Source organism: Sminthopsis crassicaudata, chromosome 2 (genome assembly GCF_048593235.1).
Source record: "Sminthopsis crassicaudata isolate SCR6 chromosome 2, ASM4859323v1, whole genome shotgun sequence".
NCBI lineage: Eukaryota > Metazoa > Chordata > Mammalia > Dasyuromorphia > Dasyuridae > Sminthopsis > Sminthopsis crassicaudata.
This window is the reverse complement of record NC_133618.1, coordinates 341,914,861-341,986,949: the sequence shown is the minus strand read 5'-3', so window position 1 is coordinate 341,986,949 and position 72,089 is coordinate 341,914,861. Positions and strand designations below refer to the sequence as shown.

Genomic DNA, 72,089 nt, shown 5'->3' with positions numbered 1-72,089 from the left:
ATGTTCTTTGGTCACAAATTCCTTCCTCCTCCACAAGTCTGAGAGGTAAACTACCCAATGTTCCTCTAATTTACTTATAATCTCATTCTTTATGCCTAAATCATGAACCTATTTTGATCTTATCTTGGTGTATGGTCTATGCTTAGTTTCTGCCATACTAATTTCCAGTTTTCCCAGCAGTTTTTGTCAAATAATGAATTCTTATCCCAAAAGTGGGATCTTTGAGTTTGTCAAACATTAGATTGCTATAGTTATTGACTATTTTGTCCTGTGATGCTAACCTATTCCACTGATCAACTTGTCTATTTCTTAGCCAATACCAAATGGTTTTGGTGACCATTGCTTTATAATATAGTTTTAGATCAGGTACAGCTAGGCCACCTTCATTTGATTTTTTTTTTCATTAGTTCCCTTGAAATTCTTAACCTATTGTTCTTCCATATGAATTTTTTTGTTATTTTTTCTAGGTTATTAAACTAGTTTCTTGGAAGTCTGATTGGTATAGCACTAAATAAATAGATTAGTTTAGAGAGTATTGTCATCTTTATTATATTCACTTGGCCTTAGTATTTTTCCAGTTGTTTCCATCTGACTTTGTGTGGAAAGTATTTTGTAATTTTGCTCATACAACTCCTGACTTTGGTAGATAGATTCCCAAATATTTTATGCTATCAACAGTAATTTTGAATGGAATTTCTCTTTGCATCTCTTGCTGTTGAGTTTTGTTGGTGATGTATAAAAATGCTGAGGATTTATGTGGATTTATTTTGTATCCTGCAACTTTGCTAAAGTTGGGGATTATTTCTAATATCTTTTTAGTAGAATTTCTGGGGTTCTCTAAATATTCATCTGCAAAGATTGATAATTTGGTTTCTTCATTACCTATTCTAATTCCTTTGATCTCTTTCTCAACTCTTGTTGGCAAAGCTAGCGTTTCTAATACAATATTGAATAATAATGGTGATAGTGGTCAACCTTGTTTCACTCCCGATATTACTGGGAATGATTCCCGTTTATCCCCATTACTGACTGTTTTAAATAAATACTCCTGACTATTTTAAGGAAAAGTCCATTTATTCCTATATTCTCAAGTGTTTTTAATAAAGAATGAATACTGGATTTTATCAAAAGCTTTTTCTGCATCTGTTGAGATGATCATATGGTTTTTGTTAATTTGGTTATTGATATAGTTAATTATGCTAATAGTTTTCCTAATATTGAACCAGCCCTGCATTCCTGGTATGAATCCTACTTGGTCATAGTACATTATCCTGGGGATAATTTCTGTAATGTTTTGGCTAATATTTTATTTAACATTTTTGCATCAATATTCATTGTAAAGTCTAGGCTAGCTCCCTGGAGGCCTCAGGAACAGCAGGAGTCAGGATAAATTAAAGTCCTTAGTCTTTAGAGGGAGAAGTGAAGGAGACAAACAAAACTGCCATAAGGCTCCTGGATTCTCCAGTCCAAAATAACCAACCTCGTCCTTGTCCTGAGACCAAGTGAAATCTGGCTTGTTTAACCCCATCCTCTAATCCTTGCCTAAGATGATCTGTATACACCAAACATTGAGAAGGGCCATTTTTCCAATCATATGCTAATGGAATCATTGTCAAATAGGTAATTAGCCTTAAGTGTTCTGTGGTCTGAATCAAGCACACCTTTTAAGAATTTCAGTCCTTTAGAATTCATTAGGGAGATTGGTCTATAATTTTGTTTCTCTGTTTTCAGCCTACCTGGTTTAGCTATCAGTACCATGTGTGTGTCATAAAAGGAATTTGGTAGGATTCCTTCAATCCCTATTTTTTCAAATAATTTATATACTACTGGAGTTAATTATTCTTTAAATGTTTGATAGAATTCACATGTAAATCCATCTGGTCCTGGGGATTTTTTTCTTAGGGAGCTTGTTATATATATATATTTTTTCCAAAATGGGACTGGTTAATGAATTTACTTCTTCCTCTTTTAATCTGGGCAAGCTATATTTTTGAAGGTATTCTTCTATTTCATTTAAGTTATCAAATTTATTGGCATAAAGTTGGGCAAAGTGACTCCTAATTATTATTCTAATTTCCTCTTTGTTAGTGGCAAGTTCTCCCTTCTCATTTTTTTAGACTAACAATTTGATTTTCCTCTTTCCTTTTTTTAAATCAGATTTATTAATAAGGGTTTATCTATTTTGTTGTTTTTTCATAAAACCAACTCTTAGTTTTATTTATTAAATCAATCGGTTTTTTACTTTTAATTTTATTAATCTCTCCTTTTATTTTTAGAATTTCAACTTTAGTGTTTGATTGGGGCTTTGTAAATTGTTCCTTTTCTAGTTTTTTATTTTTAGTTGGAAGTCCAATTCATTGACCTTGTCTTTCTCTATTTTATGCAAGTAGGCCTCTAGAGATATAAAATTTCCCCTTATTACCCTTGGCCGCATCCCACTCATTTTGGTAAAATGTCTCATCATCATTTTCTTGGGCAAAGTAATTATGGCTCTGATTGACTGTGTCACTCAATCATTCTTTAGGATGAGATTATTTAGTTTCCAATTATTTTTTGGTTTATATTTCCCTGGCTTTTTATTGAATGTAATTTTCATTTCATCATGATCTGAAAAGGATGCATTTACTATTTCTGCCTTTCTGCATTTGAATTTGAGGTTGTTATGTCCTAATATATGGTCAATTTTTGTATAGGTTCCATGAGAAGAAAGTGTACTCTTTTCTTTATCCACTTAGTTTTCTCCAGAGATTGACTTGTTTCTTATTTATTTTGTGGTTTGATTTATTTAACTCTGATAGTGCAAGGTTGAGATCTCCCACTATTATAGTTTTGCTGTCTATTTCTTCTTGCAGCTCTCTTAATTTCTCTTTTACAAATTTAGATGCTAAACCACTTGGTACATATAGGTTTAATGTTGACATTGCTTCATTATAGATATAGTGCCCTTCCTTATCTCTTTTAATTAAATCAATTTTTGCTTTTGCTTGATGTAAGATCAGGATGGCTACCCCTGTCTTTTTTTACTTTACCTGAAGCATAGTAGATTCTGCTCCAGCTTTTTACCTTTACTCTGTATGTATTGCTCTGCTTCAAGTGTGTTTCCTGTAAACAACATATTATAGGATCCTGGCTTTTAATCTAGTCTGCTATCCACTTCCGCTTTATGAGGGAGTTTACTCCATTCACATTTATGGTTAAAATTACTAATTCTGTATTACTTACCATCTTGCTAACCCCTGCTTATGCTTTTCTCCTTTCCTTCCTCTTATCCTCCTCCCCAGTATTCACTTGTGAGCACCACTTGCCTCTCACAGCTCTCTCTTTTTAGGATCCCTCCCCCCATCTTAGAGTTTCTCCCCTTTTCTTACCCCTTTTCCTCACAATTTCTGTGTTCCCTTCCATTTAGCTTACTCCTTCCCTTTTCACTTTTCCCCTCCCAGTTTTCAATGAGGTGAGATAAATTTCTCTGTAGATCGAATATGTCTAATATTTTTCTCTTTAAGCCAATTCTGATGAGAATAAGATACAAACTATGTTCATTCCCCTCCCTTCTGTCCCTCAGATATAATAGGTTTCTTTTGCCTCTTCATGAGATGTAGTACCTCCATTTTACCCTTTTTCTGGTACAATTTCCTTTCCACTTCTAGTTTCTTTTTTTATATTATAACTGTAAAACTAAATTATACATGTGTTCTTTATGTATATTTATAACAGAAATAAAGTGCCCAAGATTTCTTTTTACCTTTTTGTGTTTCTCTTGAGTCCTATATTTGGAGACCAAACTTTTTGTTTAGTTCTGTTTTTTTTTTTTTTTTCATCAGAAATGGATGAAATTCTTCAACAATGGGATGAACCAAATCAGTTCCAATAGAGCAGTAATGAAGTGAACCAGCTACATCCAGCAAAAGAACTTTGGGAGATGGCTATGAACCACTACATAGAATTCCCAATTGCTCTACTTTTGCCTGGCTACATTTTTTATTTCCTTCATAGGCTAATTGTACACTATTTCAAAGCCCAATTCTTTTTGTACAGCAAAATAACTATTTGGAAATGTATACATATATTGTATTTAACTTATACTTTAACATATTTAACATGTATTGTCAACCTGCTATCTGGGGGAAGGAGTGGGGAGAAGGAAGGGAAAAGTTGGAACAAAAGGTTTTGCAATTGTCAATGTTGAAAAATTATCCATGCATATATCTTGTAAATAAAAAGCTATAATTAAAAAAATTAAAAAAAAATAGATGAAATTCACCTATTTCATTGAATGTCCATCGTTTTCCCTGGGAAAAAAATGCTTATTTTGGCTGAGTAAGTTATTCTTAGCCGCATACCAAGTTGTTTAGGCTTTCAGAATATCAGATTCCAGTCCCCTCGATTCTTTAATGTGAAAGCTGCTAGATCCTGAGTAATCTTTATTGTGGCTACTCTATATTTGAATTGTTTTTTCCTAGCTGCTTGTAGTATTTTTTCCTTGGTCTGATAGTTCTGGAATTTAGCCACAATATTTCTTAGAGTTTTGATTTTGGGGTCTCTTTCAGTAGGTGATCAATGAATTCTTTCAGTGTCTATTTTACCCTCTGTTTCTATAACATTTGGGCAGTTTCTTTGATAATTTCCTGGAAAATAGTGTCTAGACTCTTTTTTTCACCATAATTTTCAGGAAGTCAAATAATTCTCAGATTATCTCTCCTAGATCTATTTTCCCAAGTAGATATTTGACTTTTTTCTATTTTGTCATTTTTTTGGTTTTGTTTGTCTGATTCTTGGTGTCTCCTCATGTCATTCATTTCCACTTTTTCAATTCTGATTTTTAACGAATTATTTTCTTCATTTACTTTTTATTTCTTTTTTTTTTTTTTTTTTGTAATTGTCCAATTGAGTTTTTAAGTGAGTTTTTTATTCTATGGAATTTTTTTTCATTTTGCCAATTTAATTTTTTAGAGAGCTATTTTCTTTTTCCAATTCACTAATTCTGTTTTCCTTGGAATTGTTTAACTTTTCCAATTCACTAATTCTGTTTTTCAGGGATTTGATTTATTTTTCCACTCTATCTTTAAATGAGTGGGATGACTTATCCAAACACTCTTACCAAACTTCCCTTTCCTTTCCTCATTTCTAGTTCTCTTGTAAGAGCCTTTTTAACTTCTTCTATGAGAATCTTGTGTGTTGGGGATCAGATCATAACCCCTTTTGGGGATTCATCTGGAGATACTCTGTTTTTAGTCTCCTCAGGGTTTAAAGTCTATTCTCTATCCATACAGAAGCTATCGGAGCAGAAGGGCCTGTCGGCGTCCTGCTTCATCAGCGTGGAGGTCGTGCACTGGCTGGTGAGCAGTGTGGAGGGCATTCAGACCCAGGCCATGGCCAGCGACATCATGCAGGTGAGGCTGGGCCGGCTGCCCGTGGGGGGTGGCTGGGCGGAAGGGCAGCTTTCCGTGGCTGCGCCCTCTGAGCCGCCGTTCCCGGGACTCCCCGCGGCTGTGGGACAGCTTGCCCTCCTGCTTGTCTGTGCATCCACAACAACAAAAAAAGTAAATGCAATCTCTCTTTTGGGCTGGATAGTATTATCAGGCTTCCTTTACAGACAACAGGAAGTAGCAATGTGACAGCAATGGCTGTGCTGGGTCTGCACATCGGTTGCACTCTGAGAGAGTGCTGAATCACTCTGGGTATTGGGTGGGTGTGACCAGGTCCCAAGAAATTCTAGTGCTTTGGGGTTATAGTCTTTACCCCCTGTGTTTATAGCTTCTCTGCCTGATCTACTGGCTTGCTTCCAGGACAAAATAGCCACACTGTGGTAAAGTTCTCCCTGCAGAAATGGCTGAGATCATACCCTACCCACTATCCAGTCTGCTCAGTGTGAGCTGCCTTCCATGCTCTTACTGCCTGCCATGCTCTCACTGCCTGCCTGCAGTCTGCGCCTGTGAGCAAAAACAGACCTTTTTCTGGTGAATTTCGAGGATATATTCTGTTGGGTTTTTTTCAGTCAAGCACTAATTCCAAGGCCTTGTCATGAAAAAAAGTATTTTGGGGCAAGAAAGAGCTTAGATAGATGCATGTGTCCTCTCCACCATCTTAGCTGGAAGTTATTCTAAAAATTCTTAAAAGATATGTGAAATCTAATAAAATAAAAATTAATATGAATTAATGTAACACAGAGCCTAGATGGCAGGGACTTTCCTGAACTCTCTCCCAAATCCCTGCAAACACCTTTAAATAATGACTTTAAACAAATTCTAAAGTGTCAGCACCTACATAGAGAGAAAAAAAAAAAACAAAAAACTATTTTCTAGCACAAGACAACTTAGAAGTTTGGCGGGAAAAGTGTATTGCCCCAACATGAGAGTGTAGCTCAGTCCAGCACAGACCACACAAGTAGAGAGTGGGCTCCAACAAACGAGGAATAGACTTTGAGATAGCTGAATCAGTAGCAGAAATGGTAGTTTCCAGAACTCTCAGCCCACAGATGCCAAAGAAAACTTAGAAGGTCAGAAATAAAGGCCTGACACTCCTGGTTGAGAATAAAGCTCTTCCAACACAGGAAGAGCTGTGCCATTCAATCAGCAACAGCAGCTGCTGCTTCCAGAGCTCTCAGCTTACAACTGGTAAGGAGGTTGACCAACTGGTCAGAAGGATAGTAGAGGGGTCTCTTTCCTAGCATTGAAGCAGGACTCTGTTATTTTACTTATACTCAGGTAACTCAGACTTATAACTCAGGTTATAGTCTTAGAAGACTATAACAGCAGAGTTTGCAGCCACAGCAGAGCAGGGATCTGATCATGGTTCCAGGGAAGAAAAGAGTGCTTTTATTCACAGATCAGAAATCACATATTAGTAGAGTAGTAAAAACCTCTCCTTAAATCATATAACCTTGGAAAAACTGAAAACTTCAGGTTCCTGGAAGTATTGCTGAAAATATCTTAACTAACTATAATAATAATAATAAATAAAAATAAACCGTTGAAGCTTGGTGCTCCATTCTGAAAGCAAAGTCCTATTTCAACAAAGAGTCAGGTCAACAAATAGGCTAGGGAAATGAGTAAAAAATAGAAAAGAAATTCTGATTATGGAAAGTTACTATGGTAAAAAGGAATCAAACACATTCAGAAAAAGATAACAAAGTCAAAGTTCTTCCAAACCTCAAAGAAAAATATGAATTGGTCTCAGGCCATGAAAGAGCTCAAAAAGGATTCTGAATATCAAGTAAAGAGGCAGAAAAAAATTGGAAAGACAAATGAGAATGAAGCAAGAAAATCATGAAAAACAAGTTTAATAAAGGAGACACACACCAAAAAAAAAAAAAAAAATACTGAAGAAAATAACACCTTGAAAAAAGAATAGGTTTAAATCAGGGGTCCTCAAACTACAGCCCACAGGCCAGATGCAGCCCACTGAGGACCTTTATGTGGCCCGCCCAGTTATGGCACAATCAGACCAGAAGTGACGTTTAACCTAAATTTGTGTTAGCAACTCATGCCTTGTAAAGTAACAGAAGCCACCACAACAGACAGGCGCCAGGGATGTACAGTGCATACTGCGCATGTCATGGCCGCTGCAGGAGGAATATATGGGCTGTGTCTGGTGCGTGGGTATAGTAACAGTACTACTCTATCATTGTCATTATTCTTCCTCTCTAGCACATATTGCGGTACTGACTGCTATTGTCACCCAGAGTAAGGCTCCTGGTACCAGGCCGTAGCCCTGTATCTATAGCAACCTCATGTCCAGCTATTGTGGTCATCAGTTTTATCATTGTGTGTATGTTCTGTAGTTTCATAAAGAGATGGAATATTGCTAACATATGTCATCACCTTATGATCACTGAGAGTCTGACTTTAGTGCCCCCCACTTATCCTGAGTATGAGGGGGTGCAGAGCTGGTGTACTGCTTCATCCCCTTCTAGATTCTTAAGGTCCCCATACACTTGTGCAGCTTCAAGTCACATGATGACCTCTCCCAGAAGCCTCAATGTACAATTTGTCACTGAAACTCATCCTATACACTAGTGGGACACTATTATGAAAATTGTGGTATCTTGTGTTAAATTCATTAGAGCTAGTGCAATAAATCAATTTCAGGAATTTCTGTCTGAGCTAAATGTTGAGTATGAAGATGATCTATATCACACAGAGTCCATTGGCTGAGTTCAAGGGAGAGTTTTGAAACTTTTCTATGACTTACTTATATCGCGCAGTTATATACATATATGCACAGTCTTGCCTGTGATTATGATAAATTACGAGTGCAGCACATATAATCATGCTGGATCATGAGAATTGATCCCAGGATTAGAGGAAGCCAGGGCGTTTGGGAGGGCCGCCTGAGTGGTGACATGAGTGCAGTGAAGGTCTGAAGCAGGAGAGAGAGTGCAGGAAACAGAGGCATCCCAGCACAGAAGCAGCTTGGAGGAAGTGGGGCATTGCAGTCTGTATGTCCCTATGTGGGCAAAGTTATTGCTGGTATATTGTTTTTGTAGCACTGCATATACTGGTATATTGTTTTTGTAGCACTGCATATATATATATATATATATATATATATATATATATATATATATATATATATATATATAGTATTTTACTAATAGCAATTTGGAATCCCTTAGAAATAATGATGCCAAGAAAAAGAAAAATTGACTTGGAATGTAGGATATTCAAAGAACAGTGGACTTATGGTTACTTTTTTCATGCAGTATAAGGAAAGAGCTGTATGTCTGATATGCCAGAATTTAGCTCTATGTTCAAAGAATATAATTTGCATCAACAGTATGAAACTCAACATAAAGATAAATATGATTGTTTGGTTGGAGAAGTGAGAAAAGATAAACTATTAAAACTGAAAAATACATTGACAACTCAGCAAAATATTTTTGTGAAGCAGAAGCAGCTAAATATTTCATCACTGAAAGCAAGTTTTCAAGTTGCCAAGCTAATAATACTCACTGGCAGACCATTCGTGAAGAGAGAATTTGTTAAAGAATGCCTTCTTTCTGTTGCCAAAGAGATGTGTCCAGAGAAGGCTGATTTATTTAGTACAGTGAGTCTTTCAGGACCTACAATTACATGGAGGATTGAAGAAATGGGAGACAATCTACATTTCCTTGGCACTCGACAAAAGCAATGATGTTCGTGATTCTGCACAACTTCTAATCTTTATTCGTGGAATGAATGATTATTTTGAAGTCATAGAAGAGCTTGCTGCACTGCAAAGCATCAAAGGAACACAGGAGAGGATATCTATGAACTGGGAAAAAATGTTTACATCCAAGGGTTCTGATAAAGGCCTCATTTCTAAAGTATATAGAGAATTGATTTGAATTGATAAGAATTCAAGCCACTTTCTAATTGATAAATGGTCAAAGGATATGAACACACAATTTTCATATGAAGAAATTGAAGCCATTTCTAGTCATGTGAAAAGGTGCTCTAAATCACTATTGATCAGAGAAATGCAAAAAAAGACAACTCTGAGGTACTCAGATTGGCTAAGATGACAGGAAAAGATAAAGATGAATGTTGGAGGGGATGTGGAAAAACTGGGACACTAATACATTGGTGGTGGAGTTGTGAACTGATACAACCATTCTAAAAAGCAATTTGGAGTTAGGCCAAAAGGTTATCAAACTGTGCATTAGTCTGATCAGCAGTGTTTCTACTGGGCTCATATCCCAAAAAGATCATAAAGGAGAGAAAAGGACCCATGTGTGCAAAAAATGTTTGTACTTTTTTATAGTGGCAAGAAACTGAAAAATGAGTGGATGCCCATCAGTTGGAGTATGGCTGAATAAGTTATGGTATACGAATGTTATGGAATATTATTGTCCTATAAGAAATGATCAGCAGAATGATTTTAGAGGCCTGGAGAGACTTAGATGAACTGAAGCTAAGTGAACTGAGCAGAACCAGGAGATTATACCATAATCTCAACATAATCACAACAAGAAGATTATATGAAGATCAATTCTGATGTATGTAGCTCTTTTCAACAATAAAATGATTGAGGCCAGTTCCAATGATCTTGTGATGAAGAAAACCATTTAGACCCAGAGAGAGAACTGTAGGAACTGAGTGAATCACAACATAGCATTTTTACTCTTTTTGTTGTTGTTTGCTTGCATTTTTTCTTTCTCATTTTTTCCTTTTTGATATGACTTTTATTGTGCAGCATGATAAATATAGAATATGTATAAAAGAATTGCACATGTTTAACATATATTGGGTTACTTGCCATCTGGGGGAAGAGGTAAGAGGAAGGGAGGGGAAATTGGGAACACAACATTTTGCAAGGAGCAATTTCAAAAATTTATCCATGCATATGTTTTGAAAATAAAAAGTTTTAATAAATGAAAGAAAATCAAAGCAAAAAAAGAAAGATTATTTCTAAAAAATTCGAGTTGAGCAAATAAAAGCTAACGACTTTATAAGAAATCAAGAAACATAAAACAAAATAAAAAAAAATAGACAATGTAAAATAATCTCATTGTAAATGCAATTGACCTGGAAAATAGATCTATGAGAGCAAATTTAAAATTTTCTGAACTACTTGAAAACCATGTTCAAAAAAAAAAAAAAAGGCTAGACATCATCTTTCAAAAAATTATCAAGGAAAACTGTCTTGATATCCAAAAGTAAGATAGAAATTTGAGACTCCACCGATCACTTCCAGAAAGCAATCCCCAAATGAAAATTCTCAGGAATGTTATAGTCAAATTCCAAAGCTTCCAGGTTAAGGAGAAAATATTGCAAGCAGCCAGAGAGAGAACCAATTCAAGTATTGTGGAGCCACAGTCAGGATAATACACGATTTAGTGGCATCTGCATCAAAAGATAGACAGCTTAGAAGATGATAATACAGTAGGCAAAGGAGATAGATTTACAACCAAGAATGGGAGGTGGGGAGAGGAAATGAACATTCATTGAAATAGAGAACTTTCAAGAACTCTTGCTGAAAAGCCCAGAGTCAAATGGAAAATTTGACTTTCAAATACAAGACTCAAGAGAAGCATAAAAAACTAAACAGTAAATGGAAATCATAACAATCTTAATAAGGTTAAATTGTTTACATGCTTACATAGTAAGATGACATTTGTGCTACTCAAAAACACTTTCTCATTAATAGAGCACTTAGACAGAGGGCATAGGTGTGACTTGAATGTGAAGGATATCTAAAAACATAAAATTAAGGATGAGAAAGGAATGTACTGAGAGAAAGAAAAAAGAAAAGATCTAATGGCATAAATTATCCACTATAAAAGAGGAAGGAAAAGTTTTTACATTGGAGGGGAAAAGAAGAGGGAAAAGGAAGTGAGTGACCCTTACTCTTATCAAAATTGGCTCAAACAATGATATACACTCAACTGGGTGTAGAAATCTCTTATTCTACAAAAACCAGAGCATAAAGGATTGCAAGAAGTGGGGAAAGTGATAGAAGGGAGGACAAACTGGAGAAGGGGAGAATCAGAAGGGTGAAAGGAAGGGAGAGAATAGAACAAAAAAAGGTGGGAAGAAGGTTACAGTTAACAAGAATAATTATGGAAAAAAAATTTGAAGCAAGTTTCTCTGATAAAGGCCTCATTTCTCAAACATGTAGACAACTGAAGTAAACTTACAAAAATAAGAGCCATTCCCCAAATAATAAATGATCAAAAGATATAGTTGTTCTGGTGAAGCAATCAAAGCTATATATAGCCATGTGAAAAAATGAACTAACTCACTATTGGAATAACGCAAATAAAAATAATTCTGAAGTACTATCTCATACCATTTAAATTACCTAATAGGAGAGAAAGAGAAAATGACAGAAATTTGAGGGGATATAAGGGAAATAAGACATTAATGTGCTGTTGGTGGAGTTATGAACTGATTCAACTATTCTGTAGAGTCATTGAAACTATGCCCAAAGCACTATGAAAATATTCATATCCTTTTACCTAGGAATACCACTACTAGACACATATTTCAAAAAAGAGTAAAAAAAAAAAAAAAAAAAAAAGGAAAAAGACTCACATGTACAAACATATTTATAGCACCTCTTTTCTAAGGACAAAGAATTGGAAACTAAAAGGATGCCCATCATGACTAAATAAGTTATGCTATGAGCTTGTTATGGAATACTATTGTACTACAAGAAATGATGAGTGGGATGTTCTCAGAAACTCCTAGAAAGACTTCCATGAGCTGATGCAAATGAAATGCACTACATGCAAAGTAACAGCAATATTGTAAAATGATCAGCAGCTATTGTCAGCGGTACAACGATCCAGGACAACTCTGAAGGATTTCTGATGAAAAATGCTATTTATCCTCAGAAAAGGAACTAATAGAATCTGAATACAGTTTGAATCATACTTTTACTACCTTTATTTTTCTTAAGGGCTTTTTATTTTACAACATGATTTTAGAAACGTTTTATATGACTAGTCAAATTGTTTGCAATGGGAAAGAAGGGAGGAAGACAATTTGGAACTCAAAGTTTTAAAACTAAATTTTAAAAATTGTTTTTACACATAAGTGGTTTCTTTGGAAGAAAATAAAAGAAAAAAAGAAATGAGAAAAAATAGAAAGAAAAAAGGGGGAAATATGAATAAATGTAATGTTTTATACAAATTCAAATAACCATTTTCACAAGTACAGTATGGGTAAAACAGGGCCAGCTATGTATCTTTAAAAGTCCTAGAGTTTTCATATACTACAAAAGCAATATGAATCACAATTGTTATTGTGATAACAAAGAAGGCAAATACTGTTTTTTTGTTTCTTTGAACACTCAGGACTTCGTACTGTGACTAGCACATAGTATTTATTAAATGCTTACTCACTAACTGTAATGTCAGATAGCACCGAGAGGCATAGTATCTAGGAATAAGAAGGAGATAATTTCACTGCACTCTAATTCAACTTCTTTATGCAACTTTAGACTACTTTAGAAGTACTATATTTAGTTCTACCTTCTATATTTAGGAGACACTGTTAAATCATGAAGAATTTGTTTGATTTTTCTGTAATTTATACTATGACATAGTAATTATAGTGTACATAATTTCATGTTTTGAGAAAAAGTGTTTAATTGAACTAAAATATAAAATAGTAGCACTTTTTATAGGAAAGCCATTAGCATAAAGGAAATAACTCTATAGAAGATAATTGAGAAGATATGGTCAAAAATTGCACAAGATGAGAAAGCTTGGATGGACAATGGAGAGAAATAGTCCACATTTCAATCATAATTTTGAAATATCATCTTCTTTAGCAACCAAATTTAGAAACTCTAATTACCTTTCTAGATGTGGGAAATGATTTCTTCCTTGTCCTGAGAACTTACATTTTATTTTAGTTTCATATAAATATCTATAAATTACCAGAAAAGAACAAGCATCTTTTAAATTGAAATAATAGTGCCTTCTAGCCTTCTATTTAAAGATTAATTTAGAATTACACAAAAGACAATTTAGGAATATTTTCAGCCTAGAGTAAAGGAAACCGTAGAAAACATCTAGTTCATTAATTATTTTAAAGATGAGAAAACTGAGATCCTTAATGAAAAACTGACTTGCCCAAAGTACAGTGGACTGACAAATAATTTTGCCTTACTAATGATCTTCATGACTATTTGTCAGATATGATTGTCAGGAGATTCTTTTTCAGATATCAGACTTCTGAAATCCCTTTCAGCTCTGAAATTCTCAGATTCTGTGAAGTTAAAAAGCCACATATCTAAAAATGGATCTGCTAATTATATAGCTAATCTTCTTTTCATATACATTGTTGGTGAATTTGAATAAGTATAGAAAAAGACTATGAAGACAGCATGGCACAATGAAAAGAGCACAGAAAAAGAGTTGGGATATAAGACTGAATTGCCATTTTGACACCTACTAACTTGTGTGACATTGATGTGAAAATATATGTCCTCTTTCATCTATAAAATTAGGGGGCTGATCCAGATTAATGAGGGAAAGGAAAGGGAGAACCCCGTTTCTGGGTGCATAGATAATCCCTTGAAGCATAGTGTCCCCTGTAAAATGAATTTACAGGCCTGAAAACCTAGATTGATAAATAAAAGGTTTATTGTAGAAATTGGAAACAAAGCTCAGTTAGAAAGACGCCAGGGCCAGAGGTAGCTGCTGGGCGGGCAGGAACCCTTACATGGCTGGAAGGATACCATGTGTTGGCTGGGAGGGCTCCTGCAAAGAAGGTGTTCCGGCTCATTTCTTTTATACCTAGAAGATGATGGGCAGTACCCCCCAAGTTCTTGGGGGTAGGGTTTTTCAGTTAGCTCAGATCAGGTGAGGGCTGGGGGAAGCTGAGCTGATAATGGGGTTTGGCCCGGATATTCAAAGGATGCCTTTGACCAGGATTTGTGAGTCAAGGTCAGCCATGGGTTGGACAATTAGAAAGGAATCTTAAAGGGACCTCAACCCACATCAAGATGACTTCTAAATTTCCATCTGGCTTTAAGGGGTTAACTTAAGGACTCTAGGGGATGAAAAAATAACAAGTAAAAGAGCAGATTAAATGAACAGATTAAACTGAATATTATTGAAGGAAACAATATTAAGAGCAAAGGAAAAATGAATCCATGTGTGATATGAAAAGGCAGGTAAAATTCTGAATGTTTAAATGAAGAACTGAAACAAGTGGAAAAGATATAGTTTATCCTGTAGTAGGTGTTTGTAGTTTTTTTTTGAGAATTATTTCTTCATTTTCTTTGATGATTTATTTATTGAGGAATGACTTTTGTTCTGATGTACTTCTTTTAGTTTCTATATCCTAAATATCAAACTCTTATCAGATTCACTTGTACTTGTGTTAGCTTCTATATCTTAAATATCAAACCCTTATCAGATTCACTTAGTACAATTTTTCCCCAGTTGACCACTTCCTTTCTTATCTTAGATGCATTAGTTTTATTTGTACAAAACTTTTCAATTTTGTATAATCAATTGTACCCCTTTTGTTTTATTTTCTGTTTATATTTTTCTTTCTCCCTTGTTTGATTAAGATAAAGTCCCTATTGCTTAGATTGCTTAACAGACATCAGGACTAAGTGATTTGAGTCTTGTATCTTTAGTCGGGAAGAGCTGGGTTCAAATTTCACTTCAGAACCTCTGTGATCCTGGGTAAATTATTTAACATATTTGACTCAGTTTCCTCATTTGTAAAAACATTATGTCACCCATATAACAGAGTGATTATAAAGATTATTAAAATAATTATATGTTTTTAAAAAGTTGGCAAATCCAAAAAGAATTTATGAATGTCAATTATTACCATTTACCTTACCCCTGAATCTACTACTTCACAGTCTGGTTTCAAACTATCTCAAACTACTATTATAAATAAAAATGTAAAAATTGTTTTTATAGTAAGGACTTTTAAAACTTAACATATAATAAAAATAGTTGAAATTATTAACAAATTCAGCAAAATTATGGGATACTAAACAATATAATTAATTAGTATTTACCAATACAGTCCAACAGCAGGAGATCAAAAGAGCAATTTTATTTAAAATAATTGTAAACTTTCTAAAATATTTGGTCATCTACCTGCCAAGCCATACCCAACACATACAACACAATTGCAAAATTCTTTTCCCATAAAGTTAGATCTGAAGATTTTGAAAAATATTAATAGTTCATAGATAGGCCAAAGCAATATAACAAAAATGATAAATCTACCTAAATTAATTTATGTATTCAGTGCTATACACTCAAATTGCCAAAAATTATTTTATAGAGCTAAAAAAAAAACAAAACCCAAAACAAACAACCCATCTGAAAAAACAAAAGCCCAAGGATATCAAGTGAATAAAGGTTAAAAAAGGTTAAAAAATGGTCATCATCAAAACAATCTTGTGTGATTATGAAAGAGCAGTGGATCAATAGAATAAATAAAGTTCACAGTACATGGCTGTGACCATAGAAGTTAGGGATAAGAATTCACTATTTGACAAAAACTGCTTGGAAAACTGGAAAACAGTGTGGAAAAAAATTAGGTATAAACCAAAATGTACCAAGATAAGATCAAAGTATACACATGATTTAAACATAAAGAGTAATACCATAAACAAATTAGGAGAGTATGGAATAATTAACCTCTGAAATCTTTAGATAAGGGGAGAATTTATGACAAAATATGTTAAATTAAAAAGGTTTTGCAGAAACAAAACCAATGCATCCAAAATTGGAAGTGAGGCAAGCAATGTGGTTCTCTCAGAAACTGTCTGCTAAAGTAAGAGAAGCCTTAGGCTTCAGTTTTCCTTTTTTTTTTTTTTTTTTTTTTTTAATGTGACATGAAGAAATGAAACTTTTTTTATGTAGTTATCTCATCTCTAGTCAGCTCATTATCACCTCACCCGCAATATAAGGAAAAAGTAACTGCAAGACCAATCTACACTAAAAGCTTTGCTTGTATCAGGGGATTTGAAGGAGGGATTGGGTAGTGCTTGCTTATTTAATTTGAGCTCTTCTTCTGTGAATTCAGCCTTCTTCTTCTGGACTTCCCAGAGGTAAGGACTGCCTGCTTCTTTTTCAATCTTCACTTTGAGAAATCTCCAAGTAGTCATTTTGGGTTAGGGTCTTCATAACCCACACAGAAGAAAAGCAAAAAACTGAAGGGAAATTTTTTTTAAAATTACTATAGCTTTTTATTTTTAAAACATATGCACAGATAATTTTCAACATTTCAACACCTTTGTAAAACCTTCTGTTTTGAATTTTTTCCCTTCTCTTCCCTCTATTCCCTTCCCTAGATGGCAAGTAATCCAATATATGTTAAACATGTGCAATTTTTCTATACATGTTTCCACAATTTTCATGTTGTACAAGAAAAATAAATCAGAAAAGAAAAAAAATGAGAAAAACAAAATGCAAGTAAACAACAAAAAGAGTGAAAATACTATGTGATGATCCATATTCAGTCTCCACAGTCTTCTTTCTGGGAGCTGATGTCTTTCTTCATCACAAGACCTTCGAAACTGGCTTGAATCACCTCACTATTGAAGAGTCACATCCATCAGAACTGATCATTATATAATCATGCTGTTGCCATGTATAATGAGCTTCTGGTTGTGCTCATTAGCGTCAATTCATGTCTCTCCAGGCCTTTCTAAATCATCCTACTGATTTCTATAAGAAACATCATTTCTTATAGAACAATAATAATATATAACATTAATACACCATAACTTATTCAGCTATTCTCCAACTAATGGGCATTCAGTTTGTTGCCATTACAAAAAAGGTTACCATATTTTTTGCACATGTGGGTCCCTTTCCCTGAGGGAAAATTTTTACAGTAAGTTTTTCTGATGAAGGCTTCATTTCTTCAAGAGTCAAATTTGTAAGAATACAAGTCATTCCCCAGTTGAAAAATGGTCAAAGGATATGAACAGGCAGTTTTCAGATAAAGATATCAAAGTTATCCATGAACAATGCTCTAAACCACCCTTGATTGGAAAAATGGAAATGAAAACAACTCTGAGGTACCACATCACACCGATCATCAGATTGGCTAAAATAACAGAAAAAGAAAATAATAAATGTTGAAGAGGATGTGGTAACGCAGGTAGCATGAAATTTTGATTTTTGTTTTATCCATAATTTTTCATACTCTGAAGGGACTAAAAATATTTACAGAACCAGAAATGGTTTGGAATTAGCTTGGTACACAACTGAACACAGCTCTGTCTCAACCTCTGTTCAAACCTTCCTAATCACAGAGAATTTAGAGATGGAATGAATTTGAGAGGTCATATAGTCCAACATATACAGGAATTAAATGTGAAGTGTTATCTTAATATTAACAAAAAATAGAACCCTGGTCCTCTGACTCCAAATTCTGGACTCTGCCCTGTATTAATTACCTCAACGCCTTTTTTGACTACAAATGCAGTTTTCACTTACAAATGTTGCTATACTGAAATCAAAACTCTAATAGTTGGGTAAAAACCAGTATCAATATTAAAGAGATGATAGAACAATCCTTTAATCTGCTGTACTGGGACATCTCTCATGAAATTATGCTTGAACTCATCTTTCTGTGGGATGTGTATTCTGGTCCCTTGTTTTAAAACACATGAGCTTTAAGATGATACTGCATTTCCTGATGGATCACTAGTGACTAGAAATGAAATAAAGAGTTACCTTCTCTCTTTTTTTTAAAACAGATCTTTCCAGAAATTCCTCTCCCTCAGATTTGCAGTAAGGGAAAGAACCAGATTACTTTCCCTCCTTTTTCAGTATGGGCCTGATACATCCCAGTTTACATTGGCTATCCAATATCATTCCTAAATTTTCATCTCTCCAAGCTAGAGCATTACCCAGTTAATGGTTATTTTCCCAGATAATTAAAAAACAAACAGTTCCTGTGTCCTGGATTTCCTTAGTTTTAATTCTAAATTTCTCCCACTTGCCAATTATGCCAATGAAAAAAAGGTAGAGGCAATCAATGCCCAAGTTTCAGGATTATTGTCTCTGCTAAATGGTGGTAAAATTACTATCCTTTCCCCACATAAATGATATTCAAAATTTTAAAGGGCAAAATGAAAGGTTCGCCACAATCCAACATACTCCCCTCATGGAAAAATGTGCAGTCCCTGCAAATTACCTGAGGTACACAGAACATCTGTAACTTGAAAAGATGCACAAAGGAATTCCAAGCTAGAGCTTAGTTATTTCTCTAGGCTCTCTAGCCAATAACCTTCAACATTCCCCTCTTCTGACCAATCAGAAGTTGCTGTTATATCAGCAAGGCACGTGCCCTAAAAAAAGGGCCAAAGCACATACAAGAAAGGCAATGGACCATGCATGTGTCCAGGTTCTTGGGAATCAAGGCCCTTTCACTTGGTATGTAAAAAACATGAGCCAATTCAATACAAATCCTTTAACAACTTAAGAGAAAAACAATCCCTGTAACTTTCAACACCTAGGATGTCACAGCTCAGACTTCTGTGGCACACAGTCCCATTACAGCAACAACTGCTGAAAAAAACTGGAAGGTGATAAGGGATCTGAAAAAGTTGTCGCTTTCACTGCATGATTGGTCTGCAAGCTTGTCAGTCAGTTGGAAAGAGGTGGGGCCCCAGAACTCCGCGCTAAAGGTAAAGAGAGCTTCTAGTGACATCATCATAGCGCGACGAAAACTGACCCGTGAAAGGGGCGGGCTAAAACGGGAACCTCGGTGGCTGTTGGGGAGGTGTCATGGCTTCTCCAGTAGGGGATGCGGGTCACCCCCGAGGCACTGACAAGAATCTGGATCAAAGCTGCAATTTCTATCGCGAGGTTCTAGTTGGTTTTCTCCATTCACTCCGCACCTTGACAGGGCAGGTAAATGACAGCGGCGTTGCCCTTCCCCCTCTCCCTCCTTCCCCCTCTCCCTCCTTCCTCCTCTCCCTCCTTCCCCCTCTCCCTCCTTCCCCCTCTCCCTCCTTCCCCCTCTCCTTCCTTCCCCCTCTCCCTCCTTCCCCCTTTCTCCCTCTTTTCCTCTTTCTCTCTCTCTCTCTCTCTCTCTCTCTCTCTCTCTCTCTCTCTCTCTCTCTCTCTCTCTCTCTCTCTCTCTCTCTCTCTCTCTCTCTCTCTCCTTCTCTCTCTCCCTCCCTCTCTTTCTCCCTCCCTCTCTTTCTCCCTTCCTCTCCCTCTCCTTCTCTCTCTCCCTCCCTCTCTTTCTCCCTCCCTCTCTTTCTCCCTTCCTCTCCCTCCTTTCCTCTCCCTCCTCTCCCTCTCTCTCTCTCTCTCTCTCTCTCTCTCTCTCTCTCTCTCTCTCTCTCTCTCTCTCTCTCTCTCTCTCATCCTTTCTCTCCTTCCATAACCTCCTCTCTCGTTCTTCTCTCTTGCTGTTCTCTTTCTCTCGCTCTTCTCCTCGTTTCCTCAGATTACAAAAACTCTGCTAGGTGAATTAAATTAACAGTCTGTGAGGCCTTTCGATGTATCTGCCCCAGAGAGGAGAGGTTTCCAGGGTTACTGTGGTGTGGTACAGCCCCTTACATTTTTCCTTATCCTGGTCTCTTAAGCTGATTTCCCTTCCCTCCCTCCCCAGAAAAGAAAAGCAAAAAAAGAAAAGGAGAGGAGGAGAATGAAAAAAAAAAAAAAATAGCGGCCGAAGAAATCAATAGAAGAACTAATTGTAAGGCCGGAGAAACTGGCCTGGTTAGTAGGAAGGCCTATTAATCCCTTTAGTGGGTTTGGTCACAGCAAAGGGAGCTCTGAGTCGGTCTTTCAGAGACCACCAAAAAGTTCATTGACTATTTGTATGGAACAGGATGTTCACACAGAAGATCCCTCTCTATTTTGGGAAATTTTATTCCCCCATTATTTTTGTGACTTGATATAATGAATAATAATGTAGTTTACATTTTTTTTTTCTCTAGTGAGTCATATTTACTTACGGAAAAAGAAGACCACACCGATCAAAAGACTAGGCCACTTTTATTGTCGAAATGGATAACGAAGATAACTTAGTTACGGTGTTTGGTTATAATTTTTACTAAGTCCTTTAAAATGCAAAATTGAAAGTTGGTTGTTTACATGTTTGAAAGAAAATTGTTAAGCAATTCTTGTAACAATACCTCACTACCTACTTGGAAATCTTAAAAGTATTTAATTATAGCTATATGGTCCAAATAGACATTTGACTTAAGTAGGGTTTTTTTGTTTGTTTGTTTGTTGTTTGTTTTAGTTACCATTACCCCCTTCTCTTTTTTTTCTCCCTCCCTTCCCCATCTGATTTGCATAGAAAAACAGATGTAAAAAATGTCTCCTAGGTCTGGGCGTGATAACAATAGCTTCAATAATCTTATGGGCACTAAACTGAGTGTTAGGCTAAATTCATAAACAAAACTCTCCGAGCTTCCGATTTGTGATGGTAGTTTTATTCTTCTGATTATTTTTACAAAAGTTTTGTCAGAGGTAAGAAAAAACTTGGTTTTTCTTTCAATCATCTCTGAAGAGACAGTTTGTAATATTCATCCAAATTTGGAGCAGTTATTTATGGCAATTATTAAGAATGCATATTCAGTTCATTTTCTAAAAGTATTTGAAAAAGGATTTTTTTAAAAAAATTTACATTTTAGGCCTTATACTTAGCCAGTCTAATCTCCTTTTAAACACAAGAGGAAAAAAAAAGCAAAGCAATTGGAGCTGGACATAAATGAATTAGGATGGAGATAAATTGTAAATTAAACAAAATTCTGTTATAGTCTTTTATAAAATAGATGATTTTTTTTTTTTGTGATAGGTTAAATTTTTAGAATGTCAACATTCCAGATTTTTTTCAAAAGCATATTTCCTACAGATTATATTTTAATGTATTTCCCAGATTCTAGGTTCTATTAATCACATGACTAACATTTACATAATATATGTCACTGTGAAATGTGTAAATATCATTACTTGAATCTGACACAGAAGGTGCTGTCAATTTAAAAAAAAAAACCCATAGCTCAGATTGATGATTAATCACAAAAACGAACATATTGGTGATTGATTATTATTATTATTATTATTTTTCGAGTACCACTTTTACAAGAAGCTAAATCTTAAAATTTACATGATTGTCTTTGCTTAACATTATTATGATGCTCCTAATTATTGCTATTGTTTGATTAAGTAACACAGTATTGAATGTTTTATATACAGTCTCACTCAAGTCATAGATGTTCTTAATTTTTTAAGTTTATAGCTTGCCCCATTGGCCCATTGACTATTTTTCATTTGTTTTGAACTTGAATATTTTACTGTTGTATTTCTATGCAGAAGAGCCAATCAGTGAATGAGAGTTTTGAAGTCAGTCAATTTTTACGTGCTCTATGATACATATATATAATTAATATTGCCAATATTAAAAGTTACAATGACTAGTCTTTTTTTAAAATTTGAAATGAAAATTATCCCTATATATGAGTGAAGGATTACATGGATTTTTAAAAATTCCTTTATTAAAAATGAAAACAATTACATACAATTGAAATATTAACATTTATAATAAATCAAAATTAACATAACCTTCATTCTCCACAGAAATTTGTTGTTTGGATTTAATGTTCTCATTATCAAGTAAGATGCTTATAATTATTGTAATCAATATACTGAATTTATTAATCTCTTTGCTAGCCTATGAAATCTATTTATGTGACATTTTTAAAAATACAGATTGATAATTTCATATTTCTTTTTATATCTCTGAAAGACTTAAAACTTAGAGACAAATTCTAAATAACTGTAGTGTTTTTCATATTCTTGATGTTCCATTTATAACCCTTTTGAACTTTTTAAAAATTTTATTTCTTCTGAGTGAACTCATGAAGATTTGTAATAGTATCTTTTGTAAAAATCATTTTAAAAGTAGTAATGCAAACCAGGTTTTTTAGTAAATTAATATTATAGTATTTTTTATGCTAACATGTAATGTAATGTTATTTTTAGTTACTTTTCATAAATGTTATATACCGACCACAAATATATTTCTTATTCCTTATTCCTTAATTTAATTAAGCAACTTGGAAATTTATTAGAAGTCTTTCTGGGGCTTTTTTTAAACAGTGGATCTACTCCATCCACAAAATGGATGACTGGATTCAGAAAAGTTAAAATCATATTTCATTTTTCACTTTTAATACTCAGATGAATTACAGTTTGGATAATTTTTTGAGAACACACTTTAAAAAAATCTATAAATAGATTTCATAAACCATATCTAATAGTCTTGATTTACTAAGAAGTTTGGTAAAGAAGGCAGTCAATAGAAGTATGATTCAGATATCAACAGAGGACAAATAATAGATATTAGATATATTTAGCTAATTAAAATGATGTGCATATTAGAAACTCATTCTGATTTGAGTGGATTTCAGTATGAGGCAAGTAATCTTTAACCCAAACCAAGGGGTTTAGGAATACCTAAAGTATCTTATTATAAGGTAATTTCATGTATAAGGCAATCCTATGACATGGGACTTAAACTCTTGAGGGTGTAAGTCCATGCCTGTTCTTTTATCAAAATATTCAAGATTCTAATACCTTTTTAGCTGAAGATTAAAAGATTGATAACTTTGAGCAAGATAGGTATGTGGGTTGCTCTGTAAAAATCCTATTTTTTTTTGTGACAGCACATGTGTACAATATAATGGTGTAATTTTTGTGATGGTGCTGTTTTGCCCTTTTGAAGCTTAACCTTGGAGATGATGTGGTGAAAATTACAATCGATTGGAACAAGCTTCAGAGCCTCTCAGCACTCCAGCCAGCATTGCTCTTTAGTGCTCTTGAACAACATGTTTTATATTTTCAGGTAAATATCTTGTTGGACACATTAACTTGACTGTGAGAATAGAATCTAATTGTAGTAAAATTACAAGCTTATCACATTTCAATTATTTGTAGCTTAGCACTATTAATACACAGTTGCAGATAGGTTTCAGAACAGTTATAAGACTAGTTCAGTAACTGATGGTGTTACAGAGATTGAATGAATCCATTTCTATTCAATTCTAGACCTGCATTGTAAATTCAGTACAGTTTCATCTATGGTGGGTTATAATTAAGCAATAAGACACGGCAGGTGTGTGTCATGCTATGATAATGATTCCATGCCTTGGGTGAGTTTGGAGGCTCAGAGAGTGCTTTCAGTGGTTTAAGGAGTGGCATTATCTCAGCATGACACATCCTGCAGTATCTATTGCAATTAAACATTTTCAGCTTAGTTTTTTAAAAGAAAGTAATTTCTGGGTTATTGTCTCATCTTAGTAAGTAGCTATATTATCTGATAATTTTCCTTGAACAGTTTTTATAGCATCCTTTTGATCAAAAGTAGACATTAAACTGTTAGATGTATAGTAATATTTTATTATTTCAGTGCTTAACTTCCCTTATAGTCAGATGATTGTATTGGTAATTGTATAAATTTTCATAGATAAAATTCAAATCTTATAGTGTTAAATGGAGAAATGGAAGAGCTCTTTTGGATTCATTACTTTAGAGACATTATAATGTCATTTTTTATAAATTATAAAAGAGTTTCCATAACAAAGGAAAATAAAATTATAATTCTTAAAAATATGATCTCAAAAGTTTTTATTTAAACTGGAATATATATTAATATTCATCTCTTCCTTTACTTCAAGGACTTTATCCTAAAATCTAACTTTTATATTAGGAGTTAAAGTTATTGGAAGGGAAGAAGAAAATAGGTGACCGAATTAACCTTATGTATTAGGTTGATGTTTTTTCTCATGTTAGTAACATGTTCATTTTATATTGTGTTTCATTTTGTGGCTTAAAGAGATAACTTATGACAGAAAAAGTACATCTATATATTTCATGTCTGTGTTCTTTCCTATACTTTGACCAACTGCAGTTTCAAGTGGAGAATCTCCAGTGATGTACTGATAATGCAGGGCTTTACTGAGTAGAGCACTGGCTCTCATATTAAGGAGGAAAAATACTAATCTTCAGAGTTCTGAGTAGGCATGTGAATGACATGCTAATTAAGTGACATTGGTGCCAGAGGTTGAGCCTTTGATTTGGGATAAAATAACAGGGTGATTCCTTCAAATACAGTGAGATTTCTTAAACCTAAAGGTTTCTTAAATTTCTTAGGAATTTTTTAAGATTTAGATTTCTTAAGTTTTTCACATATCTCACACATGATGATAATCATGGCTGCACAAAACTAAAATTGTCTTGTGTAGTCAAATTTATAAATGCCAAAATGCTAAATTTACATTCAATAATTTTTGAAAATTGAATTTAAGTAAAAATATTAAAATTATAATAAATTTAATCTTGGTTTAACGCTATCAAATATTCCCATGGTTTTTCTTAGCCTTTTTTAGAAAGACTTCAGCGCTTGATTAAAGAGGAAATTATTAATGCCATCGAAGAGGCTGATAAAACAAAATTGGTCAATAAAAATGATTCAAAAACATTCCCTGACGATAACCTACATGCAGATGAAAAATATGAGGATTGTGGTTTGGGAGTTCTAAAAGACAAGCAAATTAATTTTGATCCAGAAGTGGTCCAGATAAAAGCTGGAAAAGCAGAAGTAAGCATAAGTTTTTTATCTTGAATTTAAATGTTTTTTAAAAATTGAAATTGAAAGTTTCAAGAACATATGTAAATACATATATGAACTTGTTTGTTACCTACAGATTGACAGGAGAATATCAGCATTCATTGAACGAAAGCAAGCTGAAATCAATGAAAACAATGTCAGGGAATTTTGTAATGTAATTGATTGTAATCAAGGTAAATATCCAGCCAGAATTTAATCTTCAGTTCATTTTCTTTTTTTTCTTTTCTTTTCTTTTTTTTTTTTTTAAAGTTCTTAGCTCTTAAAAATCAGTAAATTCAAAAATAAGTTTTGTTTATTTTAGGATCAATTGTAAAGATTTTTCTCTTGCCTAATAATAGGATGTTTTACAAAATTGAAAATTCTATAATTAAGATGACCAAGTTTGGCTACAGAATTGGAGAAATATATCTCCCCCCCCCCCCACTCCCCCCATTAAAGAGGTAGGAAACTATTGGTTTAAATGAAGATCCCAGAGAGGGTTGTTTTGTTGGTTTCTTTTCCTTAATTGTTTTCTCATTCTTTTTTTGTTATAAGGAAAGGGTGATAGGTTGTATTGAGAAGTAAATGTGATACATATTACTAAAAATAAATTTTAAAATAGACTATTTTCAGAAATGTTTTGAGGATTATGCCAAGATAAATGATTCTTCATTAAGAATGAAGTAGAATAGGATGTTGTAATAGTTTTTCTGTGAATTATATTCCCTTTTAAAAATAGTTGAAATTTTATAAATTAAAATAAAGACTACAGTTTTGTTTTTTTAATATTAGGAGGGGATAGTGCTTGGTCCTAACAGTGAGCTAGAAATTAGTTGTTTAAATTTTTTTCCCAACTTGAAAGTATGTTTTGTGTTGTATTACATCAGTTGATTGCAGAAATATTTGTCATGATTTTTCTTCTTTTATAGCACTAAGATATTTAGTTGTTCATTTCCACTAGATTCTTCTAGTATAAGTTTTGCCACAACATGAAAAATGTTGAGAAATACTGACATAACTCCTTGTCAAATGTCACTGTAATCATTAGAACACAAGTAATCATTACAAAATATATGAAAAATTTGTTCTCCCAAATACTTCCTTTTTTCCTCTCAAATCCTTTGACTAATTAAAGAGATATGGAAGCCTCAGATAAGATTGGCAATGACACTTCTCCCCTTTGAGTGTCCATTTAATAATTTGTTATTTTAACTTTCCCTATGATAAGCATTATGCAGACACATTTTCCTGATTATGTGTATATTTTTATGTATATGCCCATAAAAACATAAATGCGTGTGTGTGTGTGTGTGTGTGTGTGTGTGTGTTAGTTAAAGGAAATGACAAACTGCTTGAGCATCTTTGCCAAGGGAGCTCCAAATGTGGGCACAAAGAATTGGACACAATTGAAACAAGTGATTAATATAAGTATATATATTAGTATAAATACATAACATAAATGACTTCTTTTTATAATAAAATTATTTGTAAAGCATGTGATGCATTGGCAGAATCTCATTTGTAAACCTTAGCAATTCATCTGCAGCATATATTAAGAAAGTATTTTTTGAGGGGAAGGGAAAGGTGTTCTTAATATTATTTTTCTGTTTTCCATGTTAACTCTTAAATATACATATACAGGGAATAAAAGCTACCAAAAAGTCAAAATGTTCAACAGGATTTAATAGATCTAATAGGCTCTAATAGAGTTCTTTGCTTACCAAAAACATGGCAGTAAAAGATTTTAGCAAATAATTATCTGTACTTACACATTCACCATAATAGGCCTATTTGAAATTCTTGTGGGTTACTTAGCTGTTGAGTAGGAGTATTATACCATCTTAACTCTTAACAAAGAATGATCTTTTGTTTTTGTTTTTTTTAATCTTTAGGATCTGTATTAAAGCTAATGTTAAATAAACTGATGATAAAAATTAAAACTAGTATTTAGGGACCAAAATCGAAATATCACCCCCCCCTAAAATAATTTTTATTATGTGTTAACTTGAGTTTGAAGTTTTTCTTCACTCAATTTAGCTGTAAAGTACTTTAGAAGTCATCTAATCCTTTTATAGCTGAGGAAACAAAGGTACAAAGAAGTCAAGTGGCATATTCAAGGTCATACAGCATTAAAAGACAAGATTTGAATTTTTGTCTCCAGAGACTCCCATTATCCCTAAGCTGCCTCCCCTTTTTAAATATTAGTACTTGTTTTGGATATGAGACTTTGACTAGAACAGCATTTTAACAACTTGTATTCAGTAATACTTATCAATTTATTTTTATAAAATAGTTGTGTTAAAAAAAAATCACTAATAAGAAAGAGGATTTTTCTTTTAATTTCTAATCTAGAAGGAAATAGAGGCCAGTCTTGGGGTCTGGAAGACTTTACAACCTGCCTCTGACTTTGTCTATGGTCATGGGGCTAGATACTTAAACCATCAATGGCCCAGGTAACTTTGAAAAACTATGAATTATAATGCCAACTGCATTGGTGAAAGGAGTTGTCACCCTACATTGATGATAGCTATGATTTTAAAATCACAGGTCTGTACCCAACCCCACCTAAAAAAAATACTAACATATCCATTTTGGGTTTGTTTTTGGCTAATTAAAAATGGAAATGGTTCAGGAAATCAATGTATATTTGATTCTCCTAAATCTTGTGTTTTATTTTAAAGTTAATAGTTTCTTACCTTTCTTTTGGACTCATAATAATTTATAGTTGACAATATGGAAGTGTGGTTAGAGAGATAACCTTGGAGTTAGGTAGACCTGCTTTCAAGTTCTGTCAAATAAATACTAGCTGTGTGGGATCATGGGCAAGTCACTTAATCTCTTAGTGACTCTAGCAACTCTCTTAAGAATATAATATAAATGACAAAGCAGATATTGATAGAAGTTCCTTTTTAACAACTACTTGATGAAATCATTGGTTTGATAGAAAAGCAAAAATTGTTTCCCAGTCTGTTTGTGCTTAGTTAAAATTAGTTGAAACAAAAGTCTTAGGATAAATTGTAATCTGTTTAAAGATTTCAAAGAAAGGCTTTTCTTCTGTAGTGAAAGGATTTATATATATATATATATATATATATATATATATAGTGTGTATATTATCCATTGTTTACATATGAAACTAAATTTTTGAAACACTACAAAAATTTTTTCTTTGCATGGAAGATATTTTAAAATAACCTAAGAAATAAATTTCTTATACAAATATATTATACTTCAGTATTTAGAAAACTCCATTTTTCTACCATATTTCTTAATAAAATGAGCTACTTGGGGGACTATAAAACTTTTATTTTATAAATGACTAAGATCATTACACTTTTCTGAACTTTCCTTAGAGAATAGCTGTGCAAGGACTGATGCTGTTTTTACTCCTTATCCAGGATTTAAAAGTCATGTCAAGGGTAAGTAATTACGTAATTCAAGTCACTTAACCACTGTTTGCTTCAATTTACTTAACTTTAAAACAGAGGTAGTGATAGCATCTATCAGTGTTATTTGTAAAGACAATATTTTAATTTTTAATTGATTTTTATTTTATTGATTTATAAAGATTTATGAAAATTGCCAGCAAGTTACTGACATATAGCATATATTTAATAAATAAAATAACTTAAAACATCAGTAAAGCCTGTGCTAATTGAGACTTTGTGCTTAGTGATATATTGTTTTCTTTCCTAGTTTCATATTTTTAAAATGTTTATTTTTCCTTTTTTAGTATAACTTTGTCATTTTCTACCTCTATTTGGAGGTGGGAGGAACTTTGACATAAGTAATCCTTTAAGAAAAATAAAAAATTATTATTTGGGAATTCATGATTTTGAAAAGTTTATATATACATCAAAGTATACATGAAAATTTTTCTTGATAATTTAGTTTCTAGAGTTGTAAATACCTATGGCCCACAGACTAGAACTGAAGAAACACAAGGAACTGGTCATAAAATTAATAACATGTTCCGTGATTGTGGGAACCAGGCTGTAGAGGAGAGACTGCAAAATATTGAAGCTCATTTGCGATTGCATGCAGGTAAGTGAGTGTGCCATTTGAATAGATATATTTTTTCATTTACAAAATATTAAGTTTCAGTGTTTATTCTTTGTTGTTTTTAAAATGGTGAAAAGGGAAGGATATTTTTATGTTGAGGAGAAAAATTTTCTCTTGGCCTAAATTCTGAATTAAGACTCTTATTAATTGGTACAATTAATAATTATTCATTTACATTATGTAGTTATAATATAAATTACACATTTATATTATAATTAATTATTAATTAATTGGTACAATTAAACACTTGACTATTTAAAAAAGAAAAAATTTCCAAGTGTGTTTTAAAAATTTGTTTTTAAAAGGTATCCATTAAAATCCTGTTAAGCCAGAATTAGGCCTCCTAAATTTCTTTTAAGAAAAATAAAAAGGTCAAAATGAAGTTATAAGAATACTTAATGGCTTTCTATTCCAATTCTAAAAGATTATTAAAAAGTGTCTACTTTGAACCCTTTGTGTACTAAAATGATTAACTTATGAATATAACATAAATTGTGGTTTTTAAACTTTTCTTTCCTTAGAGAACTTTTAGAAGTCTTAATTATGTATCATAATCTTTTTATTCTGGAGCATGATTGAGACACCTTAAAAAGAAATGTTCTATAAAAAAACAACTTACATATTTAATAATAATTCTCCATGGAGAAGATTTTATACTTCCATAGGAAAATTTCCAGGTTAATTATTTTAAGTTTTTAGTAAGCTTTAAATTTATATTATCTTGCCCTCCATCCTTCCTGAAAAGAAGACTATAGGATAGTTTAGGTACTTAATAAAAGAGTTTTCTGCATTGGTATACTCCAATATATAGGAGAAATAGTGAAACAGGAGAAAGTGAGGCAAATAATAGAGAAAATTAAAATTGGGAGAAATTGGATGTTATCTTTGCTGTTCCCTATGATAATAGTAACTGGATTTTCTTCATCCTAAGCAACTAATGGTTTGCTCAAAAGTCATATTATTAAAATTCCCCTCAAATAACATAGAAACTTTAAAGAACATGCTAAGTACCACAAATTCTTAATAATTCATATAATACAGTATAGTATACTATAGTATAGTAATATAGTGTTTTGAAAAGAGTAGATAGAATATAATATATCCCAAAGTACATATGACTGATTAAAGAAAAGATTTCTTTGTACTTCATTTTTTATGACTGAGATACAAATTAGTCAATGAACCTTACTAGGTCAATTGTATAAAAATCTTTTAGCACTGTTTTAAAAGCCAAAATAACAAGATCAGATCACTTTTTAAAGTTTACAGCTTTCAGATTTTTAAAAATTTTCTTTAGGTGGTCCAGTACCTAAAGATATTTATCAGAGAATTAAAAAACTTGAGGATAAAATCTTGGAATTGGAAGGCATTTCCCCTGAGTATTTTCAGCCGGTTGTAAGTAAAATTCACTTTCCTATGCATTGTCTTACATATCACATGAAATAATATTTGTAAAATTTAGTATGTAGTGAGTTTTTAAGGTTTATTAGCACAAGTGCTTAATAAATGTTGTTCCCTTCTCTTCATCCTTTTATTACCCCCCTTTTCCCAAGAGCATTAAAATCTGATTTCTGTTTTGAAACTTTCTTGTTTAGCCAGTTAGTATTTTGTAAACTACAAGATCTAAGCTAATTTTCTTCCATCATTTTAAAAATTATTTCCCTTAATTTTTTGAAAATTTTATATAAAGTTGTTGTAATACAATTCTTTCCCCCTTTTTAGAGTTAAGTAGTATATTACATTAGGGCAAAAAGTTGTATACATCTGAACTTAGAACAATGAAAAGATAAAATTTTTCTAGGTTAATCTTTTGTGTATGCAACTTTGGTTTCTCTGAGGAATTCTTAGGAAATGACTGAAAACAATAATTTGAATGTAGCAATCATTAGAAATTATAGTGTGCTGCTTCTGAAAAACTTTGCCTATGAATACAAACCATATTTCTTCACTTAACATTTGAGATCTTAAAAATTTTTCCTCCAACCCACCTTTTTTTTTCTTTTTCTTTTTCTTTTTTTTTGGCCAGCTTTATCTTGCTCTTCTGTTCTAATCAAACTGGATTATTTTTATTCAAAAACTACCCATATTTTTCTTCATCCAACATTTTTTACTCATACTTGGAATGCCTTTGTTGATATCCCTTCCCATTTTTTTTAAGCCCCAACCATATCTTATCTACTCTATAAATTATTTCTTCCTCATTCTTTAGATTTTTGTATTTTGCTTATACATTCATGTTTTAAATTGTATAACATTTTTCTGTTTACATATATTATTAAAACACTGTGAGGGCAAGAATTTTAACCATTGAAAAATCTAGTGAAAATACCTAACTTAAATTATAAGTAGAAAAAAATTTAAGAAATGTTTGAATCAACCAGTTTTTTGTACTATTGTCTGACATTTTCATTCTAAGCATCTTTATTTCCCTACTTTTTCATTTGTTGTTCTTGTTCAATCTTTGAGTCATGATTGACTCATAGAGTCCATGGGGTTTTATTGGCAAAAGTTTTGGAGGGTTTTGCCATTTACTTCTCCATTGAACTAAGGCAAACAGAGGTTATGTTATTTTCCAGGGAAACACAGCTAATAAGTGTTTGAAGCTCCGTTTGAACTCAGGCCTTCCTGACTCTATACTCAATGATCATAGAAGTAGTTGGTATCTTTTAATCATGGCCTTACTTTATTGTTAATTTCCTACAGCTTTCTTTTACCTACTGTGCGTCTTTCCATTGTCTTTAGGATCATGTACAATTTTATAATAAAACAAGCCCTTCAAATTAAAAATAAACTTTTGCTAAATATTGGAGCTACCTAGAGATAACTGTCTTTAGTGAATTTAGAATTTACTTTGAAGGATTTTTTATCTCACTGATGTAAATCCCTCCTTCATTTGTGAGGATTTCTCACTGATTTCTCTGATTTTTATTCATGTTCTCTCAAATCCTTTTTCAGAGGATTCAATTATACTACAGTGTAGTTTTCTATATTGTTTTCTGGCCATTGTTTGTTTTGACTCTGTGGCAATTGATTTATATTTGTTAAACTTCCTTAGGAAATGGTTAAACACTTGTTTAATATGTTCTTTTATCCACTTTTCTGTGTTGGTAGTTTTAAAAAATTATATAGCATATCTTATTTTTATTTTTCATCTCCTGTAAAACTTGCCTGTACTACTTAACACTTAGCTTATATTAACTTGCATTTTTTCATCTTGATCTGTTTGTATTATGAATAGGGAGACAGGACAGATGTCCAGTATTTTCTTTTTCTGAGAAACATTTAACATTTTGAGTGCTAAGTGAATAATTGGAGTTGAGTTTAGCACTGGGAGCTAGGATGATTATAGTGAATGATTCTTGAAAGAAGTAGGATTTGGTTGACCTTGAAGAAATGACTTATAATTGAAGAAGAGAGATTGGCTTGAGTAAAAGTGCAGAGAAACAGGACTAAATATACCTGTGTTCTCTGAATGTTGAATAAATCAGTTTGGTTAGAGAAGAGGGTAGTAAAATAAAATTGCCTCTCTAAGGATTTTAAATTGTGACAACTTTTTTTGAGCCAGGAAGAGTTATGTTCTAATACATTCATTTGAAACTTTTGGGTAAGGAAGGGACTAAAGTATCTACAAGTTAGAATTCCAACCTGGAAGTTTATTTTTCTTTACAAGATTTGCCCATATACATTTTTTATGTTAATCAATGACTTTCTTCCCACGAGAGTTCAAAATATTTTCTTTTTTGGATGATGTATTTCAGTTAACATTTTACTTCTTTCATCTTTTTTGTATGAATATTTGTGGTTTGTATTCCTTGTCTAATAGTAGAAGTAATTATAGTAATAATTATAGTTAATATTTATATGTAGGGCTTGGTTTTGCCAAGTGACTTTCTCAGTTCCTTATGTAATAATCCCCCCCAAAAGTTGTGAGATAGATGCCATAGATATTACGCATAATGTTAACAGTCAATTGGCTTGTAACTCTGATAACTGCCCCTATGATTTTTGTCCATATTTTTCCCAGGCTACATGTCTTTTTCTTTTAGAATGTAAGGTTGATGTCAAGTACTATCTTATTTCCTTGCATTTGTATCCTTAGCTTTTAGATTACTAGTCCTTAATAAGTGCTTTTTCTCACATTTATAATATTATCCTCATTTTATGGATGAGGACAGAGAGACTTAGAAAGACTGCATGATTTGTCTGCAGCCATATAATATGGTCAAAGGTGGAATTCAAACAGGGCTTCTTTATTCGAACTTAAGTCTTCTTGACTTTTCCAATTTGTCTTAAGCTTTAAGTTGTTTTGTTGTTTTTTTTTTTCTATTCTCACTTCTTTAATTTAGAATATATATTCTGTTTACTTACTATAAGAGATGATTGGGCATTGGTATGATTCTTACAAGTTACTAAGACAGTGGAATTGATAGAGACAATAATTATCTAATTTAGCATGGTTAAGTATGATTGATCTGCTCTTACAAGGAGATGTTATGGGGCCAGAACTTGAAACAAGGTACTAAGTGGAATTGAGGAGACAATGGTTAAATCTAATTTAGCATTGATTTAATCTTACAACAAATAATAGTTTCCTAGTGATGTAATGATTGGAGTATACTCAAGTGTACAGCATATAAGCAAGAAGCTCTTAGGGCCAGACTGACAAGCCCACAGAAGCCCACAAGCCCACTCCCTCGGAAGTGGAGTCATATTCATTCCAACTTCCACCTTTGTGCTGGCTGGAGGCTGAAGCTGGCAGAAGCAAAGGACTAGCAGCAAGAGCTCTTGAACCAGGGAGAGAGATAGGCCTTTAAAAAAGTGAACTGGGCCCCAGGAAGGAGACAAGACTTAAAAGGAGAAAATAAAGGATTTGGACTTTAATTCCTGGCTGAATATGGGGTGATTATTGAACTGAACTGAAACTAAGACTGCCTCCAGAAGCTCCCCAAGAAACCTGCTGCCAGAGAACTTTATATTTTAGAGAAGAACATTACAGGGCATGTGAAACCATTTTTCATAATTTTTGTCCTCTAAAGAATATGAATATTTGAGTTAGGTTTATTACTTTATTGATTAAAAAATCTAAGCTACATAATTTGAACTTCTTTGACTGTTCCTCTCTTGTCAAAACCTTTTCTTTTTTCACCTCAGGAAAAAAAATTATAGGTGATTCCTGATCCTGTATGCTTGATTGCATTTCCTTATACTTCTACTTCTTTTAATCTGTTAACCCTTTTTGAGGTAGCATCTAATTATTCCCTTTCCTTTAATTGTTCCAGGATAGTCTCTTCTTAATTTCCTTTAACAGATATCTGTTAATTAGCTACATTTTGCTAGATGTTGGGGAGCAATGATGAAAATAGCATGATTCTTGCCCATAGAGTAAATACTAGTTTACTGAAAGTTACTTATATTCAGATTTAGTATGTTACATATTATATTCTATATTCTATTATTTTGTATTTTTATATTATAATTTATATTCTATATTATTTTATATTATAATTCTATATTGTATTATATAATACATATATATTCCAGAAATCTAGAAAAACTAAATGTCTAGTGGTTTAGAAAAATACTTTCAGTTTAGGGTTGGGATGAGAATGTGAAGTTATTCAAGCCCATCTTGAAGGGAATAGTTTTTGATAAATGACAGTGAGAGGGTAGATTGGTGAACACATACAGGCAGGAAATGGATGACAGAACAAGATGGGGAAATAGTAGTTTGGATGGAACATAAAAACATAAATTGCATGAAGGGGATTTATTTGGGAAAAGGCTAGAAATATAGGTACACAGTATGGTTATATTGTGGAAGAACTTAAATATGTAGCTTAAGGAATTTATATATTGTCCAGTATGCAACATAGGAAATCACTGAAAGTTTTTAAACAATAAAGTAATATGTGAGCATCAGTCTGTAGGGAGAAAAAAAGAGGCTACTATAAAGAAACCAATTAGAAAGTCCAAGCACAAGGTAATAATGAACTCACTTCCTCTACTTTCTTCCCTCAGTCATTTCATTGTAATCCTTTATTTAAATTGTTTTCTCAAAAATCAACAATGATTTAATTGGCCTTTGCCTAATCTTTTTTCTTCTTTACTATGTGCATCATTCTTGAAACAAATTATTTTCCTAATTTCAGTAACACTAAAACAAAAAATTGGACCAACTGCAATGGGCCAAATCTAATTGGATTAATTTATTAGAGATTATGTAAATGCCTACACGTGGATTCAAAATTTCAACTTCATCAGTAAGTGGATAGACATAGTTGGAAAATAGTATATAGGGGAATTTATGGGGATTTTAGGGTTCAGAAGATTGAGTTAATTAGTAATGTGATATAATAGCCAAAACATAACCATTGATTTGATCTTACATATCTCAGAGGGACAGAAAAGATGGTTTCAGAGGATACTAAGAATCACATAGCTTTTGAGCCATCTGTAAACTTTAAATTTAAATTGGCAGCTGATACAATTAACACTTTATTTAAAGTGAGTTCTTTGCTCAGTGTCCAATAAGCAGAATCATAATAGTTTTAACATTTTTAAGAGAATCATGATGTCCATAAAGAGAGGCATGTCCTGAGCTCTAATCACATCTATAGTATTGTTCTCCTTTGTTGGAAACACATTTTTTAAAGAGAGGTACAATTATTTTTATGGTTGTCTTTTTGGAAAGTATTATTTATTATTAGTACTGCATATGTGATGACTATATATCCCATGAAATATTGTTTCTCATTGTTTTTGGAAATATTTGGATGCATTCTATTTTAGATAAATATATTGTACCAACTCTTTTCTTTACCTATGAATCATCTTTCATTTAAATATATCTTTCATCTTTCCTCTGTTTTGTTGTTATTGTTGTTTAGTTTTTTGTCTTTTAAGCAAAAGTGGTAGAACTATTATAATTCTGCTCCTCTAAAAGTATGTCTGCTTATTGAGTAAGGAGCTTACTTCTATAATGTTAATTGTATTAGTTGTCAATTTTTGCTGTCATCTTTCCTGTTCCTCTGTTACCGTTGCTGCAAAAGCAAAAGACTGTTGCTAAGGACTAAAGGCCACTTTGTTGTTTTCATTGTTTCATTGTTGCCATGGCCAAAAAAAAAATAAAAAATACATGACTCAAATGATCAGACCAGACCAGAAATGCCTTTCCATAGTAAGCTAGGCTGATTCTCAGAGAAGCCAGATTTGTACTTGTTATTATGAGAGTAATCCTGAAATCATCTGTCTATAATCAGACTATTAATGAAGTTCAGAATTAGTCAAAAGCAAGATTAAGATTTAGAAAATGGCATAGTGTATAACAATTTAATTCTTAAACCATTTAAATAAATTAATTGACTTTCAGAAGGCTAAGTTGAAAACAGAAATTCTATCAGTAATGATTATAAGAAATATTTTGAAAAGTTTAACCAATGTAAATTAATTTACCACACAGACTAAAGTAATGCAGCAAGTGCCTTTGTCAGCATACCTGACATAGGACTTTACTTCCAGAGACATGGTTGCAAAAGACAACACTAGTAAATTTTTAAGTCTTACAAAGAAGAAATCAATGAATAGTATGAGGATAAAGCAGAAAGAAGCTGTGGAAAGCAAGTCTAGTTGATTTATTTATCTTATGTACCTTTATTCTTTCTTCAATTCAATTTTTGTTTTATTTTCAGTTCTCAAATTCTTTACCTTTCTCTTTCCCTCATCCTCTGAGAAGGCAAGGAAAAAAAATTACAAATACATATAGACATACAAAACAAATTCCTACATTAGCCATGTTCTGAGAAAAGAAAAAACAAGAAATAGAAAAAAATATGATTCATTCTGTACTCTTGAGTCCATCAGTTTTATATCTGGAGATGGATAGGATATTTCATCATGAGTACTTTGAAATTCTGATTGATACTGTTTTTTTTAAAGAGTATTTTTTCTCCCAATTATATGTAAAGACAATTTCAAACACTTTATTATTTTCTTTAGTTACCCTCAAATTTTTATTTTTTTACATTTGTTTTTAAGATTTTTGAGTCCTAGATTCTCTCCCATATTCCCCACACACAGTTAAGAAATCACATGTGAAGTTTTGCAGAATATTTCAGTTTGTGAAAGAAAATATCTCCCACCCTAATGAAAATAAAAACCCTCAAGAAAAAATTGTTTTAAAAAAGAGAGAAAGAGAAAATGCTTTATTCTGTATTCAAATAGAACCTGTTCCTTCTCTGGGTATGGATAGGATTTTTCATTATAAATCCTTCAGAGTAGTCATGGATGATCTGCAAAGGGTGAGAGTTTTCTTTTCTCATTGTCTATTCCAATTCCTTCAATTTATTTTTTTTTTCACTTATTGCTAATGCTAATATTTCTATTAAAATATTGAATAGTGATATTAAGGAGCATTCATTGTTTTATCCCTGATCTTACTAAGAATGCTTCTAACAAATCCCCATTACATGTAATGCTTGTTGATGGTTTTAGATAAATACTTCTTATCATTTTAAGGGAAATCCCATTTATTTATTTATTTGATTGTTTTTACTAAATTATTTACTAGAATAGGTGCTGTATTTTGTCAAAGCCTTCTCATATCTATTGAGATAATCTTACTATTTCTGTTCTGTTGTAGACATGGTCAGTTATGCTGACTGTCTTCCTAATATTGAACTAGCTCTGCATTCCTTATATAAATCCCATCTGGTTATCATATAATCTTGTATATGATCCTTGTGATATATATTGCTGTAATATTCTTTGCTAGAATTTTATTTACAATTTCTACATCAATATTCATTAGGAAAATTGGTCTGTAATTTTCTTGCTGTTTTTACTCTTTCTTGTTCAGGTACCACACAGCACTATATTGTATCATAAGAGGGATTTAGTAGGACTCCTCTTTCCTATTTTCCTAGTTAGTTTATATAGTATTGAATTTAAATGTTTAATAGAATTAACTTGGAAATCCATCTGGCTCTGGTTTGTTTTTTTGTTTTTTTTTTAAAGGGAGGTCATTTATCATTTGTTCAATTTCTTTTAATAAAATGGGATTATTTAAGCATTCAATTTAATTTTCTGTTAATCTGAACAATTTTGCAAATATTCATCTAATTCATTTAAATAATCAGACTTATTAGCAGACATTGACAAAGTAGCTCCTAGTTATTGCTTTAATTTTCTTTTCATTGGTAGATTTACCCTTTTCATTTTTGATACCAATAATTTGGTGGTGTTTTTTTTTAGTCAATTAACCAGTACTTTATCTCTTTTATTGTTTTACCCCGTTTAGGACCAGTAGATTCAATAGTTTTCTTTCAATTTTATTAATCTCTCCTTTGATTTTTCAGGATTTCCATTTGGTTTTTAATTTGTTCTTTTTCTAGTTCCTTGTCTGTTTTATAGATGTAAGCATTTAGAGAGAGAAATGTTTCCCTAAGTTCTGCTATGGCTACATTGCATAAATTTTGATATGGCTGTTTTTAATTCTAATTTACTTCAAAAAAAATTTTTTTTTAATTTTTATTTTATTTTATAATTATAACATTTTTTTGACAGTACATATGCATGGGTAATTTTTTACAACATTATCCCTTGCACTTACTTCTATTCAGATTTTTTCCCTTCCTCCCCCAACCCCCTCCCCCAGATGGCAAGCAGTCTTATATATGTTAAATATATTACAGTATATTCTAGATACAATATATGTGTGTAGAACCGAATTTTTTGTTGCATCAAAAAATTTTTAATGTCTCATTACTGTCATTCTCTGATGAAATTACTATTTCTTAGATTTGCTCCTTGATTCACTCATTCTTTAGGATTATATTATTAATTACTATTATTAATAATTATTGCCATAATTATTAATTTACAATTAATTTTAACCTATCGCTTCACTGCCTTGTACATGTAATGTAATTTTTATTGTATCATGATCTGAAAAGAATACATTTAATATTTCTGTTTTTCTACATTTATTTGTGGAGTTTTTATGTGAAAAGTCAGTTTTTTGTGTAGATGCCATTTATCACTGAGATAAGATATCCTTTTTGTCTCCATTTTTTGGTTTCTCTTGAGTTTTATATTTGAAAGTCATATCTTCTGTTTAGTTCTGGCTTTTTCATCAAGAATGTTTGAAAGTTCTCTGTTTCTTTGAATGTCCATTTTTTCCCCTGAAAGATAATCTTGTTTTGCTGAGTTATTGATTCTTGGTTATTACCAAGCTCCTTTGCTTCCCAGAATATCATATTCCACATTCTCCCTTCCTTTAATGTAGAAGCTGCTAAATACTTTCTGATTCTGATTGTGACACTTTTGTGTTTGAATTGTTTCTTCTGATTGTTTGAAGTGTTTCCTTGACCTGAAAGTTATGGAATTTGGCTATTATATTCCGGGGAATTTTCATTTTGGGATCTCTTTTAAGAGCTGATTGGTAGATTCTTTCAACTTATTTTTACTCTTTGTCTATAACTTCCAGATAGTTCAGTAATTCTTATTTCTTCTGGTAAGATGTACATGTCAATTGTTTTCCCAAAGGAATGATCTTAGGAGTAAAAAAGAGAAAACAAAAATGACTAAGAGTGAATTGATATCCAAGGTGAATAGGAAGATATGTCTCAAATGCATTCTTGGAAAGATTAGACCAGGCATATTTTGTTGAACTTCTCTTATTTATCTTTGAAGTAAGACATATGTCTCAATTCCCAAAAAAGGAAAGAATCTTCAGACATCAGAGCAGGGCAGTGAGCTTTCCTTTGGTTTCCTGTGAACATTTAAAATGTACTATAAGGATGGTTAGTGAATATCTAGAAAAGGAAGAATTTTTATTTTGAAAGCTTAGCTTCTTAACAAACATTATGCTAAACTAGTCCTCTTCTAGAACCAGGAGATCATTATACATGGCAACAAGAAGATTATACCATGATCAACTCTGATGGATGTGGCTCTCTTCAACAATGAGATGATTCAAACCAGTTCCAATTGTTCAGTAAACAAGAGAATCAGGTACAGCTAGAGAGAGAACTATGATAAATGAGTGTGGACCACAACATAGCATTTCCACTCTTTCTGTTATTGTTTGCTTGCATTTTTGTTTGCCTTTTCAGGTTTTTTTCTTTCTTTCTGGATCTGATTTTCCTTATGTAGCAAGATAACTGTATAAATATATGTACATATATTGGATTTAACATATACCTTAACATATTTAACATGTATTGGACTATTTGCCATCTAAGGGAGGGGGTAGGGGGAAGGAGGGGAAAAGTTGGAACAGAAAGTTTTGTAAGGATCAATGTTAAAAAATTACCCATGCATATATTTTGTAAATAAAAGGCTACAATAAAAAAAGTAATTATTGTAATAGAAATAACTGACTGACAAATGCTGTGACTTCACAAATATTAATTATCTGTTTAAGTATTACTTTTGTGACTTGGAGCACAATAGAGACACTAAGGCTACTTGAGTTTCTAGTGCCTTTTTTTCTTCTAACGAATAAAAAAAATAATTATGAAATATACCAGGAAAAAAATTATATTGGCTTTACCATGAAAAATAAATATTACTTCAGTTATTTTGATCTGAGTTTATACAAAAATGTGTTTTATGTTTATGTTCATATATTGTTCCTGTATCTGTTTTGGCAGTTACATCCTCAGATATTTTATATTATCTAGGAATTTTAAATGGTCTAAAATAATTTTGAATAAGATTTCTCACACATAATGTAGTTTTTCTATTTTTTATTTTTTATTAAATCTATTTTAACTGTAATTTTGTCTGAGATCCTGATTATTCTTCCTGCCATTTTTACACATTTAAAAAATAAATAAATAAATAAACTGTCCTCTTCTTTCTTTTTTTCCTTTTCTTTCTGTCTCTTTTGAAAGAGACAAGTGTAAAAATAAGTATATACAATATAAATTAAAATTGATGTTGAGGAAAGGCACTAGTCGCTAGAAGAATTAGAAAAGTTTTTTTTTTTTTTTTTTAATGGCTTTTTATTTGCCAGATATATGCATGGATAATTTTACAACATTGACAATTGCCAAACCTTTTGTTCCAATTTTTCCCCTCCTTCCCCAGACCCCGTCCCTCAGATGGCAGGTTGACCAATACATGTTAAATATGTTAAAGTATAAATTAAATACAATATATGTATAAAAAGAATCAGACTTTGAAATAATGTACAATTAGCCTGTGAAGGAAATCAGAAATGCAGGAGGACAAAAATAGAGGGATTGGAAATTCTATGTAGTGGTTCATAGTCATCTCTCAAGAGTTCTTTCACTGGGTCTAGCTGATTCAATTCATTACAGCTCTATTGGAACTGATTTGGTTCATCTCATTGTTGAAGATGGCCACGTCCAACAGAATTGATCATCATATAGTATTGTTAAAAAAAGTTCTTTTGTAAGAGGTGGGGTTTGAACTGAGCTTTGTAGATTCTAGAGATTTTAGAAAGTGAAGGTATCAAGAGAGGGGCATGTTTTTCATGGGAAATAAGTCTAGAGAAAACTCAGAAATTATGTTTTGGAGCCAGATGGTGAAGGATTTTGACAGGTAACGCAAGTATTATCTTTGACAATATAGGGACAATAGAGACCCACTGGGGTTTTGAGTAGTGAAGTGAAATTATACTTCAAGAAAATCACTTTGATAGATATATGTACATGATGAATTGGAAAAGATTTAAGGCTTAGATGAATTGGAATAGCTTAAGGTAAGGAGATAAATTATTAGATTGATATAATAGTACAGGCAAAAGGCAATAAGGACTTAATGGTACAGGCAAAAGGCTATTGCCTTAAGCTTGGCTGTCTGAGTAAATATAAGAGAACAAATGAAAGATATGAAATTAGAAATGGAAAGATTTGGCATCTGATTGGGTATGTAGGATGAAGGGGGAAGTCAGTACTCAGGAATAATGTTGAAGTTGCAGTCCCAGGTAGTTAGGAAAATGATGGTACCCTTGACAGGAATAGGGAAGATAGGGAGAGGGAAAGGTAAAGGTGAGTTGAGTTCACTTTTGCATGTAGTATGAGGTGGCATCCACTTTGAAATATCTAATATGTATTGGAGATAAAAATATCTGAATGGAGGTCAGAGAAAGACTTGGGCAGGTCATCTGTATTGAAGTGATGATTAAAAATATGACAGCTACTGAAGTCACTGGGTTTAAAATTTAAAAAAGAATAGAAAAGTGCTCAAGACAAGGCTTCATATTTTGTTTTTAATTCTGGGCACCACATTTTGGAAAGGAAACCTGTCATCTAGAGAGTCAGATTGGTCTGGGGCAGGGAGTTTGTACCAAAGTGAAGACTACTGAAGGAAGAGAAAATGTTGGAAAAGGTTGGAGAACATTTTGGGGGGAATGTGACAGGTGACTTCAAGTATTTTGAAAGCCTGTCATATATAAAAAACAAGAGAATGTTTTTCTTCTTGCTCCCAGAAGGCAGGTAGAAGTTGCAATGAGATAAATTTAGGTTTAATATAAGGAAAAAACTTTTTTCAAAATTAAGTATCCTATCATGGAATGAGCTGTCCTGCAAGGACACTTGAAGTTTACAAGGAAAGGCAAAATGACTAGAGGGAATTCTTTTTTGAGATTGTGTTTCTTTAAAAAAGAAGTGGACCAATCACATACAGAGGGTGAGAAATACAAATGAGCCAGAATTCTTCAGAATGATGATTAAACTTTTTGAAGTTGTTGAGGAAGGGCATGGACAAGAATTTATATCTAATTGTTATGGATAAATTGAAATTTACATAATTGGAAGCAGTATTCATGTCAGTTAGATTGTGAATCCTTTGCAATTATGGGATTGCATAGGAATGTAGGAAACTTTTTTTTTTTAATTTTATTTTATTTAGAATTTTTTTCCCACAGTATATATGCATGAGTAATTTTTTTTATATAATATTATCCCTTGTATTCATTTTTCCAAATTATCCCCCCCCTCCACTCCCTCCCCCCGATGTCAGACAATCCCATACATTTTACATATGTTACAATATAACCCATATACAATATATGTGTGTAAATATCATTTTCTTGTTGCACATTAAGTATTAGATTCCGAAGGTATAAGTAACCTGGGTAGATAGACAGTAGTGCTAACAATTTACATTCACTTCCCAGTGTTCCTTCTCTGGGTGTAGTTATTTCTGTCCATCATTGATTAACTGGAAGTGAGTTGGATCTTTATGTTGAAGAAATCCACTTCCATCAGAATACATCTTCATACAACATTGAAGTGTACAGAGATCTTCTGCACTCAGCATCAGTTGATGTCTCTCCAAGCCTCTCTGTAAAAGTAGGAAACTTAAATATTCTCCTGTGCCTCTTCTGTAAATGAATTACTAATCTGGTTTGCAATATTGTCAGATATTATTCTAGATATTAAATCATACTAAAACTTTGTATGTTCTAGCATTCCTTCTAAGAAATTGATCTTACTTATGCAGTTTATCCTCTGTGGACTTGACCTTTCTAGAAATTCTACCTAGCAAAGTAGTCAGAACATTGAAAGATATATAGCCTGCCTTTCATAGATTTGATTATCATGCAAATGATTCCCAATTTATATCTATATACATATAGTTTTATTTACCAACTACCTCCTAGGTATCTCATCTAAGATTGACACCTTAAACTTGATGTATCTGATTTGGACCGTATTTATATATTTTTCTAAACATGTCCATTTTTCTCTATTTTTAGAGTATTCCTATCCTATTTACTATTCAAGTAGGTACTAACCCACAGTTATCCTTGACTTTCATCTTTTACCTTCTATACTTCATTTCCAGTCACTTACTAATAAGTCTTTTTTTTGTCATTGTTAAATAGTTTTTTTATTTTTCTATACATGTAAGGATAGTTTTATTTTTGTAAGATTTTGAGTTCTAAATTTTTTCCTCACTAAATCTTAACAAGTCTTTCTTTAAAACACTTTTCTTTCTCTTTTCTCCATTCACAGGGTCATTATCCTGGTTCAGGGCCTCTTGTCCTGAACATTGAAACAACTTCCTAAGAGGTTTTATTACTTTCATTCTCCTTTTCAATATATTCTTCTGAAATCTACTGAATGATTCTTACTATAAATAGGTCAAACCATATTGCTGCCCTTTTTAGAAATCTTCAATGGCTCCCTTTTGTTTCTGGTATAAAACTTCTAAATTCTTTGAAAATCTGGCTCCTACCACCTTTTTAGATGCATGCTGCATCTTATACTCCAGGCAAACTGGCTTGCTAGCTTTGATCCAATTTAACATTTCACATTTTATCTTTGTGGCTTTGTACAAGCTGTTCCCTAAACCTGGAAGTGAACTGCCTCCTTTCTTTTATCTTTTGAAATTCCTTAATTCCTTCAGAGCTCAGCTCAGGTATAACCTACTGACACTCTTCTTTTCTCTCCCACTTCTTCCATTCTTCCTGAGGGGAAAGATACCTTTTGCTACCTTTACTCATTTATGTAAATATTACCTAATAGAAAGCAAGCTTCTTGAAGACGACAATTATTTACTTTTTATGTTTGTCTCTCCAGCGCCTAATACTATGCCTTGTCCATAGTATACACTTATTAAATTTTTGTTAGAATTACATCAAATTTGATTTTTCTTAGGAACAGAGTATTGATTAGGCAAGTGGTCCTCAAACTTTTTAAATAGGGGGCCAGTTCACTGTCCCTCAGACTGTTGGAGGGCCGGACTATAGGAATAAATTCCTATGCACACTGCATATATCTTATTTTGAAGTGAAGAAACAAAACGGGAACAAATACAATATTTAAAATGAAGTAAAGTTAAATCAACAAACTTACCAGTATTTCAATGGGAACTGTGGGCCTGCTTTTGGCTAATGAGATGGTCGATGTCTGGTTCCACATTTGTCACTGCTAGTCATAACAAGTGATGCAAATGTGCATCCATTAGTCTTGATCTGGTTGGAGATTTCAAATGTTTCATTCTAGAAAAATTCATAAAAAATTCATAGACATAAGTGCTGCCAAAGATGGTTGCCATTTTGAATGCATAGTTCCTGAAATGAGGATATGTCTCAGAGGGGAGAGATGCATAGAAATTATGAAGGCTGCTTGACTTGAATGAGTCTTTCAGAGAGTCACAATTCGGCTAAAGTTTAGCTAGTTCATTTGGTAAATTGTATCCACATTTTCAATGTCAATAGAAAATGTTTTGTTTGGGAATGCAATCAGCAGTTTTTCTGCTAACAGATTTTGAGTTGTGGGAAGATGGCAGAAGTTTTCCTCCTTCACTTGTTTGATGAGGAGGCCTAATTTTACTTCAAATGCTTTGACATGTGATTGCATATCACAGATAAGCTTCCCCTTTCCTTGAAGTTGCATATTGAAATTGTTGAGTAGCTCTGTTACACCTGTCAGAAAGGCAAGGTGCCATTTCCATTCTGCATCATTGAGCTCTAATACTTCTTTGTTTTTTGAAAGCAGAAAAGTTGTAATCTGTGGAAGTTGTCATAGAAAAGTTTCAAAACTCTCCCTCGAACTCAGCCAATGGACTTCTGTGTGATATAGAACATCTTCATACTCAACATTTAGCTCAGACAGAAATTCCTGAAATTGATTATTGCACCAGCTCTAATGAAGTTAACACAAGATACCACAATTTTCATAACAAAGTCCCACTTCAGTGATTTACTACACAGCGCTTATTGGTGGATGAGGCAGTGTATGGCTATTGGATGAGAATGGTTATGTTTGTCTATCTCTTAGTTAATGCAAGCAATCACTCCTTTCTTAGACTCCTCCATGCTAGGGGCACCAGTAGTTGTCACACTGGCTAGTTTAGCCTCACTTAGCCCAGTCCAGCTCCAAGCCATTCATAGTTTGGCAAACCTTTTCATAGATATTCTCTCTTGTAATTGCTCCTTTGATGCTTTGCAGTGCAGCAAGCTCTTCTATGACTTCAAAATAATCATTCCCCAAGGAAATACTAAAGAAGGAAAAGGGACCTGTGTGTGCCAAAATGTTTGTGGCAGCCCTTTTTGTAGTGGCTAGAAACTGGAAAATGAACAGATGCCCATCAATTGGAGAATGGTTGTGTAAATTATGGTATATGAATGTTATGGAATATTATTGTTCTATAAGAAATGACCAACAGGATGAATACAGAGAGGCTTGGAGAGACTTAATCAACTGATGGTGAGTGAAATGAGCAGAACTAGAAGATCATTATACACTTCAATAATGATACTGTATGAGGATGTATTCTGATGGAAGTGGATATCTTCAACATAGAGAAGTGCTAATCCAATTCCAATTGATCAATGATGGACAGAATCAGCTACACCCAGAAAAGGAACACTGGGAAATGAATGTAAACTGTTAGCATTTTTTGTTTTTCTCTCCAGATTATTTTTATCTTCCGAATCCAATTCTTCCTTTGCAACAACAACAACAAAATTCGGTTCTGCACATATATATTGTATTGTATCTAGGATATACTATAACATATTTAATATGTATGGGAATGCCTGCCATCTAGGGAAGGGGGTGAAGGGAAGGAGGTGAAAAATTCGCAATAGAAGGGAGTACAAGGGATAATGTAAAAAATTATCTATCCATATGTACTGTCAAAAAATGTTATAATTATAAAATTAATAAAAAAAAATTAAAAAAAAAAAGAAAGAAAGTCAGTGAGGTTTAGAAAACATACATAAAATAAAAAAAACTCTTAGAAAGTGTTTTCGAATTAAGATACATATTTAAAACAGTTACTTCTTTTACATTTCCATAATTTACTCTTTTAATGAACCATTCATCCTGACCTATGTCTTGCCATGGAACTCTGACTCGAAGAAAGCGTGAAGCTGATTACTTTGCACAGCTCTGCCTCACTAAAATTGAATTCAGTTTTAAGTCAAGATATCCTCCTCCTGATGTTATTGGTCTTTTTTGAGATTGAAGGATGAACAATAGCTAACAATTAATTCAAGCAATATTTACATGGAAGCACAGGTTCTATGAAGGCAGTAAATAGTAATGTATGAAACATCCTAAGAAGTTTACAACCTGGTAAGGTTATCAAATTTAAAAATATTGTGTTCATACTCTTTCCATAGATCTGTTTTTCATAAAATTAATAAAAAGATCATTTTTAAAACACTGAAAAAAAATAATCATTCATTCCATGAATAAAATTAATAAGTTGTGCAGAATCAGGAACATTATTGCTTTTGTTGAGTGCCAAGGAAAAATATGAAATTTTTTTTGTGGAGTTTTGCCAATGCTGATGCAGATTGTCTCCCATTTCTTCAATCCTCCGTGTAATCATAGGTTCTGAAAGACTCACTGTACTAAATAAATCAGCCTTCTCTGGACATATCTCTTTGGCAATAGAAAGAATGCATTCTTTAACAAATTTTCCCTCAATAAATGGTCTGCCAGTGCATGCTATTGCACTTGAAAACTTGCTCGCAGTGATGAAATATTTAGCTGCTTTTGTTTCACAAAAATATTTTGCTGAGTTGTCAATGTATTTTTCAGTTTTAATATTTTATCTTTTCTCACTTCTCTAACCAAACAATTATATTTATCTTTATATTGAGTTTCATATTGTTGACGCAAATTATATTTGAACACAGACGCTATATTCTGGCATATCAGGCATATAGCTCTTTCCTTGTATTGCATGAAAAAGTAATTATAAGTCCACTGTTCTTTGAATATCCTACACTCCAAGTCAGTCTTTCTTTTACTTGACATTATTTCTAAGGGATTCCAAATTGCTATTAGTAAAATACCTATATCCTACACTCCAAGTCAGTCTTTCTTTTACTTGACATTATTTCTAAGGGATTCCAAATTGCTATTAGTAAAATACCTATATATATATATATATATATATATATATACACAGTGCTACAAAAACAATATACCAGCAATAACTTTGCCCACACAGTGACATAAAGACTGCAATGCCCCACTTCCTCCAAGCTGCCTCTGCGCTGTGATGCCTCCATTTCCCGTACAGGCCATATATTCCTCCTGCAGCAGCCATGACATGCACAGCATGCACTGAACATCCCTTGCGCCTGTCTGTTGTGGTGGCTTCTGTTACTTTACAAGGCCGCAGGCCATCAGTTCTCTGTCTTCTGCATCTCTCTCTCTTTCCCACACCATACACCCTGGCCTGGTTACTCACCTTACCTTGATATCGCTTCACACTCTGTCTTGCTGCCTCAGCCCAGTGCCGGAAGTGTGGATTGCTAAGGCGAGTTTAGGTCGAATGTCACTTCCGGTATGATTTTGCCATAACCCGGTGGGCCGCATACAGGTCCTCAGTGGGCCGCATCTGGCCTGTGGGCCGTAGTTTGAGGACCCCTGGATTAGGCCATTATGTATAGAAGGTTGATCTGGATTTTGGTTTCTACAGTATATAAAATTTTAGCTTAAGAATTAAAAACTTTTAAAAGTACCATTTGTGCAATAGATTCCAAAAAGTGAACAGACAACTGGGAGAACAATATTTCATTTTCACCAAGCATGTGAAAATCTATTTTTGGGGATGTGTGAGACTGAATATAGACAAGTATAACCTTAAGAGTACTTGCTCTGCCTGTCTTTGGAAGTACCATCTCAACGAAAAGTTGGCAAATGTTATGTTTTCCTGAACCTCTTGTTTTTCATCCCTCTACCAAAAACAAACAAAAAAAAATGATCTGTCGCCCTGGCATTATGTAGATTACTTCTTAGATCTTCCTACCCATTTACCTCCCCCAAATTTTCTAGAATTCTTTGTCCAGAGTCTCTTTTACTCTCTACCCTTTTTATCTGTGCATATGTAAATAGGTAGTTTTTGTTCATTTCATATACCCCTTTAAGAATATAAAGTCTTTGAAAGGAAAGAGTTGGCATTTTAAAATTTTCTATCCTCAGCATGTATTATAATGTTTGCAAATATAGTAGATACTTCACAAATAATTGAAATGAATCCTTAAGAAAGCATTAGTAGATAATGTGTCAGTATTAATTTGATGTTTTCTCCATATAATTTTGTCTCTTTTGGTAGAGATCTAAGATTTAGCCTCTCCTGCTACTTTGTGACCATAGGCAAATCACATGACCTGGGGTGGGCTGGTCTCAAAAATTTGCCTATTTTATGCCTCAAACTAACTCAGAGGCCCATTATGTTGTCCCTGTCATCTGTAATAGGGGAATAATAATACTACCTTAGGTTTAGGTTTTGAATTATAAATTCCTACTCAGAAAAAACTATGAAAAACACACACACACACACACACACACACACACCCTTCTTCCCAAGCCTGTGGTTTTCTTAATTAAAAGTAAAAATAATCATATGCCACTTTAGTTGAGTTCCCTGTTCCCTTCATGCAACCTATGACTGAGGCTGAGCTTTCTCTGCCTCATTGTACCTCTGAGAGATGGATAGGCATTGTCATCCTTCTTTTAGTCATTGTTCTAGGAGGAGGAGGAAGAATAGAAACAAGAAAGCTCCCATAGTTGTTTTACTGACTCCAGTCTCTCAAATTCATCATTAGGAGGGGTTAGGAGCAAGATTACTTCCTTTTTAGGGTTTGACCTATTCTGTCTTCACTTATTCTTGTGAAGCTTAATGCTGTCTTTAGTGCTCTACATATAGTGTGAAATGAAAAAAAAAATATTTGTTGAATTGGGCACCTAATATTTTATGCTTGTCTTAAATATTGCTCTTAGAAATCTGTCTTGGAAATTTTGTTTAGAGATTCATAAATTATATATTCTACAAGTATTCTAGAGCAGAATTGACCACTCACATTTTAAAATAATTAATGACTTTGGGTTTTTGGTTTTTTCCCCCATGTTTCATTAGAATTATTCTGGAAAAAGAAGAAAAGTGCAACCACCACAAGTAAGTTATTAACTTAATTTCATTTCAGCTTCTAATGTGTAGATTTTACTTTATATTATGCACATTATTAAAAACCTCTTATTTTAATTGTCTGGTATTAGTAGAGTGAAATGTCATCAATTTGAATTAACCTAAGAGAAAAGCCAGATAGTGAAATATGAATGATGGCTTTTGTTTTGTTGGGGTTTTTTTTAAATATAGAAAGTTTTAAACAATTTTGAATAACCTGATTTTTTTTTTATATAATGAGAGTATTCAATAGAAATTACTTAGTTTGCTTTCATGTATTCTAATTATATGGATGATTCCTAAATGTACAGGTCTTAACATAGTTTTGAGCTTTAGCACCACTTGCAGTTTTAAATTCTAGTAGCTTAAAATTGCACCAAAGTTTGATATAAATTGGAAAAAGTTTAAGTTTAAACTAAGCAGCTAGGTGGCAAAATAGATGGAACTCTAGGTTTTGGAGTCAGGAAGATCTGAGTTTAAATCTGATCTTAGATACTTCCTAGCTGTTTGATTCTAGGCAAGTCACGTTACTTTTGTCTGCCTCAGTTTCATCAACTATAAAAATAAAGATAATGAGAAACACCTATCTGAACAATCTACCTAATAGTGTTCTCTTCTCCTTTACTGCTTTGCATTTATTTTGTATTAATAATTGTGAATTGTGTTTTCTTATGTGTACGTGTAATACTGTCTCTTTAAGGCACTACAATTTCATAGGAAGACATTTAGTTTTGACAGGGACAAAAAAATTACTTTTGCTTTAAAAAGTTATATCAACTGGTAAAAGAAGAAATATATTGCCTATTTTATAAATGAATGCCTTAATTCTTAAAAAAAAAAAAAAGCAGAAAAAAAAAAACACTGGCTTATAATAAAAATTAAGATAGAAATAAAAAAATAATGAATTTTAATGTTTCATATTTGTTTTTCCTGTTCCTGTTTTTTCCCTATTTTTTATATTCCTTATATATATCAATATTTATTTGCTCAAAATCAATTTCCCATTTGAGAGGAAAAATACTGGCCATTTAAAATGTGTTGAAAACTCTCTTTAGACATTTAAAGTCTTGCCTAGTTTTTTTCATCTATAGACTGTGCATAACAAAATTAGCACTGAGAAAAGATTATGGCTTAGTGGTTTTGAGAACCACCCTTAGAGTCATGCTGAGGACCTGAGATCAAGTCTTGCCTTTTACATGTATTAGTTGTGTGACTTGGGATTAATCACTGAAACTTTTAATGTCCTGAGCAACTCTAAAAAAAAGTTTAGTTGCTAGTCTTCCATTTGGTGGGTGACCATTTCCTACTGAGAGCAAGTACAGATGTCGCCCCAAAAAACCTAAATTGCTTCCAGTCCTCAAAGATAATGTAAAAAGCATTTTGTAAACCTTAAAGCCAAATATAATTTGTTATTGCTCAATAATTTGTGTCCTTATTATTTACAGCAAAACTATTCGTTGGCTGAACTTGATGAGAAAATTAGTGCCCTTAAGCAAGCTCTGCTAAGGAAATCAAATGAAACAGAATCCAAGGTCATTGATCAACTTCCATAATGAAGTGTCTTTGTTATTATTTTTGTTAACATTTGTAACTTAAGGAACTGTTTAATTACTATATTTCTCTTTAGACTTTTCCCCTCAAGTATGTTCTTTAAATTTTGCCAGAAGTGAGTCCAGTAAAACCTACTAATCTACTTTAAAACTATTTTGTGAATGCTTTGAAAATGGAAATGTCTAAAATTATTCCTTTTTGTTATGAAGGAGCTGTTTTAGCATTTTTTTGAAGAAAATTAATAAAAATTAACTTGTAAAATTGTATTTTTTATCTGTAATTATTTGTGGTCCAAGAAGATAAACATCAATTTTCACTAGTGTGATTTTTTTAAAAAATTTTATATTTGTAATAATGATATTTATTGTGTGTTTCTTTTAAATAGTACATGTCCTGTTTTTAGCATGTCTGTTATAAAATACTATTTTTCATGTAAATAAATATAATTGGAACTTTTTTGTAGCTTTATTTTTTAAAATTAAACTTTCTGGGATACATTTAATCTATAAATAAGCCACCTTTTCCTAAAGATTATTATATTCTAACAAATAATCTAGCTTCATCTTGTGGTCCATCCAGTGGTTCATCTCTTTTTATATTGATGAAGCAGTAAAATTAAAAGATGTGGCTAAGCTTTACTAAATTGTAAACAGAACTAATGGAATTCAAAACATCAAGCTTAAGCCAATATTTCAAAATTTCAGGCATGAAAAAATATACTAATCAGAATTACAGATTCAATATTTTACTCTCTAATATGATAAGCCTGGCCTTTTGTTTGAAGATCTCCCATCTAAATATACTGCAGAATTAAAAATTTACTTGTACTAATGCTTCTTTTTTTTTTTTTTTTTTTTTTTTTTTGAGGCTGGGGTTAAGTGACTTGCCCAGGGTCACATAGCTAGGAAGTGTTAAGTGTCTGAGACCAGATTTGAACTCGGGTCCTCCTGAATTCAAGGCTGGTGCTCTATCCACTGTGCCACCTAGCTGCCCCTACTAATGCATTTTTAGCAGAGATTTTTAAAGCATCTATTCTAGTCAAATACATATATTGTTATTAACTGTTCCTTTCCCCCCTTTTGTATGAGATAATGAACTGCTTATCTGTTGACAAGGACCAGGCAAATGAAATTCCAGGTTAGCCATAAGAGAGACATCAAAATTAAACTGAACATGTCAGGAAATGAAGTGGAAAGGAATAGGTTAAACTATTAAGTATACCATAAGTTTTTTTTTAATTTAATTTTTAAAATTAGCATTTTGTTCTTTTCCTATTACATGTAAAAACAATTTTAACATTTTTTTTTTAAATTTTGATTTTCAATCTCTTCCCCTCTCCCTTTTTTCCTCTCTACCCCCTTCATTGAGAAGACAAGCAGCTTGACTTGTTATACATGTGCAGTCATAGAAAACATTTTCTCATGTTATATACTTTGAAAGAAAATATGCATAAAAAGCAAATCTGTTTTTAGATTCTATTAGTTCTTTCTCTAGAAATGGATAGTAAGGCCTTATCTTGGATTATTATATTGCTGAAAAAAGCTCAGTTATTTTCAGTTGATAATCATACAATACTACTATTATGGTATACGGTATTCTCTTGGTTCTGCTCATTTCACTTTGTATTGGTTGTTCTGACAACATTCTGCTCATTTCTAAAATTGTACTGGGATAGTTATCTCTTGAGAGTGGAATTCTGATGACACAATGAACAATTCCATTGAGGAGAAAAAAATAAATTTCTGAAGAGGCCAATGTGTATACCCCAAGTACTCATCAAACAACTTAAATTTTTTTTAAAGATACATAGTTTTTTCATGAAACTAGTTCTAGAAGAGAATTTAGAGTGATATATGAATACCAATGTCAAAAAATCATCTCATAGGAATCTGATATTACAAAATATGTAAAGAATTAAATATATGACAGTTCTTTAAAGTACCTTAAATTATTATTAAACTAACATGAAAAAATGGATCCTAAATTGTAAAGCTGGTGAAATAATAAGCAAATTTGGAAAAATGACAAGATATAAAAAAAGTCAAAGTTGAAGGAACTTTGGGAATACTGTTACACTAAGACACTGGTGAAAGAGTTATAAATTAAATCAACCATCCTAAATAAGCAAGTTAGAATTTTGGAATTAGGGAATTAGAGATAAAGATGTGATCGTTGCCAGAAATTCTGCTATTAGATATATCCCTCAAGGAGGTGTAAGAAAAGCAGTGTCCCACATAACATTCACATAATTTAGAACACTTTGTGGGAACAAAGAACTGGAAGCAAAGGTAAACTTAATCAATTGGAGAGCAGCTAGGTTGTTCCACATGAAGGAAATGAAATTTTGTAATATTAAATATGATAACTTCATAGAAATAGATAAGAAGCTTACCTGAACTACTGGGAAGTGAGGTCATAGACAATGTAACAATGTAAATGGAAAAAACAAAGCTGAATGTCATAATTATAATGAACCAAGCTTGATCCTTACAGAAAGAAGGGTTGAGAAAATCTACTCCCCTCCTTGTACTGCAAAAGTGGGTCTATGGATGTGGCTGATGTATATATTAGTTTTTGTTAAATTTGTTTTTTCTTTAATTTCTATTACATAAGATGATTCAATGGGAGAAATAGGGAGGGAAATAAATTGATATAAAAACAAAAGCTATTAATTAAAATTACATGTAGGATGTAGAAACAAGGACAGTAATTGGTATAATCAAATGCTAGTTAAATACTAAAGCTCAGAATGGGTAAGAAAAGAACTACATTTTTTTTTTTAATTAGGGAAAAAGGAACACAAAAGAAGGACTAATTTTGAAAATAATATGACAACTGGCAACAGACGGTAGAACCGCTTTTTTCTGCCAAGAAAAATGTCCTAAAAATGCAAATTGGCAACAAGACAAACAATTAAAATAAAAAGATTAAAATGATAGTTATAACAGTTGGCATTGTCATTGACATCATTGAGTAACAAGAATTAACATTCATAAATGATCCAATAATGCATAGGATCAGCTCATTGCAATTAACCCACAAAATTTGAAAACATTTCCAAAGAAAACTTACCAAAGAGAATAGTTTTAACAATGACAAAATAACATCCAAATAATTAAAGTGAAGAAAAATATAATTGCTAGAAATGAAATTGTAAAAATGAAAAGAAATTAAGGTATAAAACTAGAATTAAAAGAAAATTTGATAGAAACAATCTTCAAGTATCCTTAATTATTTTCTATCAAATTTTCTTTATTTGCAGATTTTGTTAAATCAAGCTGTAAAAGAAAAAAATGAATAAATATTATGATAAAAGTTTTGAAGAGAAAAATTTAAGACCAAAGAAACCCCTTACATTAGTGAAATAAATGCAACAAGTAGAAGCAGACTTGTTTAAAAAGATACAAACAAGCATTGAAATGATAATTCATAATACAAACAAAATTGTGGCCAAAAAAAATTGATATCAGGATGAGATTAAGAATTTATTGGATTCCAGTGTGACCCAAGGATCTGTACTCTCCTCATTTTCCTTTCACTTCGAATAAAGTTTAGCCTCTGAGACCTGTGGTAGTACTCTCAATAACATTCTGCTGCAATGGTTTATTCATAGAAAGCTCAATATCACAGGGCTAGGTCTGGAGTTAGGAAGACCTGAGTTCAAATCCATCTTCAGACACTACCTAGCTGTGTGAGATACTTAACCTTTCATCTTCCTCCTGTTTCCACAGCAGTAAAATTGTAATGGTACCTGTTGATGGCGGTAGCCCCTTGATATTCCTTGTTTGATCTTCAACTTCCTTTGGGACTTGGACCTTTGATACAAGATCTGGTCAAACTAGTTTGGGCTATCTGAGCTGGCTGGGGTTTTACAGCCCTCATTCTAATCTACTCAGACCAAATGCCAGCAGGAAATTCCTTTTTGGGAAGAGACTTCTGTCTGTCCCCAAAAGATAACAAGAGAATCCTTATCTTATTTACATCACTCTCCAGAACCTCCTTACATCACTACATCTGAATGATTGTGCTCTTGTGTAAAACAGAGTCCTCAAAAATCTATTCTTTGCAAAATTGGCCTTGTACCATGCAGCCATTTTGCCCACGGCTCTCTGGTGTTTCCATTCTAATCAATAAAGACTATGTTTCCATACAGCATTAAGTAGCAAATTCATTTGCTGCCAAACCCACCCTTGGTTACTTTGGGGAAGGAAGGAGAGAGAGAAAAGGAACTGACCCATCTCGGTTTAGACCCTCAGTTTACTCCTCATCAGTACCTACCTAACAGAAGCTTGTAGTGAGGATAAAATATTTGTAAAGCACTTAGCACAGTGCCCAACACATAGTAGGCACTCGATATATGCTTATTGTCTTCCCCTGATGTCAAGAAGGAAAAATCATTATTCATCAGTCCCTCTAATTAGGGGACCTCATTGGGCCACAATTCCATCTATTTAATGCAGAAGATGATGATGGAAGAACTTGATTGCTTTCCACTCCATTTAAGTACTTCTGCTCTATTTCCTGGTTTCCATGATTGTAAATAACTATGCCCATTTTCTGATATTTTTAGTGCCTTGACAAGATTGCCGTCTAAATTTTTTTTAATTAAAGCTATCAATTTTATAAGACCTACTCCTCAAAGATGGTCATACCCATGAGCTTTTTTTTTTATTTTTTGAAGATTTTCTCCAAGGATCTTTGGAGTTCTGGGGTCCCCTCTTTATTCCCTCCTCAAGCAGTCACCTCCAAATGCATGAGGGGAAAAGGGGCGACAATCTCTTAACTGCTTCAAGCTGACAAGGATGGTAGCGATTTGGGGGCTCATGCCAGGAGGTGAAGTGTGGGGTTTGGGGATGGCAGCAAGGCATCTAAGGGGGATTTGTACTGGTCAGTCGTCCCATGTAATCCAGGCTGAAGGGCAGTTGAGAATCCAAAGTTTGAAGCCTAGAGAAAACAGATCTCAGGAGCAGATTAAAAGTGGAATGTCATCCAGGGTGGAGATGGCGATATTAGGGAATGGGGAAATGCATTAGGTCACTTCTATGGGTTGCTGGTAGAATGCTGATGGCCCATTTAACTATCAAAGAGAAGTAGGAGAAAATCGTGTGAGCAAAAGATTATTTGTCTATAGTAAAAGATGTTAAGTAGCCTAAAGTTTAGCTCTTAATTTCCAGGAAAGCTAATTTCTCCTGGGGTTGGGATTAAAGGGTATGGACTCAGAAGTCTGGGAGGCAGCTGGCCTTGATATCTAGTCAAAATAAGAATGCAGTTTAAGCTCTTAGAAGTCTTTTAACTGTTGTAGCTTTAAAAAAAAAAAAAAAAAAAAAAAAAAGAGTTCCTCAATAAGCAAAGATCCTGAATCTTCCCTCCTACTTTCCTCACTCTTATGGGGGAGGGGTGAAAGGGGTCAAAGGGAGTGCCAAGCATTAGCATTGTCTACCCAGCTTCCTAGCCCCTGAGGTGTTTGGACTGTCCTGGGATAAAAGGGGAAACAGGGCCAGACCCCAATTTCCTACCAGGAAGCAGGACGCCAAGCCCCTGTGGTGTTCGCTGATGTAGTTTCTCCAGTTTTCCTCCTGCTCAAACTCGGGACAGAGACTGAGGTGTCTGTCCTTGGACACTTTCCTACTGACCTAAATCTGGGAGAGATTTGTATTAAAAGAAAAGCACATCTGCTCTGAGTGTTTCAGGAGGCAGAAGTTGCCCTGAGAAGAAGAGAGCTGAGAGTCTCAGGTTAGAGAGTTAAAGGGAAACCAACAGGTGTTGAGTAGAGTGGAAGAAACATCAAGGGCTCAGAATGGGCTCCTTTAGTTTTGGCCTTGGACCCCTGAAAAAAAGTTGAGGGGGTGGGTGGGTCCCAGGTCTCATTAGGTTGAGTTTTTAGCTTTGAAAGAGACTTATGCTGGGTGTGTTTTGGTTTGTCGCTTTTTGCCTGAGGGCAAAGGTAAAGTATCAGTCTCAGTGTTTGAAAGAGAAAAGAAAAGCTCTTAAGAATGGACTTGTCCAGAGAGTTAGTGGGTGGAGAGGGATTGGAATTCAGCTAATCTATTTAGAGTTCAGGTTTTGAAATTGAGATATTTTTCTCAAGTCCAGTGTTTGTTTCTTCATTAAGAGACAGCTTAAAGGAGAATCTCTGGGCATAGAGGAGGGAAGCTGACCCATCTTTGCCACAAGCCTGAAAACTTTCCAATCCTATAACACTATCTTTTCTAGATGTCTCTAGGAAGATCCAACAAATGCTCTCTTCAGTAAGAGTCCTCAGAGCTATTTTAGCTCCCAACAGTTCCCTCAATAATTCCCAGGAATTTTGAATTGTCCCCTCTATAGATGGGTGCTATGTTGGACTTGCCTCAGTGAAAACCTCCTGAGAGGGCCACCAATGAGGGCAGGGTAGCAAGAGGTGTGGTAGGAATGGGTGTGTTCTCCATTCTATAGCTCCTCACCTAACTCTGGACAGTATTCATATTCTATAGCCCCTGGGCTCCTAGAGCCATAGTGCCAGAGAAACTGAGGTAGAACTGTGACACTACAGAGCAAGGGAAAATTTGTCAGGGACCAGATATAGAACAGAGAACAAGTCTAGAGAGATCTTGAGAAAAAGACAATAGGAAAGATAGACCTCTTTCCTAAAGGTGTTCACTGAATTGAAGTTAAGGGGTTTTGAAAATAGGTTCCATCTTTCCCAGCTCCTCATTTCCTGCTGCCATTCAGGGACTGAGAAGAGAAAAGAAAGAAAGAAGCCATCTTTATTCTCTTAACAGTTAATTTAATTTGCCTTGATTCAGAATTTTATCCCCCAGCCATCATTCCAAAGATCTTTCTTAAAGCTGCAACCTGACCAGGGTTAGAGCTTAGAAAAGAAACCTTTAATTGTTGGCAAGAGCATAGGATGCCAGTCCAGAAAAATAGGAGAGAATGTGCTAAGAGCAAAAGGTCTTGGGACTGAGAAAAATTAGGAGTTAAGAGTTCCCATCTGTAAAGTTAGGTAGGAAAGTAAGAGAGAGACATAGCCTGGTTTCTGGAGATAGCTAGGCTATTTAGTTTAAGTAAGTTCCCTGAGGCTAGGAAAAAAAAAAAAACAAACCAAGGGCAATTTGAAATCCCCTGTTTTTGTAGACAGTCTTGTGAACATGCAAAAGCGTAATTTTGAGTTCCTAAAGTTAAAAGCTGTGATGGGAGGCATTGCTCTAAGTCAGGATGACCAAATAAGGGAAACTGAGTCCTATTTTAAAATGTATGGGACAAGCTTGCTTCCTGAGGGCTGGAAGCTGTGGATCTTTTAGGCCAACAAAAGGTCTGGGGGGAGGGGAGGCAGGGGCAGGGAGGGATGTGGGCCGCTTGTCCATAATACCAGCAAGGTTCCATTTTAAAAGTTGGTGAAAACTTTTCTGGAGATTTGAGAAGATACTGTATAGTACCCCAAGAAGGGGACAGGATAGGAACATTTAAATGGCAGGTTGCCAAGTCATATAGGAGAGGTCTGAAAAAGGCTTTGAGTTCATCCCCACTCCATGGGGGGAAGGGGAGGAAAGCCAGAGCTGGGGTGGGGGAGAAAGAGATGCCATCTTACCCAGTGAGTCCCAAATGTTGGGGGCTCCTCTAAGCTAATATAAGCCTCCAAACCTTGCTGGGAGAGCAAGACCTGAAGGAGACGACCCCACCCCTGTCCAGGGAGTAGCAGCCAGGTAGAGACATATCTCCAAGCTCACCCCAATTCAGTGACCTTTCTCCTCATGGCTACAAGCCTGACCATTGGAGACTCCATTGTATTTAACAGTAGAGTGGGAGAAGGACCCAAACACAGATTCTCTTAAGTTTCTCCGGTTATCTCCCTAGCACAGATCAAACAGTGCTGGCCTGGGCCCTCAGAAGGGTGGGGTTCCCAGAACGGCCATGTGTCTCCTAGGTCTGGGGGGTGGGGTGGGGGTAGGTATTAAAGAGACACTTCCTCTTGTGTCTGGGAGTTCCTGCCTGAAAGCAGGGTTTTCTGGTGAGAGAAAAAAAGATGAGAAATGCCTTGAGATGCAAAAGAAGGTCCTTAGTCTCTGGAAGATTTGGACAGGGAGTTTCCTCAAGCCAAGCATCTGCTCGAGGAAGGATTTTAGAGGCAGAAATGTGTCTGGATTGTAGAAAGGTAAACCTTTTAATTTTCTAAATTCTTCCAGCCTCTCTCCTCTCTCTAGAGACAGAGAGGCTTTTTTGTCAATCCGCAGCAATTCGTAAAGAATTGTGTCCGAGTGTAGAACTCTAACAACGACCCAAGTGTGTCTGAGTGGTTTGGGTGTCCACTACAGGATAGGTGTAAAGTTCTTGAATTGTGAGGGTCCGGTCATCTGCTCAATTATAATCCTTCTCTGGGAGGAGATCTGTAAAATCTTTTCCTCTGTGTGCAGGTTTCTTGGGAGCTCTGAATCTCCTCCAGCTCTTGTCCTTTCTCAAATCAGACTGGTCTCCTTTCAGCCTGCCTGGCTTCACAACTCTGTCCCAGAGTAGATTCTCTCAGACCCAATGCTGCCCTTCTTTTATCCCCCCAGAGAATGGGCATGTAAAAACTCTATGGGGCGTGGGGAAATACTTCCACCAATGAACTTGCTCCTCTTAGAATTCCTAAGGTGTAAACTCCCTTTAAAGGCCTCAACCAAAGGTCTGAGCCAGAGAACTGTCAAGTCAACCTGAGTTCTCACCTTGTAATTGTCCAGACAACCTGAGTTCTCACCTTGTCAATGTCCAGACAACCTGAGTTTTAAAGTTCTTTTAACAGTCTTCTTATTAGCCATGCTCTTTCAGTGTCAAATGTTTCTTAGATCTTCTCCTTTGTTTTGAGGTTTTTCTCTTTTTCTGTCTCTCTCTCTCCAGGTGCTTGTTGCTACCTGTCTGTTTCCTTCTTCATCTGTTTTCTTCTGTCTGTTAAAATACAAGCAAACCCTCTCTCCCAGCCAGTTAACCTATCTAATTTCCTTCTATTTACCACTTTCTAAATCTCTTCTCATTATCTGGCAATTACATTGGAGTTGTCAACCTGAGTTCTCACTTGTAATTGTCCAGACAACCTGAGTTCTCACCTTGTAATCCTAACAGATAGGGAAAGAAAAAGTCTTTTACCTCATCCAGAGTTCTGGATTTCTTGGTCCTGCTATTTCTAAAAATAAAGTGTGACAAAAAGAGGCCTTTTTGCCTGAAATGCAAATACTCTCCTTGTGAGAATACTGCCCGCAGCCCAGACCCGGTCTGGGTGCTCACTACCTTTAGAGACAGGGTGAGATGAAAGAAGGACTGCAGATATTCTTCCCAGAAGAATATTGCATGAACAGCTCAAAACCCAGATTGCTTCTGAGTGCCCTGAAAAGGTTGATTTTGTTTGGTCGCCAAATTATGCCTAGTTTTCGGGGATTTTGGTCAGGGAACCAAATGATGAGGTCTAGAATTGGGGTACCTAAATGAAATAAGGGTTTAATTGAGGTCTAGTGGAAAGTTTGGGTCACAGAGAGTCAAATAGAGCTCCTTTGCAACCCCTTTGGATTCAGCTCAAGAATACAGAGTAAAATGAGGTCTAGTAGCGGTGCAAGAGTCCCCTGTAAAGGAATTTACAGACTCAAAAACCTAGATTGATAAAAGAGGTTTATTTTGGGGTTTGGAAGTAAGGTTAAAGTCTAGTTAGTAAAAGGTGTTAAGTAAAGAGAAGAGGGCACCGGAACCAGTGTTCCAGTAAACAGAGATCCTTGGTATGCCAGGTGTAAGGCCACCATATTTGGAACCTCTGCTAGTTTTTTTTTTTTTTTTAATTTTTAAAATTTTTTTTATTTTTAATTTTAGCTTTTTATTTACAAAACATTTGCTTGGGTAATTTTTCAACATTGACCCTTGCAAAAATTTCTGTTACAATTTTCCCCCTCTTTCCCTCTACCCCTCCTCTAGGCAGGTAGTCCCATACATGTTAAATATGTTAAAGTATATGTTAAATACAACATATGTATACATATTTGCACAGTTATCTTGCTGCACAAGAAAAATCAGATTTAGAAAAAAGAAGAAAAACAGAAATGCAAGCAAACAATAACAGAAAGAATGGAAATGCTGTTTCCCAGTGTTCTTTCACTGGATGTTGCTGGTTCTGTTCATTACTGATCAATTGGAACTGATTTGGATCCTCTCATTGTTGAAGATAGCCATGTCCATCAGAATTGATCCTCATATAGTATTGTTGTTGAACTGTATAATGATCTCCTAGTTCTGCTCATTTCACTTAGCATCAGTTCATGCATGCTCTCCAAGCCTCTCTGTATTCATCCTGCTGGTCGTTTCTTATAGAACAATAATATTCCATAACATTCATATACCACAATTTAGTCAGCCATTCTCCAATTGATGGGCATCCATTCAATTTCCAGTTTCTAGTCACTATGAAAAGAACTGCCACAAATATTTTTGCACATAACAGGTCCCTTAACCTGTTATATCTCTTTGGGATATAAACCCAGAACTACACTGCTGGATTAAAAGGTATGCACAGTTTGATAACTTTTTGAGAATAGTTCCAAATTGCTCTCCAGAATGGCTGGATCCATTCACAAATCCACCAACAATGCATCAGTGTTCCAGTTTTCTCACATTCCCTCCAAAATTTCTCATTATCTTTTCCTGTCATCTTAGCCAATCTGACAAGTGTGTAGTGGTATCTCACAATTTTTAAAATTTGTATTTCTCTGATCAATAATGATTTGAAGCACCTTTTCATATGACTAGAAATAGTTTCAATTTCTTCATCTGAAAATTGTCTGTTCATATCCTTTGACCATTTACCAATTGGAGAATGGCTTGATTTTTTATACATTAGAGTCAATTCTCTATATATTTTGGAAATGAGGCCTTTATCAGAACCTTTAACTGTAAAAAATGCTTTTTAAATTTATTGCTTCCCCTCTAATCTTGCCTGCATTAGTTTTGTTTGTACAAAAACTTTTAAATGTAATATCAAAATTATTTATTTTGTGATCAATAATTATCTCTAGTCCTTCTTTGGTCACAAATTCCTTCCTCCCCCAGAGGTCTGAGAAGTAAGCTATTCTACGTTCTAATTTATTTATAATCTCATTCTTTATGCCTAGATTATGAACCCATTTTGATCTTATCTTGGTGTACAGTGTTAAGTGTGAGTCAATGCCTAGTTTCTATCATAATCGTTTCCAATTTTCCCAGCAGTTTTTGTCAAATAATGAATTCTTATCCCAAAAGTTGGGGTTTTAGATTTGTCAAACATTAGTTTGCTATAGTCATAGAATATTCTGTCCTATGAACCTAGCCTATTCCACCAATCAACTACTCTTTTTCTTAGCCAGTACCAAATGATTTTGATGACCACTGGTTTATAACATAGTTTTAGATCTAGTACAGCTAGGCCACCTTCATTTTTTTTTTTTTTCCTTTTTCATTAATTCCCTTGAAATTCTTGACCTTTTGTTCTTCCAGATGAATTTTGTAGTTATTTTTTCTAGGTAAGTAAAATAATTTCTTGGGAGTTTGATCAGTATAGCACTAAGTAAATAAATTAGTTTAGGTAGTATTGTCTTTATTATATTCACTCAACCTATCCAAGAGCACTTGATAATTTTCCAATTACTTAAATCTCACTTTGTTTGTGTAGAAAGTGTTTTGTAACTTTGCTCATATAGTTCCTGACCCTCCCTTGGCAATTGAATTCCCAAATATTTCATTCTATCTACAATTATTTTAAATGGAATTTTCTTTGTATCCCTTGCTGTTGGATTGTGTTGGTAATATATAAAAATGCTGATGATTTATGTGGATTTATTTTGTATCCTGTAACTTTGCTAAAGTTGTGGATTACTTCTAATAGTTTTTTTAGTTAATTCTCTAGGTTTCTCTAAGAATACCATCATATCACCTGCAAAGAATGATAATTTGTTTTTTTCATTACCTATTCTAATTCCTTTAATCTCTTTTTTCTTTTATTGCCAAAGTTAGCATTTCTAATTGAATAATATTGAATAATAATGATGAGAGTGGGAAACTTATTTCTCCCTGATCTTACTGAGAATGGTTCCAGTTTATCCCCATTACATATGAGGCTTGCTGATGCTTTTAAATCAATGCTGCTGAATGTTTTAAGAAAAAATCAATTTATCCCTATACTCTCTAATGTTTTTTAATAGGAATGGGTGTTGGATTTTATCAAATGCTTTTTCTTCATCTATTGAGATGATCATATGGTTTTTGCTAATTTGGTTATTGATATAGTCAATTATGCTAATAGTTTTCCAAATATTGAACCAGGCCTTCATTCTTAGTATAAATACTACTTGGTCATGGTGTATCATCCTGGTGATGATTATTTGTAATCTCTTTCCTAATATATATTTTTTTAAATTTTTGCATCAATATTCATTAGTGAGGTTGAGATATAATTTTTTTTTTTCTGTTTTCATCCTACCTAGTTTGGGTATCCATACCATGTTGATGTCATAAGAGGAATTTGGTAGGAGTCCTTCTTTCCCTATTTTTTCAAATAGTTTATATGGTATTAGAGTTAATTGTTCTTTAAATGTTTGGTAGAATTCACACGTAAATCCATCTGCTCTTGGGGATTTTTCTTAGGGAGTTGAATAATAGCTTGTTCTGTTTCTTTTTCTAAAATTGGGCTATTAAACAATTTATTTATTCTTCTGTTAATGTTGGCAATCTATATTTTTGTAGATATTCCTCCATTTCATTTTGGGTTGTCAAATTTATTGGCATAAAGTTGGGAAAACTAACTCCTAATTATTGCTCTAATTTCTTCTACATTGGTGGAAAGTTTTCCCTTTTCATTTTTGAGACTAACAATTAGATTTTCCTCTTTCCTTTTTCTAATCAAATTAACTAAAGTTTTATCTATTTTGTTGTTTTTTCATAAAACCAACTCTTAGTTTTATTTATTAATTCAATAAGTTGTATTTTTTTTTTTAGTTTCAATTTTATTGATATCTCCTTTTATTTGTAGAATTTCAAGTTTGGTATTTGGTTGGAAGTTTTTAATTTGTACTTTTTTCTAGCTTTTTTAGTTGCAAGCTCAATTCATTGATCTCTTTCTATTTTATGCAAGTAAGCATTTAGAGATATAAGATTTTCCCTTATCACTTTGGCTGCATCCCACAAATTTTGGTATATTGTCTCATTATTTTAATTCTCTTGGATGAAATTATTGATTGCGTCTATGTGCTGTTTCACCCATTCATTCTTTAGGATGAGATTATTTAGTTCCCAATTATTCTTTGGTCTAGTTTCCCCTGGCTTTTTATGGAAAGTAATTTTTATTGCATCATGATCTGAAAAAAAAATGCATTTACTATTTCTGTCTTTCTGCATTTGGTTTTGAGGTCTTTATGTCCTAATATATGGTTAATTTTTGTATAGGTTCCATGAACTGCCAAGAAGAAAGTGTACTCCTTTTTGTCTCTATTTGATTTTCTCCAAATATCTAGCATACCTAACTTTTCTAACATTTTGTTTACCTTCTTAACATTTTTCTTATTTATTTTGTGGTTAGCTTTATCTAGTTCAGAGAGAGCAAGGTTGAGATCCCCCACTAGTATAGTTTTTCTGTCTATTTCTTCTTGCATCTCTTTTAACTTCTCTAGGAATTTCCGTGCTATACCATTTGGTCCATACATGGTTAGTATTTATGTTGCTTCATTATCTATATAATTTCCTTCCTTATCACTTTTAATTAGATCTATCTTTGTTTTTATTTGGTCTGAGGTCAGGATTGTTACCCCTGCTTTTTTTTTTTTTTTTTTCTTCACCTGAAGCATAATATATTCTGTTCCAGCCTTTTACCTTTACTCTGTATGTATCACCCTGCTTTAAATGTGTTTCTTGTAAACAACATATTGTAGGATTCTGGCTTTTAATCCAGTCTGCTATCCACTTTCGTTTCATGGAGGAGTTCATCCCATTCACATTCACACTTAAAATAACTAATTGACTATATGACAATCAATTCTGATGGATGTGGCTCTCTTCAACAATGTGATGATTCAAACCAGTTCCAATTGTTCATTAATGAAGAGAGCCATCTACACCCAGAGAGTGAATTGTGGAAACAGAGTGTGGAACACAAAATAGCATTCTCACACTCTTTGCTGTTATTTGCTTGTATTTGGTTTTCTTTCTCAGTTTTTCTTTTTTTTTTCTTCTTGATCTGATTTTTTTCCTGTGTGGAATGATAACTGTATAAATATGTATACATATATTGAATTTAACATGTATTTTAAAAAAATTTATCATGTATTGGATTAACCTGACAGCTAGGGGAGAGGATGAGGGGAAGGAGGAGAAAATTTGGAACAAAAGGATTGCAAGGGTCAATGTTGGAAAAATTACCCATGCATATATTTGGTAAATAAAAAGCTTTAATAAAAAAAATAATAACTAATTCTGTATTTCCTACCATCTCATTTGCTCTAGATTATGCTTTTCTCTTTCCTATTCCCCTTCCTCCTTATATTTTGCTTTTGATGACCACCTCTCTCAAACAATCCTTCCCCCTTTTTACCTTTCCCCTAATTCATCTGTTTTCCCTTCTATTAGTCTTTCCCTTTCCTTTCTTCCTTCCCCTCTTACTTCTTTATAAGGTGAGACAAAAGTCTTTATGATACCAAATATGTCTGATATTCTTTCTTCAAGCCAAACTTATGAGAGTAAGATTCATATATTCTCTTGACTTCTATGTTTGGAGATCAAACTACTAGGTCCTGGGTTGTAAAGTTCTGGGCTAACTCCCTGGAAGCTTCAGAATCACCCAGAGTCAGGATAAGCAAATGTCCTTGGTCTTTAGGGGGAGAAGTGAAGGAGATGGACAAAACTGCCAGGAGTTTTGCCAAGGATTCTTCCTTGATTCTGGAGTCCAAAATCTCCAAGAATCTCCACACTTTTCTCCTCCTCATCCTGAGGCCAAGTGAAATTCTCTAGCCTCTCTCACTCCACCCTCTAATCCTTACCTACAATTCTCTTAACCCCAAGCATTGAGCTAGCATTAATTGTGAGGAGAGAAATTCCACACATACTAATAGAGTTATTGTCCAATAAGTAATTAGTCTTAAGTGCTTGGTTGTCTGATTAAAGCACACCTTTTAAGAGTTTCAGCCCTTTACACTGGGTAATCCTGATTGTGGCTCCTTGGTATTTAAATTGTTTCTTTCTTCCTGCTTTCAATATCTTTTCCTTGTTACAATAGTTCTGAAATGTAGTCATGATATTCCTTTGGAATTTAATTTTGGGGTCTCAGGAGTTGATTGATGGATTCTTTGGATGGCTATTTTACCTTCTGATTTTAAAATATCAGGGAAGTTTTCTTTTATGATTCCCTGTAAGATAATGTCTAGGTTCTTTTTTTATCATGGCTTTCAGAAGCCTTAGATTGTTCCTCCTAAATCTATTTTTCACGTCAGTTTTTTTCCTAGGAGATTTCATAATTTCTTCTACTTTTTCATTTTTTTTGTTTTGTTTGACTGATTCTTGAAGTTTTCTTGAATCATTCACTTCTATTTGTTCAATTCTAATTTTTAATTTATTATTTTCTTCAGTTATCTTTTTTTAAGCTCCTTTTGCAATTGGCCAATTAATTTTTTTTTGTTCATTGCATTCTTTTTTCATTCTTTCTATTCCTTCTTGCACTAATCTCATTTCATTCCTCATTTTTCTTCTAACTCTCTTTTAAGGTCCTTTATGCAATCTTCAAAGAAAGCCTTATGAAATGACGATCAACTCATGTCTCTCTTTGGAGCTTCTTCTGGAATTGCTTTGCTTTAAGAACCTCCAGATTTGAGGTCTGTTTTTCTCTCTCTTCATAAAAACTATGGTGAGAGGTTTTTTTTTTTTTTTTTAAATTCATTTTTTTAAGGTTTGAAGTATGTTCAATGCAAAGGAGTGATAGCTGCTTTAATTTGCCCTGGGGCTGTTCTGCTGATTGATTTGAAGTGCTGGGTAATGGCAGCTGGGTAATTGGGCATTCTTCTAGGCTCAGTAATTTATGATTGGTCTTTTACCAAAGGTAAATCTGCCAAACAGAATGACCTAAGAGGGGTCATGGAAGATTCCCAGGTGTGTGGAAGCTACAATGCTCTGACTTTTTGCTCTAGCTTCTTGTCCCGGTCTCCTTATGCTGCTATGGGTTCAGCAGACTGTTCCCCTGCTCGGTTGAAACAGACCTGTTCTGAAGTTCTTCTGAGGTATCTTCTAAAAAAATGTGTTGTACTCCAAATATTTCTGGATTCTTTGACTTCAAAACCAGTTTAGAGGCTTAATCTGCTCTTGGTTTAAGAGGATATTAGAGGAGGCTACAGAGATTCCTGTCTGTTTCCTACTCCTAATCCTGTCATTTTTATTATATTAACTCTGCCTACCCATGAGCTACTGATATTTTTCCAATTGTTTAGATCTGACTATGTGTGTGAAAAAATGTTCTGTAATTGTATTTCTATAGTTTCTTGGTTTGTCTCTGCTAATTATCTATTGTAGGACATATAGAAGTATGTATACTCCTTCTAACTACGCTAATAGAGATATAATTCTCAAGAATTGCAAGTATCATCTTCCCAAGTCTAGATGTAAATAGTTTATTCTTACGGGAAAACATGTCAGGTTTTTTTTTTGTTTTGTTTTGTTTTGTTTTGCTTTGTTTTGTTTTCTTTCCTTTTTTTTAACCTTTTTGTGTTTCTCTTAAGTCTGGTATTTGAAGATGAAATTTTCTGTTCAGCTTTGGTCTTTCCATCAGGAAAAGTCTGAAAGTCTTCTGTCTTATTATCCAGCTTTTCTACTGAATAATTATGCTCAGTTTTGCTGGATAGTTGATTTTTTTTTGTAATCCAAGCTTCTTTGTATTCCAGAACATCATATTCCAAGTCCTCTGATCCTTTAATGTAGAAGCTGCTAAATCCCGTGGAAGCCCGAGTGTAGCTGTCACAAAATTTGAATTGTTACTTCTGGTTGCTTGAAGTATTTTTTCCTTGACCTGATAATTCTGGAATTTGTTTTTTATTTTTTTTTCTTTTCTGAGGCTGGGGTTAAGTGACTTGACCAGGGTCACACAGCTAGGAAGTGTTAAGTGTCTGAGACCAGATTTGAACTCAGGTCCTCCTGAATTCAGGGCTGGGGCTCTATCCACTGTGCCATTTAGCTGCCCCTAATTCTGGAATTTGACTACAATATTTCTTGGATTTTTCATTTTAAGATCTCTTTCACAAGTTGATCAGTGTATTCTTTCAATGACTATTTTAGCCTCTAGTTCTAGGATATGCTTTTTTTTTTTTTCATCATGGCCTTCAGGTAGTCCAATAATTCTTAAATTTACTCTCTTGGATCTATATTCCAGGGCATTTGTTTCTCTAATGAGGCATTTTACATTTTCTTCTAATTTTTTTCATTCTTTTGATATTGTTTAAATAATATCAAAAGTTGTGTTGATGTTTTTCAGGGTCATTTGTTTTCACTTACCCAATTCTAATTTCTTCAGTTAACTTTTGTATCTTCTTTTATATTTGTATAATTCTACTTTTAAAGTGTTTTCTTCAGTGGATTTTTTTCTAATTTGGCCAATTCTATTTTTTTAAATGCAATGTTCTCTGATAGTACTTTGTCTATTATAAATTTATCTCTTTAAAATTAATTAAAATTAATATGACAGGATGTGGAAAAAATTGGGATACTGATACACTGTTGGAGGAAACTCTGATTCAGTCATTTTGGAGAACAATCTGGAATTCTTTCCAAAGAGTTATAAAACATATATCCTTTGACCGAAATACTACTATTGGATCGGTTTTCCAAGATAATAAGGGAAAAAAACCTATGTGTTCTAAAGTATTTATTACCAGCTGTCTGTCTTTGTGGTGACAAAGAACTGGAAACTGAAGGGATGCTCATCAATTGGAGAATGGCTGAACAAATTATGGTATATAATTGTATGGAATATTATTGTGTTGTAAGAAATGTTGAGCTGGTTGATTTTTGGAAAACATGAAAAGATATACATGAAATAATGAAGAGTGATATGAGCAGAACCAAGAGAATATTACATATAGTAACAGCAATATTGTTTGAAGAAAAGCTGTGAATGATTAAGTTATTATGAATATTTCAAGTAGTCAAAACAACTGCAAAGGACCTAAACTTGCAGGAATCATTGGATTCCCTACACACATGAAGTAATAGACAATAGATTCCTTTTGGACTATTTCTAGGACTTATGGACATGTATAATTCCTCATATTGATTCCTGTTATTTTTCACATCCCTACCAGCCTGTATTACTATGTGCTTATGTAATTTATGTAATTATATGCAATTCCTCCCATGTTGATATTATATATAGCTGTTTCAAGTGAGACCCTTCAGAAACCTGCTATTCTGGTTTGATTTCCCATTTCATTTGGTGTTTTCATCTCCCTTCCTGAGACATCAGAGAATGCATGATCGCCTCCTTTTATGGTGTTTTCAACCCTTTTTTGAGGTGTTAGGGAAGGTGTGACCTCCTTGAGAAATCAGGGAGAGTGACCACTTTATGTTCTAAAACAAAAGAAAGTGGAAGATGTTATGGGCCAGAACTCTGAACTTAAAACAAAGGATTCTTACAAGGGCTAAGTCAGTGGTATTGATAGAGACAATAGTTATCTAGTTTAGCATGGTTCAGTATGATTGATTTAATCTTACAACAAATAATGGTTTCCTAATGATATAATAATTGGTTTATACTCAGTGTGGCTCTTATAAGCAGGAAATGAGAGCCACAGAAGCAAAGCTGTCGGAGGCAGAGAAGACAAAGGACTGGTAGCTAGAGCTTAAGCTCACAATTTGATCTTCGCTCTTCCTGTTAGCTGGCCTGGCCTCTTGCACTTCCCCCACTAAGACCAACACCAGACTAAAAACTCTCCAGAAAGCTGCCCAGCATCAGGTAAAGAGATAATAAAGAATTTGAACTTTAACACCTGGCTGTTCTGTGGTGATTACTGAGCTGAAATGAAGGCTGCCTCAAAGACCCCAAGAAATCAAACCAGAGAACATTACATTTTAAAGAGTTGTTTTCTTCCATTTTTGTGCTCCCTTTTTCCAAGTTATTGATTCTTTTTTTTTCATATTTTTTCCTGCATAGCTCTCATTTTTCTTAGTTTTTCTTCTACTTCTATTGATTTTTAAAATCCTTTTTTAATTTTCCCAAAAGGACTTTTTGGGTTTCAGAATAATTTATATGACCTTGTGCAGTTTCACATGTAGACATTTAAACAGAATTTTCCTCTTCTAAGTTTGTGTTTTGAAGCTCCACAGTAGCTTTCTCTGTCAGGGTACTTTTCTCTTGTTTATATACTTTTTAGCTTATTTTGTGACTTAAACTTGAGCTCTTCTCCTGAAGCACAGGGGGTACTGTCCAAAGATTTTTATGCTGGGGACCAGCATCATTAACTTTTCATGTGAGACCTTCAGGTACTTGTATCTTTCCCACTGTGTTAGGGTGGCCTGGCCTTGTTATGCCTGTTGATTCAGAATTCCAGAGCATGAAATTTGCTTTCTGCACAGAGGTTGGAGACCTCAAAGCTGCCTGAGCCAGGATCAAGGGCTCTTGGCTACTGATCTGTACTATGACTAAGGGCCTCCTACTGGCTTACCCAAACACAGACCATGGTGGGCTCTGCTCCCCTTGTACCCAAGACAGAACTTTCCTGAAATTTTTTTCAATTTTTTAAAATTAATTTTATAATTATAATTTTTGACAGTACATATGCATGGGTAATTTTTTTTTTTACATTATCCCTTGTACTCACTTCTGTTCTGAATTTTCCCCTCCTTCCCTCTATCCCCTCCCCCAGATGACAGGCAATCCCGTACATGTCAAATGTGTTATAGTATCCTAAATACAATATATGTGTGCAAAACCAAATTTCTTGTTGCACAGTAAGAATTGGATTCAGAAGGTAAAAGTAATCTGTGAAGCAAGACAATAGTGCAAACAGTTAACACTCAATTCCCAGTGTTCCTTTTCTGGGTATAGCGGATTCTGTCCATCACTGATCAACTGGAACTGAATTAGATCTTCTCTATGTTGAAGATATCCACTTCAATCAGAATACATCTTCATACAGTATCATTGTTGAAGTGTAAAATGATCTCCTGGTTCTGCTCATTTCACTCAGCATCAGTTCATGTAAGTCTCTCCAAGCCTCTCTCTAGTCATCCTGCTGGTCATTTCTTACAGAGCAATAATATTCCATAACATTCATATACAAAAATTTACCCAACCATTCTCCAATTGATGGACATCCATTCATTTTCCAGTTTCTAGCCACTACAAAAAAAGCTGCCACATGCAGGTCCCTTTCCCTTCTTTAGTATTTCCTTGGGATATAAGCCCAGGAGTAGCACTGCTGGATCAAAGAGTATGCACAGTTTGATAACATTTTGGGCATAGTTCCAAATTGCTCTCCAGAATAGTTGGATTCTTTCACAACACCAATAAATCATCAATGT

The 72,089-nt window shown here is 33.7% G+C and overlaps 1 protein-coding gene and 1 long non-coding RNA gene across 4 annotated transcripts; one reads left to right on the top strand and one right to left on the bottom strand.

The window, feature by feature from the left end:
• The first annotated feature begins 19,114 nt into the window (after positions 1-19,114).
• MBIP (MAP3K12 binding inhibitory protein 1) lies at positions 19,115-52,031 on the top strand. Of its 3 annotated transcripts, none has more exons than XM_074290597.1 (9): positions 19,115-19,336; positions 23,172-23,291; positions 24,825-25,046; positions 25,153-25,249; positions 28,409-28,474; positions 28,947-29,099; positions 30,415-30,512; positions 49,977-50,015; positions 51,470-52,031. In XM_074290597.1, the coding sequence occupies exons 1-9, from the start codon at positions 19,211-19,213 to the stop codon at positions 51,575-51,577; spliced, it is 1,029 nt and encodes a 342-aa protein (XP_074146698.1). In that variant the 5' UTR covers positions 19,115-19,210; the 3' UTR covers positions 51,578-52,031. The 3 variants fall into 3 exon arrangements, with proteins under 3 accessions (XP_074146698.1, XP_074146699.1, XP_074146700.1); XM_074290598.1 differs by having other exon boundaries at positions 19,143-19,336; positions 28,454-28,474; XM_074290599.1 differs by lacking the exon at positions 30,415-30,512 and having other exon boundaries at positions 19,143-19,336.
• On the bottom strand, positions 43,108-55,415 carry LOC141556456 (uncharacterized). Its single transcript, XR_012486535.1, has 4 exons — positions 55,327-55,415; positions 48,306-48,530; positions 44,948-45,093; positions 43,108-43,430 (listed from the first exon to the last, which is right to left on the bottom strand). It is a non-coding gene; the product is annotated as an uncharacterized LOC141556456 (long non-coding RNA).
• Between the last annotated feature and the right edge of the window lie 16,674 nt (positions 55,416-72,089).

Excerpts from the sequence above, each read along its gene's own strand:
- MBIP (XM_074290597.1), top strand. The coding sequence starts at position 19,211 with ATGGCTTCTCCAGTAGGGGATGCGGGTCACCCCCGAGGCACTGACAAG. Across the intron at positions 19,337-23,171 it reads TCCGCACCTTGACAGGGCAG|CTTAACCTTGGAGATGATGT; the intron begins GTAAATGACAGC and ends GCCCTTTTGAAG. Across the intron at positions 23,292-24,824 it reads AACATGTTTTATATTTTCAG|CCTTTTTTAGAAAGACTTCA; the intron begins GTAAATATCTTG and ends GGTTTTTCTTAG.